The sequence below is a fragment of the Apodemus sylvaticus genome, chromosome 7 (genome assembly GCF_947179515.1).
Source record: "Apodemus sylvaticus chromosome 7, mApoSyl1.1, whole genome shotgun sequence".
Lineage (NCBI taxonomy): Eukaryota > Metazoa > Chordata > Mammalia > Rodentia > Muridae > Apodemus > Apodemus sylvaticus.
In genome coordinates this window covers 1,764,471-1,825,418 of record NC_067478.1, presented here as the reverse complement: position 1 = coordinate 1,825,418, position 60,948 = coordinate 1,764,471, and the positions used below count along the sequence as shown (strand labels likewise).

Here is a 60,948-nt window from a genome sequence, read left to right as displayed (position 1 = left end):
GCTACAGAGTAAGGACACACTAACTGTGAGTGAGTGTGCAGGACGGATTAGCAGGTGGGAGCTAATGACTGGAGAAAGGGAATTTTAAATTAAAGTAACGAAGGGAATAAAAACGTTGATATTTATGTTACCCATTTGCCTTCAAAAAAATCAAGAGAGTGGTAGGAGCATTTCTGTTCAAACCCACAGTCATACACCTGCCCTTTGTTAGATCCCTGTCATACATTTGTGGGCTTACTAGAATGATCTAGACTCAGTTAACTTGCATCAGGATCCTGAGAAGTTCCAGGCATCAGTACCACCCAGGTGTGGCTACGAGAGTCTAATACATATTCTTAGAATTTCATTTTGGGTATGGGGGAGGTAATGGGAATTAAACCTAGGAACTGATGCATAAAGGGCCCACTGAGCTACAGCCTCAGCTGTAGGCAGCTTGAAGAGACAAAGAACTAGGCTGCTTCATACCGCTTTCTCCTGAGGGACCTGCCCCTGGCCAAGGGAAACATCCCTTATGCAACACCAGGATGCTTCTATTTGTTTAATCACAGTGAGTGTCATGGTTCTGAATTCTATTTTTAAAGTGCAGCCTTGGACTTACTTGCTGCTGCGGGCTTCATTATGCTTGTACTGAGCTTCACTCTTTATCACTTTCACTCATTTGATGTCCCTTAGCCAGAAAAAAAAATTAAAACAATCCAATGTGAGGGGGTGGTGGTTTATGGTCTTAAGATATAATTTTTAAAATTATGTGTATGTGTGCCTACTTGCCTGTATATGCTCTGAGACCAGAAGAGGATGTTGCTCCCCTGGAACTGGAGTTACAAGCAGTTGTGGGGCCCACATGGATGCTGGAAAACAAACCCATTCTCCTTTATAAAGACAGTACGCACTCAGAAACCACTGAACCATCCCTCTAGCCCTCTCCCCTTTAAATTTATTTTAAAGACAGGGTCTCACTGTGTAGCTCTGGCTGGCCTGGAACTCTCTCAGGCTGATCCAACTCACAGAAATATGCTTGTCCCCCACTCCCAAGTGTTGTTTTGAAGGGCGTATACCACCATGTTCAGCAATGAGAATATTTTTATGATCACTCATGTCTCTATCATTTCAGAATGGATTCTAGGAAGTGCTCTCCCTCCCTCCCTTGTGTGGTGTGGTGTCTGTGTGTGTGTGTAATTCTAGTATCCACACATATGTTCTCAGCCTTCCCGTGTCTAGAATCTGGCAGGGTGGAGTGCAGGTTCCCAGTGGTCACCACCTGAAAGGAAGGGCTGGAGGGGCCACCACCATAGCACTTCTGCCACTCAGGCTACCTCTGGCTGGGGTCTCACTTCAGGTTGTCGATGGCTTGCCTAGCGCCCCGTCCAGGGCAGTCCACACGGGCGGAATGACGCATTAATGGTCATTATTCCGATGGATGACTACCTAGGCTCCCGCGGCGTCAGGCTAACCTTCCTAACCAGTGTCCCCGCCTCCGCGCGACAGGCGGGCAGCGCATGCGTAGCTGCGAGGCCCGGCTGCGGGGACACGGCGCGGCCGCGCCCTCGGATCGTCCCAGCGGGCGGACGACGCATGCGCGGGCAGCACGGTCTTAAGGGCGGCCGCGGCCCGGGGCCGCCCAGTCGGCCTGTCAGCCGGCTTCGAGGTGCGTTCCTGCGCTTGCGCGGCGGCGGTGATGAAAGCGATGGCGGCGGAGGAGGAGGTGGACTCGGCAGACGCCGGTGGAGGGTGAGGATCACCCGGGAAGGGGGGTGGGGGGGAACGATGTGGGTCTCGTGCGCTCTGGCGACCCCGGGCGGCCAGCCGAGGGAAGGCGCGGGCGCCCGCTCTCTAGACCCGTCGGGGCTGACAGGCCGCGCCGGGGCCGCGGGGCTGCGAGGAGGGAGAGCGGCCGCTGTTGACAGCAGTCCCGGCGATCCGGAGCAAGTCGGGGCTCGGAACTTCGCGCCGGGAACCCGGCGTCGCCAGGGTGGAAAAGGCGCCGACGCGGATCCCCGCCGGACAGCCGACCGCCGGCGGTGCGGGAGTGCGGGAGTGCGGGGCCCGGGGCACTCTGTCCCACCTCCCGCTGCCCCGTGCGCTCCCGTGACCGGGCGGTAATTCTGGCTTCACTAGAGAAGTCTGCCCGAGCAAACTTTGTGAAAGTTGAAGGGCAGACGCCTAACAGGAAGGAAGTCCTTAAGTTCTTTTGTTTTTGAAAACCGGGATCGCTCAGTGTAACCCTGGCTGGCTTGGAAATCTGTAGACCAGGCTAGCTTTCCATATCGTCAGAGACCCAGTCCTTTTGCCTCGGGTGTCCAGTGCTGGGATCACAGGTGTGAACCACCACATCCAACCTTTTCATAGACATATTAAGTTATTCTTTTCTGTCTTTGATAGGTCATGCCCTTGTGAGTAGAATAATGCTTGGTGGAAAAGTGAAATTACTATGAAAGTTATTTCACTGATTCACAAAAAGCTACTTATTTTGTATGGACAGGACTATAGTTTCCTTTATAAATTAAATGTTTTAACAGTTCTGCTTCAGCTGTTTGGAGACATTTACATAGGAAAGCTAAGCATAGAAAAATAGACTATGGTAATGTGAAAGCAAGCTTTTTGGAAAAATGTTTGGGGAGGAATATTTTGAAATAAAGAAACTACACTTAAGTTTTGTTTAAGTGACAACAAGTGGAGCCCACTGTATTTTGGTCTGTTGTTGAACTTACTAATTACATTGATATGAAATAGAGTGTAATGTGGTCAGGACCTGGTCGCTTGTGTTTCTGTTAAATTTGTCAGGACATTTTCTGGCTCTGAGAACTCTAACTTGTGGGCCTAACTTATACAGTGAGGCTCAGGAATCCTTAGCACAACGCTGAGAGTGACATGGCTTGGGTGATGCCTGGGGATTACTGAGGGCAAGACTGACCACAGTCCCCAGACAGAGGTAGACCTCTCTGGTATTTTTGGCAGGACCCTTGAGCGATGCTGGGCAGCCAAGCACGCAGAGAGAAGGCCAGGTTCCTGCTGGGTGCTCCCCCAGTGTCTTCATGATAATCCTAGAGTCTCCCCTGTGTGTGGATCTGACCACTCCCATTTTCCTTTGGAACTGCCACTACCAAGTAGCAGAGCTAATTGGCTCCCTCAGGTGTCTGCATTCAGCTTTAAGGCATTTTCTTCATCTTTCTGCTTCTTCTCAATGGGATTGGGACTCTGGGGATATTTGCCTGCCATTTTGAGTTAAGTTCTTCAAGACATTTGGGCTTAGATGATGCCATAATTTGGGTCTGGTCTGAATGTCCTAAGAGGCTTCACATGTTGACATTTAATCCTCACTGAGAGGAACTGAGTGGAACTCCAATGTGATGATAGTTCATGGAGGCAAGGCTTTGGGCTCAGTCATCAGAACGGAGTCCCGGCGATTGAACCCTTGTGGTTTTCCGAGAAGAGGAGGAGAATTCAGTGTATGTGAAGTGCTCTCAGCTCCCCATGTCTTGCCATGTGATACCCTATGCTACCCTGGGATTTTACTAGGAAAAGTCTGACACTAGAAGTAATCCTATTTTGTACCTCCATAACTATGATGAAAACACCTCATTTCTTTACAGATGAGAAGATGATATTAATAAAGTAAGCAATTATAAGCTGTCATCTTACAGCGTTTTGGAGCATATAATTCTTTTCCTTTGTGGAGACTAGTTTACTGGGAAGCTTTCAAAATCTATCCCTTTCAGTTGCAATACAGTTGAGAAAGCCAAATATAATAAGATTGGGGTAGATTTCTGTGGATTGCTTTAATGATATCCCAGAGAATTACATACTGGTAGAGTTTGGGGGGAAAGCCATCACAGAAATTCACCATTGCAGAGTAGACCAAGAAACAGGTGATTTGCAGGGCATGCTGGAGTTGATCTGTACTGGCAGGCCATTGCTACATTTTCAGGAATTTTACAGCACCAACATCCTGAATCCAGCCACAGTGGGAGTATTCACACCATGGAAAAATCATCAGATTCTATTAAATAAGACTGGATTTCTCTCTACTGCCTAAGTTGATTTGCCAGCATCCTGCTGGGTATGTGTTAAAGTCTCTGTATAGTCCTGTGCTTTGGAGATTAAAGAGTAAAGTTATTTATCTTAACTCCTAAAAAACTGCTAAGATTTATACATTCCTTCCTGCTGCTACTGCTCTGTAATCCTTGCCACAAGACTTTTTCAGAATCTTGAAAGTCTTCAGTGCTAATCCCAGTGCCAATGCCCTTACTTATTCACACATATTATTGACTTTTTCACACACTACACACACAGACACACACACACACAAACACAAAGTGACCTCAAGACCTCATAGGAGCACTGTACATTTTCAGCCCTCTTGAGTCCTCTTCAGAGTTCAATACTATAGTGAAACTCTTATTAGACAGCTAACTCATATTTACTCTCTTAACTGAGACCAATAGTTAGTTTTATTAGGATCTGTTCTTTTAACTATTTTCTAAATACAAGTGTTCCCTATGAGTTTATTATAGTCTTTTTATTATTATTTTTTAAATTTATGAACAGTTCTTGAACTATCTTTTCTTTGAAGGACTAAGATCTCATTCTTTTCTGGGTTGGAGTACAATCATACTGTTTGTTTTTGGTAGTTGTTTGTATCTACTTTTTCATAGTTAACATCTAACATGTTTCGACTGTACCTTCTTACTTGTGTCTCCCTTCCTTTAAACAGTGTAAAGTATACAGCTCACGCCTTTGCTCTTCTCATTTTTTGGAGACAGTTGTATTCTTCTGGCTGTCTACACTCCTATAACTGGCTTCTATCAAATCTGTCCCCTTTATTGTCTCTGGATAAAAAATTGATTTTCAAGTCCCCATAGAGGCCAACAACCCGCCCTTTCTTGTCCCACTGTTACCCAAGAGCCATCTAGTTCAAAATATTCATATTCATTCTTAGGTTTTTTGTAAGGTTGGTAACACACAGTGTACATAGCTCATTTTATTACTTCTTTTATCCAAGAGGAATGCTCGCCACACCCAGTGGCTTTATAGTTATGGTTTGTTCCCAGTCAGACTGCAAAGCCATTTGGAATCTGAGTGACTTCAACTTAGGTTTGGGGTTTTATTTCTTTTCTGTGCATCTTACTCTAACTCTGAAAAGCCATATTTCATGCTTCCTAAACATATTCCCTGCTTCCCTGCCACTCATCATGGTTTGCTTCCCTTTGTTTTCTGTAACCCAAAGTTGACCATTACCTTCTTTCTCTAAGGTCATGGTATTTTGTATGTTGGTTGATACATGCACATGTATGTACATGTGTGTATGGTTTGCATGTGGAAGCCAGATGAGGAAGGACATCCAATGCCTCCCTCTGTTATTCTCTGCCTTCCTCTGGAGACATTGGGTGCCTCACTAACCCTAAAGCATGTGGTTTGGCTAGGCAGGCTCCTGGGATCTGCTCCCAGTCTTTGGGTTGCAGGCATGTTTCCTCACATGGGCTCTAGGCTCTGAACTCAGGTCCTCATGTTTGCACAGCAAGTGTTTTACAGTTGAGTGATCTCCGCAGCCCCCGTGGTATTTCTTATAAAATGTTTTGAAGTGGTAGCCTTTACCTTTGATTTTTCTGCCTCTACTTCCCAAATGCCAGGATTGCAGGCATGTACCACACGATCAGCTCTAAAGTTCCTTTGTCTCACTTAGATACTATTTCATAATATACACATTCATGTATTTATCATGTCAGCTCAGAACAAGGCTTTTGTTTACTCAAATGTTTGGCAGAGTCCAAAGGGGCTTTATAAATGGTAATCCTCAATTATTTCTTATTAAACTTTTAGCTATGATAAACATGTGCTGACATGAACATGGAGCTAACAAGCCTAGTAGTTAATTACTCACACTTTAGGGGTATGGCTTGTTTTTGTACTATTAAGAAATGTTTGTATTTGAATCGGACAACAATTAGAATCACACACCTAAATTTTCCTTGGATATTAGAAACAGGATTCTATTCCTTCACCTTATATGAACCAACCCATGCCCCTCTGTTCCTGCACCCCAGAGTAGGTCTGCAATCACAGACCAGCAAATGCAGGTGTCAATCCTGTGACAAAAAACAAAGCTTATAAAATCAGGGTGGGCCATACAAATCAAAACATGTGCTTCAGGATTCAAAGATGTGAGCCATATTATTTTATACCCGTCCTGAAACTTTATGTACTTTAAAGGCAGCCTTGACTAATTGTTCTTAGTTAAACTTAGTGCCCTTGATTGAATTGCAGACAATGTGGATAAGCTCTTTCCAGAGCTGACTGACAAGATGTTACCGAGCTGTAGAGCAGTGAGGATGAGTGCTCACACGGAGCGGCTTCACCGTGGGCTTGACTCTTCTGTGTGAGGGAAGGCAGGAAATGCCATAGAGAGGATATGTGCATATGCGTGTGCTTATGGGTATGTGAACTCTTGGTTTTATAAGAGAGTGTAGTTCTATATAACCTAGACTGGTCTCAAAAATCTCAATTTTTCTGCTTCAGCCTCCTGAGTGCTGGCATTACAAGCCTGAGTCACACCACTCAGCTTTTAAAAGGTTCTAAATTAGCAGTCATGTGTACTAGAGAGCAAGTGCTATCATGGATGCGATGGCCAGTGAGAGAACCTGACTCATTTAAGCTTCATGTATCAAAACATGTATTCATCATTTACATTGTTCTTACATGTGATGTATTCTTTCCCCCTCTTTCACAACAATAGGGTTTCAAATTTCTGTTTCCAAGAAAGGAGGCTTTTAGTTGTGTTGGTGTTCCAATTTGAAACTGTTTTGATTGAAGACTTATTTTAGAGGAATATGTATATTACCTCAAATTTGTATGTTTATTTTTAAAAACCCCAAAGCTTCATGGTTTCTTTAATTAAGGTACAATTCTTTGTTTAGATTACTTAACAGAGAACAATAGTAAGCACATTTTTCTGCTTTTCATTATATCAGATGGTGGGTATTTTAAGCAAAATTGTAACATAATGAAATCCTCTTTACTTATAACCTAATTAGAAATGTTACATTAAGTGGCCAAAAGAGTGTGTGGAAATTGGCCAGGCTTCTGTATATTTTCTTCAGGATACTTTGAAATCTCTTTCACCATTTCACAATATTTATAGATTGTGCAATTCAAGTTTAGTAATACTATAGATAGTCAAATGTCTCAGCAAAACAGGAATTACCAGGAACTTAAGTGTTCATGGCATGAAGAACAAATACATTGTTGGTGATAGTTACACAAAATTAGGTAGAAAGTTCAGGGGGGAAATGCAGGATAGTTAAAATCAAACTTTTTTTTTTTTGTAAATATACTCTAATATATTAATCACAACTACCTGACTTTCCTAAGAGTTAACACTTTTAGTGTGGTTTTCTAAAACTTTCCTTATTAATTTTTTTCACTTGGGTGGTTATAGATGTAGATCAAGAATCTTATTTTCTTTTTAAAATTAGATGCTTCGGGGCTTGTATCTTTACCAAGAAGGTCAGTGCCCAGGTCACAGGGCTTTTAGAGAAAATCTTTTGGCACACACTGGCAAGCCTTCCGGGTGTTGTGTGTGTTTACTTTGGTAACGTTACAATGTTACAATCTTCACAGTGACTGGACACACTGGCAAGTCTTCCCAGTGTTGTGTGAGTTTACTTTGGGAATGTTACAGTCTTTGCAGTGAATGGCTTTTCTTTGTACTGCAGTTGATACTTCCATCTCCTCTGACATCAGGCCTTGGCAATGGGTTATAACAGTGCTTACTGATTATTGCTTAAGTAGGTCATACTTTTCTTTTTTTTCCCAAAGCTGTTTGGAGACAGCTATCTTTGTTTACCGGTCTACAGATGGACCTTGTGGGTTTTTACCTTGAATCTGTGACCTCAGAAGAATGGCTCTGAGTCTGACAGGCTTAGTTTCAGTCTCCACATGCTAAACCCAGGGAATGCCAGACAACTGGATGGCCTCAGAGACCCAGTGGAAAGACACTGTCTCCTTGGAGATGTAGTTAAGTTATCCACAGACAGAAGAGAGGATTAGCCAAGGAATAACAGAGATGGCAAGAAAGTGTGAGGACTCCTGAAGGGTAGACAGACATTGCTTTTCACTCTTTATAAGTGTTCCTTGGGAGCTGATGTATGTTTAGTACTTGTCTTAAACAGAATTAGAAGTCAGCTTCCATACTTTATCTTACCAGGAATCTGATTAAAACAAATCTGGACAGAAATTCTGTTTGGACTTAGGAGAAATGCTTTCTTCACAGTTCTATTAGGAATGATTTTTTTTTTTTTTTTTACTTTTAAAAAATAGCCCTGCATTGTTGAAAAGGTAACTATGAAAATAAGAGATTTGTCTCCCCTTCATTTTTAGTATAACCCACCAGGTACAAACACTAAATTGAACTGTTCATCAGGAGGCAAAGTCACACATAATTCTAGCCTTTAAAGATTGTCTTTGAAGGCCAGATGAGGCAGTTCTCACCTGCAGTTCCACGGCCTGGGTGGCAGAGGCAAGTGGATAGGAAATTCAAGGCCATTCTCAGCTGCTTAGCAATCCAAGCTTGGCTTTCCTGATAACCTGTCTCACAAAGAAAGAAGCTTGCTTTGTGAAGTGGTGAGTCAGTGGGGTGGAGGAAGGCCTCTGCCTGCGCTGGGTCTGCTTCATAAGTTTTAACATTCTAATCACTGTACAAAGAGAGTGTCAGTCTAAAAGGTGTTTTTAATGATTGAACCAAATACTACATTTGTGATTTCTTTGTCCTAATTTATTTATGTCGTTTACAATGGTAAATTATACTTCACTTTATTTCAGTTTTTTCGTACTGACTTCTGGCAAATAACTGTCCTATAACCTGAAGGATGTCTGTTTAAGAAAAGTGATGGAAAGTGATGAGACTCAGTTATAAAAAACTTTGTGTTCATAATTTTATCAAATAAAGATATGATGCCCATTCAAAGACAAAAGAGCTTCAGTTTAATGGTAATTTAAAAACAAACAAAACCACATTATCTTCTTTTTTGAATATTGACAAATTGTTAATTAATTTAAAAAGTTGCTTAATCCTTATTCCTTAGTTAGTTTGTAGATAGATTTGTATAATTAGGAGTGGACTAGTGCTAACATCTTCTTACCTCAACAGTTGGTCAGCGTAGTACTTTTTGAGGGGTGCCAGTGGTCTTCCTGTCTTGTCAATGCATAAGTATGAAACTGGCATTTTAGTGCAGGCCATTATATATCAAACTATTTGGCTATGAAAACCAACCAGATATATCTGCTAATATTCTTGTCTTGATTCTTTTTATTTGTGTACACACACACATACACACACACACACACACACACATAGTACAACTGAACCTACTAGGAAATTTTGTCTAAAACAGAAAGTTAACTGTAAAAATAAAGGGATTGGCTCACATTAGAGAGAGTAGCTACTAGGCCATCGTGCCTCCAGTCACTGTCTCTGGAATGCTGAGGACTCTTGTGGGTTCTCTTCTTTGTGTCAATATTCAGCTATTTTTTGTTTTAAAGGTTCAGGCCCTTACCTGGTCCACATACTTTGTCAGTACAGAACCTGAGGCACACTTGTGCTCTTTGCCTCTGGAGAGCCCACCTGCCCTTCTTCATCACACTTCTCTTAGGCCCATGACAGCCACCTCTAGTTCACACCTCCAGTCACAGCTCTCAAGCGCTCACTTGCCCACCAGCCAGTTGCTGTATTTAGTACTGGATATAAGGTCAGCTTTTGAGATGGATTTAACTGTTGGCATATTCATTATGCAGTAGGCAGATAAACATGTAGGAAAAAAAATAGCCACTGACTACAGTAACTGTATCTATAGCAGGGACCGGTCACACCTCTGTACCCTGGCATCAGGAATAGTTCTGAAAAAGTGAGGCATTAGGGCCAAAGGAAGAGCTGTGTGAGCCTTAGAGATACTCAGTTTAAAGTTTTGAGAGGGTAAGGCAGAGCAAGAGAAAGCTGGGTAGGAGCAGACTGCACAGTTTGTGAAGTCCCTGCTTCACAGGACCTAGGAGTGTGGGCCATCTGTAGACAACAGGAAACTTCTTAGGCATTTTGAGGGAGGAAATCTCCTGTAGACAATAGGGAGTTGGGGGTCTTTCAGAATTGAACTTAAAATATCTACCTTTTTCTTTCTTTCTTTCTTTCTTTCTTCCTTTTCTTTCTTTCCTTCTTTCTTTCTTTTTTCTTTTTTCTTTTTTTCACCCGAGGCAGGGTTTCTCTGTGTAGCCCTGGCTGTCCTGGAGCTCACTCTGTAGACCAGGCTGGCAAACTCAGAAATCCGCCTGCCTCTGCCTCCCAAGTGTTGGGATAAAAGGCGTGTGCCATGGCTGCCTGGCTAAGTATTTACTTTTGTTATGAGCTCCTTTATCCTGGTGTGAACCAAACTTCAGCTTTCGCATCTGTGGCCTGGGCCTAATTTGGACTAAGACCACCCTAAATTGTAAGTGACCCACCTGTTCATGAGAAGTTAGTGACTAAGCACCTGCTACATAGAAATGCGCTTTACAGGAACTTAGAAACAATGAATTCATGAAATTCTTAGGCAAATGGATGGAGCTAGAAAACATCATACTAAGTGAGGTAGCCCAGACTCAAAAGGTGACTCATGGTATGCACTCACTAATAAGTGGATATTAACCTAGAAAACTGGAATACCCCAAACATAATCCATACATCAAATGAGGTACAAGAAGAAAGGAGGAGTGGCCCCTTGTTCTAGAAAGACTCAGTGAAGAAGTATAGGGCAAAACCAGGACGGGGAAGTGGGAAGGGGTGGGTGGGAGGACAGGGGGAGAAAAGGGGGCTTATGGGACTTTCGGGGAGTGGGGGGCTAGAAAAGGGGAAATCATTTAAAATGTAAATAAAAAATATATCGAATAAAAAAAAAAAAAAGCCAGGGCCTGAGCAAGCAGCCCTTCCCAAGCAGCTTGCTTCTCCACACCCACTTTGTGGTTTTCTCTCGTTGCTTGTTCTATTCTATTTGAAGAACAGTAATCAAACCCAGGGCCTCCAGCATGCTAGACTAATGATCCCCACAGACTGTGCCCAGTTCCTATTTGAATTTAGGGTGTTCGCTGTCATGATGGGGGTACTGAGGCAAGACACCAGGAATCTTTATTACACCTTCTAACCACTGGTCAAATTTAGCCTGTTTCTGTTTTAAATATTCTTTGGCTAAATCTTCATGTCTTGGTCTCTCTTGCCAGTGCTTTGGCTCAGGCCCTTACCTTTCATATGGAATTGATCACTTTTCAGATTCATTCTTCATTCCTCAGGAATGCGCCACTACCATTACCAAATCCTTGCCAGCTGCAGATGGCTGCTGAACTCTGCATTGCATCAAATTACTGCAGTAAGGCTTTGGTCTGCTGGCCAGCCTGCAGCTGAAAGGTCACCCACCGTGTAGTTAGTTGACTTCTAGCAAGCCTCAGTCATGGCCTCTCCACATCATCTGTTGTTCTCTTGGTGCTGCTGTGTTCAGACAGGTGCTGTGTCATTCTTCTCAGGTGCTGTAGATTGGTGCCAAGGACGTTCTGTCTGCTGCTAGGCGGGTTGTGCACAGGCCAGCAGCTCTTTGCACTTTTTCCTATTGCCTTTTTTTCTTTCTTCTTCTTCTTTTTTTTAATGAGAATTTTTAATAGAAGTTTTCTTCTCACTTTAAGCCTGCTGTTCAGGTGAGGTGAACCTATTCATACATAGTCTTAACTTTTGCCCTTTTTTTTTTGTTTGTTTGGGTTTTTTTGTTGTTTTTTTGTTTTTTGGATTTGTTTTTTTCCAAGACAGGGTTTCTCTGTATATTCCTGGCTGTCCTGGAACTCACTCTGTAGACCAGGCTGGCCTCGAACTCAGAAATCCGCCTGCCTCTGCCTCCCAGAGTGCTGGGATTACAGGTGTGCGCCACCACCGCCCGGCTAACTTTTGCCGTTCTAACTGCTAAGAGATGGCTTTATTTTGGGAGTAGTGTCCCTCCCTCCTCCTCTTCCTCCCTGCCTTTCTCCATTTCCTCCTTTCTTATTTCTAGTCTCTCTGTGATTATTTGGAATCTGACTATCCTAGAGGATGGGGCAGCCTTTGTTACTCCCCTGTAGGTATCCAGTGCCTGGCCCACTGCCCTCCGCACTCTCACAGGAGGTGGGGCCCCGGGATGTAATAGCTGAGAGTTGGCAAGAGCATGACTTTACTTATTGCATTTTGTTTTTGGTGTTTTAGGTCAGGATGGCTGACAGGGTGGCTTCCTACCTGGTGTCCCACATCTACATCACACCTTAAAGAAGCTGAAGAGAAAATGTTAAAATGTAAGGTTTTCCTCTTGTAAGTTTCTTCAGCTGTTTACTAAAATAGACCTACCATAGTGCATTGTCCTGAAACTGAAGATACAATCCCGAGGTGCAACAGCTGCGGGCAAAGGGCCTTCTCGCTCCTCTGTTTCAGCATGTGGCATGGGGTGAGGGTGGGGTGCTGATTGTCAGATTTTTGGGTCTGAGATCCCTGTTAAACTCTTAACATAGTAAGGATCCCAAGGGGCATTGTTTATGGACTATAATTATTGATATCTACTAGTAGAATTATATTTGAATTGAAAATTTTTATTAATTGTTTTGAAAATAATAGTAACAAACTATTCCATGTTAAAATAATATATTTGTAAAAGCATTGCCTATTTCCCCCCAAAAATGTAATTAGAGGAGTGGCATTGTTTTCAGGAGCACAGATCTCTGTAATGAACTGGATTCGTACATTTGTTTCTGTGTACTCACTTGTCATGCAACTTGGAAACCTCCACTATAACACTCAGGAAACAGAGTAGAAGGGTAAATGCAGGGAGGGGAAGGGGAGGGAGGTCTGATGGCTCACACCATGTATTGTGAGGCTCACACCATGTGTTGTCATGGCTCAGACCATGTATTGTGATGGCTCACACCATGTGTTGTCATGGCTCAGACCATGTATTGTGATGGCTCACACCTTGTGTTGTCATGGCTCAGACTATGTATTGTGATGGCACAGACCATGTGTTGTCATGGCTCAGACTAAGTATTGTGATGGCTCAGACCAGGTATTGTGATGACTCAGACCAGGTATTGTGATGACTCAGACCAGGTATTGTGATGGCTTATACTATGTGTTGTGATGGTTCACACCATGTGTTCTTATGGCTCAGACCACATAGTACTTTTGCAGATGACCAGATTTCAGCCTCAGCACTCATGCCAGGTGAATCACAACCACTTGTGACTTCAGCTCCAGAGGATTTGATACATTTGTCCTCCATGGGCACCCGCACTCACATGTGTGTATGAGTGTGCTTGTGTTTACCCACATAATTAAAAAATAAAATATTTTTAAAAGAATGATAAATAAAGCTTTAATATTCTCAAAGAGTCTCCCAATGTGCCCAAACTATATACTTGAGAGAAGATTCTTAGTGTTCCAAAGTCCTATCTATGGAACATATTCTAGACTGGGGAGCCACGTCTGGCCCAGACTGCTGTGAAGTGTTAACAGCTCTTGGGCTAGTTAGTTACCTTGTTCAACTTGCCCTTCCTTAGCTGTGAAATGAGGGTAGGCGCTTCTTTGCATTCCTTTTACTGTGCTGTTCTTTAAATCCACATTCATGTTGGCACAGGAGCCTGTTGTTTTCTCTTATGAGCACTGAATTTGATCCAAACTTCTGGTATTTATTGTAGTTTTCTTCTGCTGATAGAATCTACAGGAGTTTGTAAAGCAAAGGCTTCCTATATGTTATTATTTGATATGTTTATGCTGATGTCTGTCTACACCTGTTTATCACCCTCTTTACTTTCTTTTTTGTACATTTGGCAATTCTGGAGTAAGTGACCATAACTGGTTCCATTATTAGGACTGGGTGGTTAGTCCTTTTGTGTGGATTTTAACTCACAAATGAATTTCTATTTCATGTACCTGGATAACGTTGCTATATAAAAAACTATTGGAATTTTAACTGTGGTTTACATAACCACAAAAAACTTGTTAAGTTTATTAAAATTGCCAGATGCCCAACGTGTGCGCTAATGTTTGACTGAGACTTGGTCTTGCTCTGATGGCATACATGAACAAAAGTGACTGAACACTGGGATGAGCCCTCTACATGTGGTACAGATAATTTTTATGATAATTTCTCAGGCCTGTTTCAAAAGGTGAAGAGACATGGCTTCTTGCATATCCTAGATCACCTGCTTTTCTTCCCAGTTAAGGGCAGGACATCTGCTAAAACTCAGATGAATGCTGCCTTTCTATGTACACAGTGTACACAGACTTACAGTGTCACTATGTGCATAGAACCTAAGGTTAGTTCTTTGACTAAAGGGAAGAAATATGTGGCTGTCCATATTCTGTCTGTTGCACATGAATATGCACAGATAATTAAGGACATTCCTAGAGTAACTATTTAGTTGATAATTAAATATAAATCAACTTTAGTTTTATCTTTGGTTAATTTGTGGGGTTTAAAGTATTTATTATATGGGATTTTGAACAAAAGGGTTTTGATCTACAGAACTGTATTATTTTTATTTTCTGGCCAATTGATTGAACCCAGGATGCTCATGATGAGGTATTCCTGGCATGCCCTGTGATCCCTCTTTCCGCTAAGCTTTAAAATGACTTAACTCTCCAGGTGTGTGTTTACTGTAGCTATGATTAGCCCTTATCCAAGTTTCTGATAGCTTTCCATGATTATTTCAAGTTTGATCTCAGTCTCAGATGCTAATCTGTCAAGTGTTCTGCAAATTCAAGATAATATTCTTTTTTTACTGTCGGCAAAGCTAGAGACCTTCAAATAATGGGTCCAGTGACCACTAAGTTCTTCTGCCATTGTAGGCATGTAATACTCTCAATATGCTAGAGTGGAAGAAGTCAGGAGGTCACATTACTTCCAAAGACTCTGACCACAGATACTTGAGGCTTGTCTAAGGTAAGTCTTCCTATGTAGTTATAAAACATGGTCGTTTAGATTTGCTTGCTTCAGTCAGGCATAGACTCCTTTGGGGGCTGATATAATAGCTAAAGTAACAGGACCAATGATTACTCACTGTTTTTTCTCTGAGAGTATTCACACAGTGGAACTGAGCAGAGTCCCTCTGTCTTCACCAGGTGTCCCCTGCACTTACAAGAAAGAGCCTGTGCGCATATCCAATGGAAACAGAATATGGACGCTGATGTTTTCTCACAACATTTCTAGTAAGACACCACTTGTCCTCCTTCATGGTTTTGGAGGAGGTCTTGGACTTTGGGCCCTGAATTTTGAAGATCTAAGCACTGATAGGCCTGTCTATGCCTTTGATCTATTGGGCTTCGGAAGAAGTAGTAGACCTAGGTTTGACAGTGACGCGGAAGAAGTAGAGAATCAGTTTGTGGAATCCATTGAAGAGTGGAGATGTGCCCTCAGGTTGGACAAAATGATCTTGCTTGGACACAACCTGGGAGGGTTCTTGGCTGCTGCTTACTCACTGAAGTACCCATCAAGGTAAGTGTCAGCAGAAGAGGGGAGGGCCACCCAAGTGTTAGTCTGTGGGTCCCATTCTTAGTGGTTACCGATGAGCATCACAAGACAGACATTCTCTTAAAACGCCAGAGAGACAAATGCCACAACAGGTAAACACTTTTGTAGCTAAAAGAATGGAATCAGATTCTTGTTACATGTACTATATGTTGATAAGCTTGACAAAGGATATTATATTTGTTATTTACAATTATACAATATTTAATATATGTTTTTCTGAGATAGAGTCTCACTGTGTAGCTCTGACTAGCTTAGAACTCCATATGTAGACCATGATGGCCTCTAGTTCACAGAGATCTGCCTGTCTCTGTGTTGCTAATGCTGGGATTAAGAGCATGTAAACCTCACTTGGCCTAATGCATAACTTTAAGCCACCAGTAAAAATACCATGGTGTTATTGCTTATTTTCACTATTACAATAAAGCCTTTGGATCTATCAGGCTTTTCTAGACTTTTCACTAAATTATAGTTAAGTTATAATGGGAAGCAGGCTAGGTCTCTATGACTGAACAAATCCATAGGCTCTGAACTTTTAGTTATCTTCATAGTGTACCTTCCATGGTTTTTGGCTATGTCATTCCCTAAACATTTCATTACAGACCTTTTAAAGAAATAATTACTTTTGAGACAGGATCTTGCTGGATATTAGGCTGACCTCTAACTCACTATGTAACCCATGCTGACCTCAAGCTTGAGCCTCCTGCCCTTTTCTCCCTGAGTTACCACTTCTAGACTTACACCATTGTACTTAGCAAGAACTATTTTTCAATCCTTGAATTAGTGGATGTTTTGCTTTAGAATCTTTTTACTATTTTTTGTACTGCTTCCTATGATATTGCTGTTTTATCAGGAGTCACACATAAGTCCAAAGAAAAAGAAAAGAAAAAGTTAGCTTTGTTTTGAGCCTTCTTTATACATAAGAGAAGGAAATCAGTCTTTTGTGATGCTGATGCATTTCTTTCCATTGAACTGTGTTTTACTCTAGAATTGCAGAGATCATGGACATTGAGGATGGTGGATGAGTATGGTATGGTCATTTTCAGAGTCTGTACCCACCATGAGGCTACCCTGTTACACAGCTGCAGGCATGTGGTCTACACAGCACTGGGCATGTGGTACATACAGTATGCTGTGTTTTATTTCTGCCACAGTTCCTCATAGTGAGAATTTGAGTTTCTCATAGAAATATTATTACGAATGTAGTTTTTCGTTTTAATCCTGTGTGGGATATGGGGCTCCTTCAGATTGTCTACAGCAGCTGACTATGATTTGATATGTGCTCTAGCAAGGGCATGATTTTGCCAGCTGAAGATAGTTTCTGTGAGTATGATGTTGAATTCTGGGGACATTTCAGAGGGTATATAATTAGTTGTTGTTTGTGGTTTGTTAAGTAGTTACATGCAAAAAGGAAACAAGAAGAAATTAGATATCCTGACTACAAAGCTAAAACTTGCCCCAAGGAACTCAATACCCCTAATCAACAGGAAGTAGTAATGTTGGCTCCATCCCAACCCCTCACTTTATCCAGAGATCTATTTCCTTTCCTCAATATCCTTTTCTCTCTCTAACCTAGTGTTAGGGGGTTAAAAGGGTAGAGGAGAGTAGAAGGAAGAAGAACTGACAAAGGCCAGCTACAGCTTCTTGTCTCCACAGATTTGGTGTGCAAACTTCACCCTTTGTACCAGAGTCTTCTGGTAGATTAAAGTTCCTTATATGTTTGACAGTGATAGTCTTGTCAACCAGACCTGTTCATAAAACAGAACAAAATCAAACCAACCAAAAAGCGAAACAATAAAACCCACTATACTTTCTTTTCTTAGTAGGCATTTTAAGGCTGGCTTGTGGTTGCATCATACTCAAAGTGACAAAACTTAGTGTCATTTGTGGGAAAGGGAAGAACAACATAGTCAAGACAGCAGAGCTGTTGCAGGACTGACTCCCTCGGGTGTTTAATCAGCTACTGTTCTGTGTTACGGTGTCTCTGGATGAGGCTGTGGGCTAGATAGTGATCAGCAAGCTCTACAGTGTAAACTCTAACCCTTTGTAGCCAGCTGCTGATGAGAAGAGCTGGTGAACGTTACACTTGTGGTAAGAAATGCTCTGAAGTGGTAGAGCTTGGCGAATGCTTAAGAACCATCTGTGGGAGAGACCGCCCCACAGAGCTGTGGGGAAGTGTTATGAGTGTTGGTGCCTACGCTGCGATAAAGCACTGTGGCCACAGTGGACTCGGGGATGTGTAGACTGCCTAGGATCATTTTTTTTTTTTTTTTATTGTTATATGTAAGTACACTGTAGCTGTCTTCAGACACTCCAGAAGAGGGCGTCAGATCTCATTACGGATGGTTGTGAGCCACCATATGGTTGCTGGGATTTGAACTCAGGATCTTCGGAAGGGCAGTCAGTGTTCTTAACCGCTGAGCCATCTCTCCACCCCCTAAATTCCTCTTACTATCAGAAGATTGTACTCCACAGTGTAGAATACTCAAGACTGTATTCTTTTGTTCTTTTTTTCTTCTCTAGCCTAATGTTATTTTATTTGGGTTTGTTTTTATTTTGAGATGGGGTCTGTATGTATACAGACATCAGCTCTGGCTGTCCTGGAACTTACTCTGTAGACCAGACTGGCCTCAAACTCACAGAGATCCACCTGCCTTGGCCTCTGAGTGTTGATATTAAAGGCCTTTTCTTTGTCTGTTTGGGTATGACAAATAGTCTTTTTTTTTTTTTTTTAAGATTTAAGTAAAAGAATATAATTTTTAAAAAAATTTAAGAAAATTTAGAAAAATTTAAGAAAATTTACACTGGGAGTAGCAGCATTTCATCCGAGGGGCCGAGTGGCCCAGGCCCACCTGTCCCTGTCTGTGTCAGGGGCGGGCTCTCTCATTCCTTACTTTTGAGGTATAGTTTGAAAAGAGAGAAAACCCCCAGTTAAATGTGTCTACTTAAGGAACATTCTCAGAGAAAACAAAATCTGTTTGGTTGGTTTTGGTCACTCTAAGTGGTACATTTCTCAGGGCCCTGTCTGTCAGTCATCTCACAGCCTTACTGCGGCAGTGCTCTGTGTCCCTCATACTCTGCCAGTTGAGCAAAGCTGTCAACTCTGCACTTGCTTCCTCACAGTGAAGCCTCATCTTCTATTGAAATACTAGTGATGTGCTAAGTGGTTGGTGGTACACACCTTTAATTCCAGCACTCCGGAAGCAGAAGCAGGAGGATCTCTGAGTTCAAGGCCATCCAGGTCTACAGAGTGAGTTCCAGGATAACCAAAACTACATAGAGAAACCATGTCTGGAAAAAACAAATAAAAAAACAATCAAAAAAGGTAATGAATGAAATGTTGCAATAGTGCATTCTAGGAGATTGGTTGTTTACTGACATTTAGTGACTGTGTTTGGTGTGTGTTTGCAGGGCACATTTTGTTTAAATGTTTCCTCTTTAATATATCTGAAGAGGCTTTGAGTCACAGCTGCATTTTCCCAAGATGGTATTAATCATATACTATCTAAAGGAATGCTTCAAAACTCATCACACCTTGGTGTTGTGTCAGATACATGCTCAGATGTGCTGTGTACAGGGACATGGCGCACGACCATGAGGGCATGAGGCCTATGGTCTGTCAGGAATGGCTCAGCAGCTGGGATGAGTGCTCTGGTGAGGAGGTAGGTAGTGCTGTGAGTACTGATCTGCTCTGGTCCAGTGATAGTCTAAAGAAACATCTCTTGAGCTGAGATCTGACAGAGGAAACTGGATGGCTGGAGATTGTTATAGGCAATGAGGCATACATTACCAAGACCTGTACTACACAGGCACCTGGACTATTTAAGGAGGAGGGGGAGAGGGAGGAAGAGGAAGAGGAGGAGGAGGGGAGGAGGGGGAGGAGAAGGAGAAGAAGCAGAGAAGTTGTGAGTTGTTTAGCAGATGACTCCAAATGAAGCCACAGCTCCCTGTTCCTTTCCACAGAGCAACCTTGGTTCTTCTCAATGTTTTACTACAGTGTGATGAGTGGAGATGCCTCCTTTAACATCATGAGTAGATTAATAGTCAGGGTCACAAATGGTAGACCTGCTTGCTGCTTGAAGAGACTTGAGCTGCTTTCCCATATGGAGAGCAAAGCAAACCAATGTTGGTAGCTAAGATACTTGTTGGCCCCTCCTCTTAGCTGGACTTTTATATTTCCTTCATTTGCAAAGAAATGTCTGTTATAGGTATTTGCTATACTAAAGTACATATGATAAAAACTTAGAAGGTAGTTCATGAGCTATGTACTATAGTATAAGCCTGCTGACCTAGAACTTGGGAGACAGAGGCAGGGAGAGCAAAAATTGGAGGTCACTTAGGAGCACATAGATCCTGTCTTAGAAAAGAAGCGAGTAGAAAGGGGCAGCAGAGAAATCCATTGTAGGTTATGACAGAGTGGTTGTGTCTCCACTAATAAGAGACTGGGGATAATAGTATCTCAAGTAAGTTCCCACCGCTCTTGCCTGACTGCTTCCTGACAATGCAGACCTGGGCTGAGCAGCTCCTGGATGCCCTTAAGAGCAGCTTTTGTACATGACCTGGAACTGAAAGTGCTTTGGTGTTTTCAGGCCCTCCCTTTCTCCCCAATAGGAGATACTAGCAGGAAATACCCAGGGCTGCCTCCAGTCTGAGAATGCTCCTTTGTGTAGACTGGAGCTCTCTTCCTGCTCATCTTCCTTGTCCCTTCCTTGCTTCAGAGAGGCCCTCTGGATTTCCTGGTGCATATTAGTTCTGGGATTGATTGTTCTGGTTATGTCATTCCTGCTGGCAGTTGACCGAGTCTTATAAAAGTCATCTGCTCATTTAGACAAAGCACCATCTCACCCCGGTCTGTCAGTGAGGATGGGGCCCATTGCTTTGCCTTTAAAGGTATAAGCTGTTCATTGCCGCAGACTCAAGCCAACTCTGGTGACTCCTGTTGAGAAGAATGCCTGTTTCAAGACTGACAGGCTGTCCTCTTATTTCTGCCCTTCTGGCTCTGTGCTGTTCCTGGAGTTTAACTGCACTCTGGTTCTTGAGAAAGATGTCTGATAGGATGGCTCAGGTGTGTCTTCTCAGACTCCTTCCTTACCTACATGTGACCTGCCAGTCCTGTCAGGGTGGGGCTAGTGTCTCCTAAAGAAAATAAGTAAGCTAAGCTTTAAGTCCTTCAGTGTGTCCTCTGCGGGACAGGACAGATCAGCTGTGACAACTGTGCTTGGTGGGTACTTGACCTTGGTCACCACCAAGGGCTTTGCATGGTCTGTTGTATTCAAAAGGCTTACAAGGAAAAACATGGGAATTATTTTGTGAGGTCTTTTACATGTAGCAAAGTGGATGCAATCTAACTGCATTTCTGATGTTGGAGACTTTAAAAATTCATTTTCAAACGTGTTTGCTATACATCTTGTTATACATCATACATCCTGTGAAGAGTGTGTGTGTGGAGGGGGGGGAGTGTTCATGCTTGGTGTGCTTTTCAGTTCCAAATAATACATTTTATTGAAAATAGATCACATTGGCTCCCGACCCTCTGTAATGACTTCTGAAGTTTTATGCTCAGGAGCGTGATTCAGGCTATGTGGGGGACCACTGCACCCCTCCCTAGACAGACGGTCCTTTCAAACATTTGCATATTTTTACTTAGGACCAACACCAGACCTGCATCTGCCGCCGCCTTTGCCACTTTGGGTTCCAAAGACAGGCGTGAACAACACTGGGTCAATTTCAAAAACAACTGCTTTTCAAAAAACTACTTTTCAAAAACAACAATAATAAAAAGAAGTTCTTTATCCTAGTTTAAAATACTTTGCACAACATATTAAGCTGACATTTTCCAGAGGGATGATATTTTGAAAATTAAGCAAGGCAAGCAAAAAACAACTTATCTCAAGCACAGTGGGGTATCTAGATAGAGTTCATTTTCTCTGTTTAGGAGGCAGTCAGTAATGTATATATATCGCTAGCTGCTTCCTTCATGACTGCTGCTTTCAGTAAGGTGGCCATCCCACCAATCCTACGCCTACCTCTGCCATGTCTTTCCCACTCCCTGAATTTTAAGGAGGCTTCCATTTTGTTTTAAGAAAAAAAAAATGTATCTGATCTTTTTCTTTTTTCTTTTTTTTTTTCCTCCAGTTTTTTGGATTTGGTTTTTTTCGAGACAGGGTTTCTCCGTATAGCCCTGGCTGTCCTGGAACTCACTCTGTAGACCAGGCTGGTCTCGAACTCAGAAATCCGCCTGCCTCTGCCTCCCAGAGTGCTGGGATTACAGGTGTGCACCACCACCGCCCAGCTTGATCTTTTTCTTATACACTAAAAATATTTTTAAAATCTTAGGTTTGAAAACACACTAAGCACATCGTCCTGTGCCATTTCACTCCCTCAGATCCATAGTTCTATCTCCCAAATGGTCTCAGGGCTACAGTTAGAGCATAGTGAGGAGTTGGCAAACTAAAATGTACTGTTCTATTGTTGGGGTGCTTTCTGGAACGAAGCCTACCCCAGGCTGGTGTCCTCCGCGAGCATGCCAGAGTGGAAAATGACATTAGCAACTTAACTCGGCATTAGCATCCATCATTCACTGCTGAACGTCTACTGTCTCGGCAACCTTCCATCTGTGATGGGAGGTTAGACTGAGTGTTTGCCATGGCCCTGAGCTCTGTTCTCTGGGACTATGTTGTAAAGCTTTCTGTTTGAAAAGAAAAATGCCAAGTAAGAATTGTTACTCCGCCTTACATGTGCTGACAAAAATAATAAAGCCTTCTTATGTAAGGAATAAAACTGTGGACGGTTTCCAGCTGCTTGCTACTGCTCTGCTTATGACTGAGGAGGCCATCATCTCACTCAGGGTTAGCCTGGCTCAGGTGACAGCATTGCTTACAGTGGAACATGCCTTTGTGTCAGGGGTGGTGTTTGTCCTTTGATTACAGTCTTTATGGTGAACGGAGGAAATCACTCCAGTCACATGGTAGCAATTCACAGTTCTGATTTTTCTTTATTAGGCTAACTTTCATAAGACAGAATCACACCCATTAATGGTGTGATGAGTCTTGTTGAAATTGGAATGAAGAAGTTGGCTAGCAAAAAGTTGTTTGGGAATGGATTAGGAAGAGAGTGTATGGCTAGTGTATCATGGGGTCATGGTTGTGTGGCTAGTGTATCATGGGGTCATGGGTGTGTGGCTAGTGTATCATGGGGTCATGGGTGTGTGGCTTGTGTATCATGGGGTCATGGGTGGCATAGGTAGACATGTTCCTTTTACTAATTCCAGGCTCCTAAACTCAAATGTATTTTCTTAGCCCAGGTTATTTTACTGTCATGGTTATGGAGAAATCCTAACTTGCCTTAAAATTTTCATAGGAAATTAACTGCTGTGATATTTGAGGCCATTTCCTGAGTTTAAAGTTGATCTCTCATCTTTCCTGTCAGCTTCGAGATATGTAGAGCCACTGCATTCTTGTGAGTGGTCAGGGGTGGGTGTCGCTTGCAGAGTACCCCTTTCTCCTCTCCACTCTCTTTTCAGGAAACACAGTTACACATTCTGCATTGGTGTCTCTCTTGCTACCAAAATTTATATATAAGCAAAGCTTTTTTTTTTTTTTTTTTTTTTTTTTTTTACCAGAAACCCCTCAAATCCTTCCAGTCTTAAGAGTTGACAAAAGCATGGTTTTGCCTGATTAACAATTAGTCTTCCCTAAGAGAAGACTCAGTCTATCTCGAGTTTGTTTACTGTTAACCCTTTGCAGATAAAGGGTGAATTTGCCGAGTGAACTTAAATCTGTTTCTTCCTTAACAGGGTTAGTCACCTCATTTTAGTAGAGCCATGGGGTTTTCCTGAGCGACCAGATCTTGCTGATCAAGAGAGACCAATTCCAGTTTGGATCCGAGCCCTAGGGGCAGCGTTGACTCCCTTTAACCCCTTGGCTGGCCTCAGGATTGCAGGGCCTTTCGGTGAGTGTTCATGTCCATGGAGAACAGTATGTGTAGACACTGGAGGAGTGAGAGCTTTCTCCACTTGGCTCAGACAGGGCTGTATCCCCCACCAAAGCTGGTGACAGCTCAAAGTACCTCGCTAACATTACAGAGCAACAGCACAGTATATTGTAGAGACCTGGTGCATGGCTGTTTAAATGGATCACTGTTACTTCCTGTTAGCATAAAAGTCTGGTTCCACATGTCAGCTCAGGAAACCATCAAGATTCAAAATACAACTTTTATTGAACACCTATTGCTTCTATATTGCATCTATAAAAGAGGGAGCTTTTATATTGTAAGACATTACAAATAATTACCAAGGCGAGACAGAGGGAAATGCTGGGGGTGAGGTAGGTCCGTCTGGGCACCCTAAAACCTAAGCAGATGCGGCGTATGACACGGGCAAGAACAAAGCATGCTGGCCTCTCTGGTGATCCTTTGAGGGTATGTGGCTATAATGAGAGGTAAGCAGAAGATCCCAGAACCTACTTGTCGGACAGCGGAGCTGACCAGTGTCTCCCACTCAGACTTCCTCTTTCCTCTTTTATGTCGGTTTGATGGAAAGTAAAGCCATCCTTTGCATGAACATTTTGGGACTCCAGATGGTTTATTTACTCTGAGCATTTACTATTTTGAGTGTTAGTGTTAGACTCTCAGCTCCCGTGCCTTACCCACAGCCACTGGCATTCCCTTCCTTTAAGGACTCGAGGATGCTGCAACATCCGGGGTGGAAGTGCTCTGCCTTATCCAGCGGCTTCCCTGGTGATGCTTCGATGTTTCTGTTTCCCTGTTTCCTGCCTCTGGTGATGATTATTCCTAGCCTGACACAGGGGCTCACTATGTAGCCCCAACCGGCCTGGAACCCAAATGTAGATCAGGCCAACCTCAAATCCACAGAGGTCCACATGTCCTTGTCTTCTGAGTGGCAGGTTTACAGGTGTATCCTGCCATCCAGGCCCATGTCTATGATCCTTTTAATAGTTGAAAGTCCTAGAACAAACCCTTGTGCCAACAAGAGGCCTCTGCTCTTCTTCCTGCTTCCCAGAGGCCTTGTTCCCATTAGTATGAGTTTCCCAAACAAAAGTTCTGAGTTTATTTTATCTTAGAAAAAAATTCTACACAAACAAGTTCTAGGAAATTCACATATTTTGAGCTTGTAAAGCACACCTGTAAGCCAGTGTAGCATGTCCTTCAGTGCTTTCATCAATTCTCAGGAAACTTAAAAGCAATATCCAGGATGTATGCTTTTCCCACCTTAAGATAGACATTTAGGACATGTCTAGATGTATGTACATAGTGTTTACTGTGTAAACAAACACTAATTTTTATTCTGTGAGTAAATTATAACTTAGAAGATAAGTTTTATTTCTGTCGATAGGCTTAAGTCTAGTGCAGCGTTTGAGGCCTGACTTCAAACGGAAGTACTCCTCTATGTTTGAAGATGACACGGTGACAGAGTACATCTACCACTGTAATGTACAAACCCCAAGGTAAGCTCCATGGTTCTCAGTCTTTTTTCTCATTTTTATTAGTTCTTTGAAAATGTTGTACCAACTATTTTGATCATATTCACTTTCCCCCAACTACCCCAGAAGCTATGGCTCCTCCCCACTTAACTTTGGGCAAGGTAAGAGTAGAAAGCAAAGTCTGAGGGCGGCCACTGGGAGGGCAAAGGCTCAATGTTCCTAGGAGGAACCTGAAGAAGGGAGTGTGATTCAGGGCTATGTTTGCTCCATAGGGAGTTTGAAGCCAGCAAGCAGTGACTCTAGGCTGCATCACTGACAAACGCTGAGACAGTCCTAGCTTAGCCAGGCCAGGGATGGTGCCTCAGTGCACTGCAACACTGCAGCTTCAGCAGAGGCCACCGGGGCAAGGCCAGAGCGCACACAGCCACAGAGCGGCTCCTATGTTCCTTGGTAGCCGCAGCTGCAGCAGCAGTCTGCCAACACAGGGCGCAGGCGGTCCTGAGAGTGCGGTTTGCGGGCGGCCGCTGGTCACTTAGATCTGTCTTCAAAGAGCGCCCATCGTTTCAGCCTCAGTTTCTTCTTTTGAATTAGAAGAAAACTTTGATTTAGTTACATTATACTATAGCCCTGTTTGCCTAACAGGAGTAATGTGTGGGTCCCCCGTACATTATCTAATAAATAGTTTAAAAGTTTAAACAGATTTTTTTTTAATCGTGACACAACCAAATGTGAGTATATTTTAACAGGTGGGACTAGGGCAAGCTCATCCCCAGGATCCCTCAGCAGGGTTCTCTCCTCTCTATAGCGGCGAGACAGCCTTTAAGAACATGACGATTCCTTACGGGTGGGCGAAGCGGCCGATGCTCCAGCGGATAGGTGACTTGCATCCTGACATTCCAGTTTCGGTGATCTTCGGCGCCCGATCCTGCATAGACGGCAACTCTGGCACCAGCATCCAGTCACTGCGACCGAAGTCATATGTGAAGACAATAGTGAGTGCGGGGCTGGCCTTGGTCTTCATCCAGGGAAGTGTGTTTAATTACTCCCTTGAGGTTTCCAGTCTGGGCTCACCCCACAGCCCCATTCAGAGACCTGATGTCACAGGGCTTTGGGTGGGGCTTTGGGCAAGGTGTGAGCCATACACACTTTGATGTCCCAGTAGTGAATCACTTTTCTGAGGGCTTCCCAGTCTCTCTGGAGACACTGAAAGGCTGGTCCAGAGTCGCATAGGCTCACACCACTTCCCAGTGCAGTACACACTATTGTGGCTTTTACTAGGTCCTGCTTTAGCCCTTCAGTTTGAAGTGTTATTTCTGTTGGCTCTTGTGTGGTGGAATTAAGATTCAGGAGATTTTCCTGTTTATCTCAAAGCCTTTTGATAGAAATCCTAAGTTGTTTTCAGATGAGTCTCGACTATTCAGAGTGGCTCTGCTTCTGAGGATTGCTGTGTTTTAGCAGTGCTTTCTCACCTGCTATGGTGGCTTTTCCTTTCCCAGGCTATCCTCGGGGCGGGGCATTATGTGTATGCAGATCAACCAGAAGAGTTCAACCAGAAAGTCAAGGAGATCTGCAACACAGTAGACTGAGCACACTGAGGTGCAGGAGTGCCTGCGACTGCCGCCATTTTTGAGCAGTGCCCACAGCCACAGGAGAGGAAGAGACAACCAAGAGCCAGGCAGTCTCCTGGGCTGGACTCTGCAGTTTTCCACATTTAAACCAACGAGTGCCTTCTAGAAGAATGGCTTTCCTTTCTCCTACACAAAATTAAAATACACAAGAGTCTCCCAACTTAATAATAGTAGCCTCAAATAAAAGTTGTCCTTCTGACGTACTGAAAAGTTGTGCTTTTTCAGCTGAGACTTTTCTCATTTTCACCTCACTGTGTGTTAGGTGCATCTCTGTTGCAGTATGTGTGCCTGTGTAACCAGTGTGTGTCACCAGTGACTCCTGGGCCTGCTGAGTTTGCTGCTGCGAAGCTGCACTTTTCTTTCTTTGCCTGTCTTTACCATCTCTAACAGCTAGCATAGTTAAGCCAAGTATTTTTATGTAAAAAGATTTCAATATAGAATACTTTATTTTTGAGATGGAGTTTAGAATATTTCATTTTGAAATGGAATGAAAGGCTAGGTTTTGATGTAAAAGATGGGAGTCGATCACTAGTGTTAACTTTCCTTGTTTTCCTGTCCTCTGATCAAGGCTACAAAGCTGTGTTCAGCCTCTTGAACGTATTCCATGGTGCCATACAGCTTACAGCAGCAGCTCCTGGGGACCTTCGGGTGTAATCTCCCGGGTTCTGTGAGAACGTATGCATAGACTCAGCAATTCAAGTACTGAGTAGCCTGGACCTGAAGCCTGTCCCTTTTCCTTTCCAGTATTCCCAGGACCCAGGATCTAGTGAATGAACAGGTCTCCTCACTCACTCACAGGGCTAGTAGGACTGTTGCCTCTCAGTAAACTAAGTCACATTGTGTTCTCACGAACGGCCAACTTATATGGTGCTTACACCAGACTACGTTTTACCACTAACATTTAAAAACATGTGGTGCTGTCACATCTCATGGCACCAGAAATGAGATAGAACTTGTGTTTATTGTTTATTGAATATTATGTTAATCTAATCACTTATATACTTGAAGTAAAATTATGAAAAAATCGATAATGTTGTTTGAGCTATTTGGCAGAAACCACCATTGAGTTTAACTTTCTGACAGTGTTAAAATGAGAGAAAATATGAAACTATGAAAGAGCTCGGTGCAGCAGCTGGCTGCTGAGAAAGCCTCTGTGCAGAGAAGGATGAGCAAAGAGTGTTGTTGTCAGCATTGTTGTCCAGGAGAAAAGCAGACTAGACAAATGAAAACTAGACCTTGCAGATCATGACTTGATGACTTGAGCTATTACATTCTTAGTGGCTAGTCAGGAAATTTTTTTGAAAACGTAGAATTGCATCAAGTTAATTAACTGGCAGAAAGATTAGCTCCATACCATAGGAGAATGTGTAAGTCATATTGAAGCGGGGCAGAGTGCCCAGTGACCCTTTATCTGACTCATCTAACACATTAGGTTAGTACAAGAAGCCACCACAAGACCAAAGTGCTTGCTTTCGCCACCTTGAGAATAAAAATACCCTTTCCCCCTTTGTGCTGTGGATGGCCAGACCACCCTCGAGTGTGGCATAACGTTTGGGCAGGACTCTTGTCTGGTGTTCACCAGCTTCAGTCAGTCTTTGCTCACAGAAGAAGAAATTTCTGCACAAGAAACCAGTCCGCTTGCTTTGCTGTATTAGAAACATGTTGTGAAGCTTCCTAAACATTAAAATTTCCTAGGTGTACATGATTTTTGTAAAGGTTGAAGAAATGAAGTTTATAATCTGCAAATTCTTGAGAAGGTGGTTGCTAAATATCTTTTCCTGTAAACGTCCTCTTAACTATCTTTGGTCTTTGCTAAGTTGTTTTACAGAATAAACTCGACAGTGCTAGCACCAGTAGGTGAGTGTGTTTTCCTGAGTCTGCGGCAAGGACATCTGTTAGAATGTTCTGACAGTCCCATGAACGCTGTGGGGCTGACGATGGCTGCTCCCTACCGTGCAAGTTTTGTGGCAGCTGCACGTGGCTTCACTCTTGGCCACAGAGGTCCTTGAAAAGCTTCCTGCTATCTTCACGGTAGGGTTCATCTCACAGTGTCAGAACTCTTTAGTCATGTGTCTTTGATTAAGCAGCCACGCCAGGTCCCAGCACACTTGCACCAAGTATAGGAAATAAGAGGCCTAGGCCTACTAGTGTTGAGGAGGGGAGACAGACTCAGTAACAGCTACAAGCAGCAAGTCCCGAGAGTCGATAAAGGAGGCATCGCACTGATGGGGAGACAGGTGAAGTGGCGCAAGCGTGGATGGTCATGAGAAGGGAAGCCAGCTGCATTGCCCTGTGTACAGGAGTAAAATCTGAATGCACCAACAACCCAGTCACAGGAGCGAAAGTGTCTAAACAGTGTGAAATTAAGTCTGGAACCAAACATGGTGGTTCAGCTATAGCACAATCATTGTATTAATTTCCCTGTTGCTGGGACAAAATACAGGGCAGAAGCATCTAGAAGAAGGAATTGCACCTTCAGCTTTGCAGTAGGCAGGCATGGTGACATCTGGGTGGCAGGGGTGGCAGGAGCTGCAGGCTCCTTGTTCATATCTCATCACTAGACAACCAGGAAGCCGAACACTCAGGCAGGAATCCGGGCAGGCTGGCATCCCTTACCCTTGGCCCTTCATCTGCCAGCCTAGGCCCTAAGTCCAAATGCTTGCAAGACCTTGCAAAGCAGCCACCAGCTGGGGATCAAGATGACATCTGTATCAATAACAGCCATACACCTGACTACTATACAGTCTTACCAATGAGATCTGTAATGTTTTGATTTTCCAAAAACATCAAATTTTGGAAACCAGAAAAATACAGAATACTCCATGTATAAGTATGCAGGTACACAGAAATACTTGAATGCATACAGAATAGTGTGTGCCTGAAGTCTTTTTAAAGCCCTGCTTAACACACATATGCTCATAGCTATGTGGAGATAGTTTTTGGAAGAAAAACTTGAGTTTGTTAACAGCGGTTAGCTTCAAAGAGGGGTACTCCTGTCTTACACATGAACACTGGGGCCTTGTACATTCATGGAAAGCCACATAAAATACGGGAAAGAAATCTTGGTTACTATAAGGTACGTAAGAAAGCAACTATAGGATTTTACTGGCTGCACTGGCTTCCATGTAGCCTTGTAGATCCACACTGGGCCAAGGGTCAGACTCAACGTGTAGAAGGCTGTATACCACTTATTATTTGTTTGTTTTGTTTTGTTTTGTTTTTCAAGACAGGGTTTCTCTGTATAGCCCTGGCTGTCCTAGAACTCACTCTGTAGACCAGGCTGGCCTCAAACTCAGAAATCTGTCTGCCTCTGCCTCCCAAGTGCTGGGATTACAGGTGGCTGGGATTACAGGTGTGCACCACCACCGCCTGGCTGTATACCACTTATTAGACTTGAGCTATAAAGTCTAACTTGGAAGCACAGAAACTTTCTGTTTTAAAACAGGATCTTGTTATATCACCCAGGTTAAACTCAAACTCAGGATCCGTCTGCCTCTATCCCACCCCCCCACCCCACCCCACCCCCCCCCCCCCCGCCCCCAGATGCTGGGATTGTAAGCATGTACTAACACGCCTGGACTTCTTTCTTGACTTAAACTTATTGAAAGCATTCCTGGGACTAGAATACACATTTATCTATTTTCTCATTTATTTCTTGAGCTGGGGCTGCTGCTCACTTTAGCTAGAATGCCTGTTTCCAGTACCGCATCAAACCAGACAAGATGGCAGATGCCAATAATCCCAGCTCCCAGGAAGTGGGGGAAGGAGGATTAGAATTTCAAGATCATTCTTAGCTGTGTAGTAAGCCTGAGATCATCCAGGGCTGCATGAGAACATGTCCCAGAAAATGAAAACCACATTTCTTTCTTCATCTCATATAAGCTAGCATATCTTTCATGCTTTTCTACCTAGAAATTCTCCTTAACAGGTTTTTTTAAATGTTATATTAGAACTGGCTGAGTTTATTTCCCCAGTTACATGCAATGGCCTGGCTTTATGGTCACTTAAATTTTAAATCTGGGAGCTAAGTTAATTTAAGAATTTTCTTATCAGTTTTTTTCTAAGTGATTTAGATAAGTTTTATCACTGAATGTTTTTAATCCTTAAAGACTTGTATATTCACCCAGGAGTTAAAATGTTCCCATGAAGTGCCTATTAATTGAGGATTTAGAATAAATCAGGCCTACCTTTTTTCTTTCAATATATTGTCTTCATTTTGTGGGAAGAGTCCCTTGGCTGGCAAGATGAGAAGGCAGAACATTCTTGTCACATTATCTGATCCTGGGTGTGAAAGGCCTGTTTCTTCCATAGAGGATGGAAATGGGATTATAGTGCCCTCCACCACTACCACTACCACGGTGAAACTGTTTGCCAGTTTTCACAGTGAGATGTTACAGCCACAGAAACAATTGGATGTTGCATCTAGGATACCAGATGCCAGTGACTAAAGTCACTTCCCTCTCAGGTACTAACCAGCTCAACACCATTCTGCTCTAACATCCCCATGGGGTATTCACAGATACCCCAGGGCTTAGCAGTGCAGGTGAGGCTAGGGCCTGTGGAGAGCGAAAGGTGGTGAAGGGAGAGAAGCCAGGCAGCATGAAAGGGCTGCATTCCATCTGACTACAGGAGATGGCTGGGGACAACTGTCTGTCCCCCGTGCCGCCCTTCTGTATCACAGTGTTTCGGTGGCAGCTGATACCAGAGCCTCTCATCTCATGCATACGCTTCTGTGGTAGAAGTTTGAGTGTGGCATGAGTGGAGACTACACCTACTCTCAGAGCAACGAAGTGCGAACTCAGGCACCTCAGAGTTCTACAGCTGCCTGCTACAGATGCAGATGCTACAGTGCTGCTCCCGAGAGGGTGTCATTCTGAAGCCGGCGGGCAAGGCCTGGGAACCTGCATTTTAGCAGGCACACAGAACATGGGAATGCTGTCATTTCTGTCAGACAGTTGTTTTGGCTAAACTGTTCATCCTTGGCCCAGTACTCCATGGAGATAGGCAAGAATTCTATCAAGACCTCAGACTTCCCTCACTATGACCCCACTTCATTTCACTATGAGCTGCCCTTACTAGGTCCTTTGTCTCCTTGAAGTCAAAAGAGTTGCTGGTTTATTTCTAGAGTTTGGGGTACCTCCCTCACTTCACAGAGTTGTGGATAAAAGGTATGTGCAAAAAAATGACCTTCTCTGTTTTAAGTGTTGGCCCTTCCCTGAAATGTCTTGCTTTGTCTCTTCTCCAGTATGTTCCTGTGTCTCTTCCTGATTCTGTTATGAGTGGGTGGTTTGACTCATGTGCTGTCTTGGAAGATGAATTCCCGAGTCTCTCTGCTAGTGTCCCATAAGTCCTGGCTGAGACAGACTGAAAGACGCGCTTGTCTCCTGTCTGCGCTTACCTCTTGCCAGCCTGCTGTGACTTATCTGGCTAGCTGTGGCCACTCCCACTATACTCTAGGCATGGAACTAAGAACTAGCCAGTGTAATGAGGAGACCCGCGGTTTTGCACTGCTTTTAGAGAATAGCATTGCTGTCAATAGGTGGTTTGCAATCCATATCCTGTCTGGACATCACCATTTCGGCTTCCTTCCAAAGTAGCATCCATTTCAGGCTTTGGCCTCGCAGGCCTCCAGAGGCTGTAGCATCTGCTGGCCTGATGTCCCTGGGGTTCCGTTCACCTTGGCATGACCTCAGAGCCAAGGTGGTCAGAGCTCTGTTTCATTGTTATCTGACAGTCCTTGCACTGTGGGTTAAACGATGCAAACAGAGGCAAGTGGTTAAAACCTTGGAAAATGCCGAATTCTTGCAGATGGAGGGACTCTGAATGTCCTGACAACTTTAGATCACAAGGCACCTCAGTGCTTCACTCAGAGCCCCAGGGGTAACTGCAGTCATGAACATGCCAGGGAGCGAGCCATGTTGACCCACGAGTGTTTTTTAAACCTCTGCATTACTGATGGGAAAAAAAAGAAAGACAGGCCAGGACAATGTAAAGTTAAAGGGAAATGGAAGAGGGACAGAGGCACCTCATCCCAGAATCTGGAATGTGGCTTACATTTCTGATCGAGTCAGAGCTTCCACACAGCCGACAAGATCACGACTGGCTACAGAGACCTCAGAGTTATGATAAACCAGCAAATCATGTTGCTTGAGGCTGGAACAGTTATATAAACCTTGCATTTATCAGAATCCACAGCCTCTCTACCCCCAATGTGAACAATGTGCCTCATAGTTTATTTACAAAAGAGAATTATCTGAGAGAAGTAGTAAGCCAGCTCATATATTTTTATTTAGCATTTAAACTTTGCACAGTCTTTGAACCTGATTGTAAATTATGCATCCTCTGAGCACTTTAAGCCACAAATCCTAGAGATACCACAGGATACTACAGAACAGACTCTCACAGGGGCCTCTCCCCCATGCTCTAAAGGGCGATCTGTCTCATTGCTATTTCATGAGTCCAGGCCTGCTCTACTCAGTCCTCTGAAATTCTTTTCTGTAGTAAAACCAAGCTCCCACTTTGACATGAGTGATGGTCTCTGAGGAGGGAGAGTCCTCGGGGTACAAGTAGCTGCCATTTTACCAGCCCCAGTCCCCGAATCCCTCCCGTCACTCATAAACCCAAGAGATGACACTCCTGAAAGGATTTCTCCACACCTGAACCAAAATGGGACCAGTGCCAGGTTTCCTTAATGCTTAGATGTGGGTTAAGTGGGATCTGTAATCTGAAAGTCTACACCCTGTGACCCACTAACTGCCACCTCATCATACCTTTCTGACCTACGGCGACAAGAAGCCAGTCATTAAGTCATCCACACACCACATGCAGACCTGGCCAGCAGCTTTGGCCCGCAGACTTATCTGGGAACTGAGGAAGAAGAAAGGAGCCTCAGGGCCCAGGGTAGGCTCAGCAGCCAGCTGGTAAGAGCCTGTGTGTATCCACAGCCAGCCAGGACCCTACCCCCCCCCCAAAGTCTGTGATGACCTGTATTCTCCATGCACCTCTGAGATGCTTTTGAATTGGTGTAGTGGGTTAGAATCCCGTTGCTAAGGATGTGGGGCTCCCTTACTACTGGGAAACAGTGGAGAACAAGCTGGTTGCTTTTCAGATGTGCGCGCTGTTGAAGTTTACACTACAACTGCCCCAATTGGGGGGCTGGGGGATGGTACACATAATAGCAGTGTCTTTGGGATGACCTCAGAATGAGAGAAGCCCAGAATACATGGCTGAAATGTGAAGAGTGGTCAGGTCATCTGAGATGATGGGGGACCATCCTCACAATGACTGCCACCTCTCTTCCGCCTCTCTTCTTACCATCCATCTTGAGACTTCATAAATTTTGGATTTCATCCTAGGCGTAACATGCATTTGTGGATAAAGCAAGACAGGAGACCTCTTCCTCCAGATACCACCTCCATATCTCAGATGGAGATGAAACCCACAGCACATAGCCAGGGTCTGGGAACCAAAAATCTTCTCACTCCCTTTATAATTCCTTTCTGTGTAGTATCGCCAGATATTACAGATAACAGGGTCAGGTTGGTGTGCCATGGGTTACAGCGGGCAGAAAATTATAGACATGACAAAGGTTCACTGTTGGACCAAGTTTTGATCAAGATCTTACAGAACTGGCAGTGCCTTGGCAAGATGGAATGGCTGTGTTGAGCATGCGTACAGATGCTCTGCATTCAAAACTATAGTGACAGCACAGCCAGTACTATAGTCTGCCACAGACTTTACTCAGGACCATGAGTAAGATGTGGGTACTTTCCTGCAGGATCACAACCTATTTGCAAGCAAACAGCTTCCCCTAATTCCCTTGTGAGCTTTCTGTCAAATACAAGATGGACAAGATTGCATCTGACCTGGTGATTAGCAAAACTGAGGCAAGAGGTGGCGTCAAGGCAGAGGGAGCTGGTGGTTAGAGTCACTGTGAGTAAGAAGCAAAATCATGGGAGCGTCACCTCCCAGCCTCCCAAGTTGTTTCCTTTAACCCTTGGAGCAGCCTGGAGGGAAAGGTAAGCTTGTTTCAGTAGAGGTCCCAGGGGCACGGCACTTGCTGGGAGCAGATGTTGGTGGAGGCGGGTGGGGTCAGATGGTCTTTCCCGGGCTAGCTGGCCGGCTGCAGCTGCTACTTGACTTCCACACAACTTCCTCCCAAGGTCTGCTCTTGCAGTGTTCTGAAAGGGGTCTTGCCTGTAGATGTGATCTGGAAGACAACATCAAGGAAACCTCCTTCCTGATAGAGGCAGAAGGCAGGGTTCAAGAGGGCAGCATCGGACCTGAGGAAGATAAACTCAGGAAAAGGAGTTTTCAAGTTGGGGGCTTGGGAAGCAAATAGGTAAGGTCACAGAGGCAGATGTAAGCACAAGTTAGTCCTAACGAGGTGGCCTCAGAGTAGTCTTAACAACCTTTTGAAACAAAGGTAAAGTGGCAAGATGGTCATACTGTTTTGAAACAAAGACATGGTTTCCTGGAACAGGCAGTACAGAGCCACGTGGAGATGAGCTTACAGTTGAGACATAGCCCAGTCCTTGAGACAGAGGTTTGATCAGGAAAGAGCCTAGATTGTCTTTACTATAAGATGGCTTTTAAGCCTAAGATGGAGGCAGACCGGTCCATCAACAAGAGACGTAAATACTGGAGGCCCTGGTTTACACTCTGCATGGTAGACATTCTGAACGGAGAGGCTGAGCACTTTTTTATTTAACCGGGGATAGAAACCTATCCATTTTTAAAACAAACTATTTGAGGTGCTCTCGAGTGTCGCGCAGTAATGGTGAAGGCAATCACCCAGTGAGACCGCCACCTAGTAAGGGTGCCAGGGTCTTTGATTAGAGCTGATGGAACTCTTAGAGATTTCCAGAAAGGGGAAGCCGTAAGCAAGCGTTCAGCGGTCAGAATGGGAAGCCTGGCAGCTCGTTTTTAAGACGGGGATTATCTAAAAGTTTGAAGTTCTTTTCAAGAAGGACATTCTGAATTTGGAATTTCACATGGAGTTTTCTACACGTGATAGCTTGAAACTGAACTGTCCACCACAGGTTCAAGTCTTGGGTGTTAGTCTCCAGTGGGTGGTGTGAACCGGAGGGAGGGGGGTGCTGTGGAACAGCTGTGAGGGCTGCCTAGCTGGCAGACGTGGGCTGCGGTCCTAGCCACGCTTCTCTGCTTCCTGGTCACTGTGTGAGCAGTTCAGTCTCTCACTCACACTGCCATAGAGAAGGAAGGTCCACCCAGCCTTCCTCTCGGTGACAGATTGAGGAATCCAGAATAAGCCTTTCCTCCCATAAACTGTCTATGTAGAGTGTGTGATTACAGAAAAAGCCAAATAACTAATACATGAGAGGAGAACTAAAGAGAAAGGCGTTCTTGGACATACGAGAGCTCAGTGTGCGATGAGGTGGTGGAGCCCAGGACAAAATGAAGATGTGACCCCCGTTCAGGAAGTGTAGCGTGCTAAGACAGCCACTGCAGGGCATGGGGTGAGTGTGGGGCCCTCCTGAAAGTGGCTCAGTGGTCTAGGCATGCACAGGTCATTTGTCGGGGAAACCGACCACGAAAGACGGTATTACAGATCATCTCCGGCTGTGTACACGGCACCCCTGCCTCCTCACTGTACAGAGTACAGCCTGTGTCTCGTCTTCAGACTACCATGACCCCCCCCAAAAGGACTTTATAAATCTAGAATGTTCTATCTGGGAATGGGGTTAGCCTGGGATCCAGAGAAGATCCTGATTATGAAGAAGCCTCAGAAAGGGAGTGGGAGGGACACTCGCTCCCTGGACAGCCAGGCTTCTGTGGTCAGAAGATGAGAGGGTCTTGTGATGTCCTGTTTTCCAGAAGGGGAGGGAGGTGGACCTATTACCTGGTGATCTGCCTCTCTGGACTTTACCCACCTTATCTCGTGGTACTTAGCCAAGTCGGTATTACATCACAGGCCCTCCTAGGGCAAAGAAAGAATGGTCCATTTAAGAATGGACCTGGTGAATAGGCCTCGTCTGCTTAAAACTCCATTCCTGTGTTCCCTGAGCTGCTGGGATCGCAGTTCCATGATAAGGTCAGTTAACCTTTGACCACTGTCTCACCTGGGCTGCTTCAACAGATCAAGGACTGAACAAAAGGTAGGTGAGAGTTGATGTGTACACCAATTATCAACATTAGATAAGACAGGAACTGCGGTCCCCAGATGTGCCCAAACTGTTGGCAGAGACCATCCGGAGGGTCGACCCCACAGAATCCACGGAGGGACCTTGTAGAGGGAAGGTTCGTGAGCATGAGCCAGCCGGGAGGTGAAAGGAGGCAAAGCCGGGTAAATGGATCTGGAGTCCTGAAGGGAGAGGCAAGGGAGCCCCAAGTGCCAATGGGAGACAGAAAGGCGCTTCCCGGGCTGGGGCTGGGGAGATGGCTCAGTGAGTAAAGTGCTTGCCATACACTTCTGAGAGTCCAAGTGTAACCCCCTAACCCCACATAAAAGCCATCTTCTGGGAAGGGGGGGGGAGAAGGTCAGGGACATTCACAGATGCCTAGAGCACATTGGTCAGCTAACCTAGTTTGTTTTGTGGGCTTTGCATTCCGTGAGAGAGAGTTTCAAAAAGATAAGGTGAAGAGCTGGAGAGATGGCTCAGAGGTTGAGAAACTCATTGCTCTTACAGAAGACTCAGATTTAGTTTCTAGCACCCCACATGATGGCTCACTCACAGGAAGAAGAGGAGGAGGAGGGGGAGGAGGAAGAAGAGGAGAAGGAGGAGGAAACAGCAGCAGCAGCAACTGCCGCCGCCGCCTTCTTCCCGTGCCTCTGAGAGTTGCTGAGTGAGAGCTTTGCCCTAGGAAGTCTACTGTCCTAGAGCAAAGCTGCTGTGCCTGCCCCGAGCTGCATCCAGGCCTCTGCCTGGCTCTGTTCTGGTTGAGAGGGAGATGAGGAGTTCAGGTGTAAAAGGATGGTTCTGACCCCACACCCTTGATGCAAAGTTAATGTCTTCTTCAGCCTTAGGGAGTCTCGGTGGGAGTAAGCATGACTGAGTGTGTGTGTGTGTGTGTGTGTGTGTGTGTGTGTGTGAGAGAGAGAGAGAGAGAGAGAGAGAGAGAGAGAGATGGCTCAGTCAACTGATGACAAGCCCCACAACCCGAGGTTAATCCCTGGGACCAGCATGGTGGAAGGAGAGAGAGCTGACCCCACGAGCAGTCCTCTGACTTCTGCATGTGCCCCATGGTGCACCCCCCTCCCCCCAAACACCACCAACCACCAAAAAAAAAGTATAATAAAAAGTCTCTTTTCTTTTGTATTAGGTAAAATCAGATTTGTCACTTCTGTCTGTTCATGGCCTCACTGTGTATCACAAGCTGGCCTTGAACTCTCAATCCTCTTGCCTCACTCTGACTTCCTGTGCTGAGATTGCAAAGTACTCCTCCCATGCTAGCCTGCTCTACTCTCGTGACTTCAGTGGTTGTTGTTGGAGAGAGAGGATGAAGGGCAGGGAGGATAACATTCAAGTAGAACTATAGGAAAATGAATTGAAGGGCTGGAGAGATGACTCAGTGGTTAAGAGCACTGACTGATCTTCCAGAGGTCCTGAGTTCAATTCCCAGCAACTACATGGTGGCTTACAACCATCTATAATGGGATCCGATGCACTCTTCTGATGTATCTGAAGACAGCAACAGTGTACTCATATAAATAAGTAAATAAATAAACCTTTAAACAAAAAAAAGAAAAAATGAGTTGAAATACGAAGTGAATACTATAACTGTTTGAGGAGCACACTTGCCTAGAATGTTCTAAAGTTCAAGACTGAGCACAAAAAATATATAGATGCACAAGGTAGCTACAATGACTAAGGAAAGAGGATGATGCTTCGACTTTATCCAGATGAACATTTAACAAATATCAAAGCTTTTCATAAAATCCTTTGGTGCCCCATCCGGGCCCGGAGGCTTTCTCTTTTGAGATACTTTAATAACAAATCCAACCTCCTTGATGTTGGTAATCCTGTAACCATTAAGTAAAATGAATGCAGATTTTTTTAAGCTTCCTGAAAAATAATTTTTTAAAAACTTTATGTGGTGGTTTGACTATGCTTGGCCCATGGTAAGTGGCACTATTAGGCGGGGCCTTGTTGGAGGAAGTGTAGCCTTTTTGGGGGGCAGTGTGTCACTGTGGGGGGTGGGCTTTGGAGGTCTCTTCCTCTACTCAAATTCTGCCCAGTGTGAAAGAGAGAGTTTCTTCCTGGCTTCCTTTAGATCAAGACAGAACTCTCAGCTCTTTCTCCAGCCCCGTGTCTGCCTGGATGCTGCCCTACTTTCTGCCATGATGATAGCGGACTAAACCTCTGAAACTGTAAGCCAGCCCCGATTAAATGTTGTCTTTTATAAGCATAGTCTTGGTCATGGTGTCTCTTCACAGCAGTGGGAACACTACGACATTTTAGATATGACATCTAAAGCTGGAAAGCACCTCTCTTACTCTCAGAGAAAAAGCAAAAAGAATCGAAAAACAGTAGCTTTTTTTGACCTTTATTGAGAACTAAGGTCACAGGGCAAGCAGCAGCCCTAAAATCTGGAGAGAAAAGCAACCCCCAGTGTTAGGCTGGAGCCCCTGATCATCCCTGACAAAGGTAGGAAACCCACTCGCACTGAGAAAACACCAGGCTAACATGTCATCACTCCTTGTCTCCCTGTTTCCAGCGACCCCCCCACGAGTGCCCCCCAGGGGGCTCAGTTTTGACCATGTATGGACACAGTTCTAGCTCCTAGCTGATGCGTCATCACTCCTTGGCTAAGCTCTATAAAACCTCCCTTGCTTTAACCCAGATGTGTGACTTCTCTCACCTCCACCTGTGAGTCGGTGAATTGTCACCCAAAACCTGCTTTCAAATAAAGCTGCCTTTATCTACTTTTAATCTGGCCTAATCTGCCCTATACCTGCATCACCAGGAGGGGGAAAGCCTATCACAAAGAGTCACCCTTTAACCTGGCTGGCATTAGGCCCTGCATTTGATCCCTAGCACTACCAAATAGATACATAAAATGCAGGCTGGGTAGACAGCCTCTAAGCCATAGGAGCTGTGGTGAAGTAGGTGATTTGTTCAGCTTCGGAATGGTGGGTTTTGAGATCTGTCTTCACACAGGCCCTTGGGAGGCAACTGATCTAAAACTGAGGTTGAAAGGGTGGTCTGGGTATGAAGCCTTGAGAAGTGGTCTGCAAATATAGGTCATTGACAGAAAGCTTGCCTAGTATGTTGTAAGGCTTTGGGTTCGACCCCCAACACAACCAAAATAAAAACAGTCTGTTAGGAAGAGGGAGACAGTTACAAATCAGGTAGTAGGGTTGTTAGTAAGGGAAGCGGATGGAGGGATCCAGACCCAGGCTAGAGCCCTGGGAAGCACATCCAACAGCCAGCTTTGCAAAATGCTGAGAGCAACACAGACAGGACTGGGCCGTTCCTCCTTGAGAATCAGGGAAGAAGGACTCTTAGGCATAGGATTTTGAGAGTGGAAAGAATACAATGAGCTTTCACAAACACACTAAAAAAGAAAAATAGGCTTGGGACAAATTTGTGATCAAGAAAACCATTCTAGATCCAATCCAAGGATGAGGCCGCAGGTATGCACTATGAGAAAGCAAGGCCATGGGCAACTGTTGCTGTGAACTTATAATGAGCTTACAGAATGAAACACTGCTCTGAACTTAGCATCAGCCTTCTTCTGTAACTCCCCTTTTGTGTAACATTTCATCTGTGAGGTAATTTTCTAAAGAACTTTTGTCTAAGAAGATATAAGAAATGCCAGGGTGTGGCCTCTGGGACTCTGTCCTGTCTGCCAAATGTGTGTGTGTATGTCTTTCTATACATACATGTGTATGTATATATGTATGTATATAAATATGCGCAAACACTTGTACAGCTTATAAGACAGGTGGTTGGGCCAGACTAGAATGTATGTGTGTGTGAATGTGTGTGTGTCTATGTATCTTGTCTGTGGAAATGATTTTCTTCTTCTTTTCTTTTCTCCCTGGTTCATGAAGAGTTAACAAGCTTCACACCACCTCTCCCTGGCCAGCAAGAGGTCCCTGAGCCAGTGAAAAGGGAGCCCTAACAAGTACCAAGTACGCTCTTTTTTTTTTTTAATCTCCTTGCAAACAAAGAGTTTATTACAAAAAGCCATCAGCTTTTGGCCGTAGAATAGCAAAGAGTTATAGTCAGAAGAATTGCCAAAGTTAAATAAAATTTGGCCTCCACCACTGACTGGTGCCCCTCACTGCCTTCCCCAAAGAACTGGTTGCCTGGCTGGACTCTGGGACACACTGACGTAAAGATGGAGACCACTACTGCTGGGATGTTTTTTTAAAGCTATTTAAGAGGAAAAGCCCCAGTAAGAGCTACACATGCTACTGGACATCCAAATGCCTTTCAGAGAAATCAGAATAAAATGCTCACCTGCACCTTCCTGTGCACTGTGTGTTTTAACTGTAGCTTTGGGTCACGTTCTTTATATCTGTCTTTGTTGCTTGGCTCATTTAAAAGGAAAAGATTGACAAACTACTGTCCATTCACCAAAAACTTCATAAGCCAAAAGTAAGAGGCCTAGAGTCAATGGCAGAGACATGTTCATCAAAGATGTAACAGACACCTGTGGAAATGGCTCTGCGGCTAAGAGCACTTGCTGCTCTCGAAGAGGATGCAGGTTCAGTTCCCCACACCCACATGTGCATGTACGTGGAGCACACACATACACTCTCACACACATCAACACTAAAAATAAATAAATAAAAAATTTAAAGTTGTAACAGATGAAAGGGTACCTAGTAACTGCTGAACAGCTTACACCAGGCAAGTAGGACTATGCCAAAGCTCACGAGTATGGAGACAGATCATTGACACACTTAAAACAGCTGGGGAAGGATGTTCAGATTACCAGAGGACGCAAAGAAGTGAGGCTCTCATCCAGCAGATCCATGTGCGGCCATCATGGTGGCTACTGTACTCTTCCCCACTTTTTGGGAGTCAACTTAGCAACTGGTATCAAGAAACTCCAAACTGTGAGCCTGTGCCCTTTTACCCAGGAACCTCCATTCTAAGAAGCTGCCAGAGAAAATAGACGTATCGGGGTCAAAGGTTCACACAGACATGTTCGTCTCTGTGCCCAAATGATAAGGAACAGAATATGCTAAATGTTGGTGAGCTAGGCTTTGCTGAAACAACTCACAAAATATGAAAATGAATGCTAAGGAGCCACTGAAATTACACTCAGGATTTTTAATGGTATTGTAAAATATTCATGATGTCAGGGGAGAAAAAGGATACAAATTTGCATAAATCACAAAAAGAAATACACGAAATATTAAGAGATCGACATGTGGGTAGTGGCTGGCGTACTGATTGGAAAATGCAGATGTCTTTTTTTTTTTTTACAGCTCAGACTTCAATAACAAACACACTCATTTTGTATTATTGACTTTAAAAAACAGTTTTCTTGAGCTTAAAAACCCTTTGTGACTACGAAATTAAATCAACTCTGAAAAGTTAATTAACTTGAACAATGTGTTGAAATAATTAAATTGATAAGAAAAGTCATTGAATTTTTAAAAAGCAATAAGACTACTATGAGTGTTCTGTATGCAGAGAAAATTGTTAGTTTTAAGGAGAGGAAAAGCAATGCGGGCAGAGAATTAGCCCATGTAGAACCAGTGTGTGTGAGAGTGTGAGCATGTGTGAGAGTGTGAGTGTGTGTATGAGAGTGTGTGTGTGTGTGAGAGAGAGTGTGTGAGTGTGAGTGTGTGAATGTGTGTGTTAGCATGTGAGTGTGTTTCTATGTGTGAATGTATGTGTGTATACACAGAGAGACAGACAGACAGGGACAAAGAAAGACAGAGATGGATTTTTTTCTTTTTAAAGTCTTTATTTTCATTTTATGAGTCTTTGCATATTTTCACGTACACCATGTGTGTGGCGTGGTACCTGCAGAGGTCACAAGAAGGTGTCAGATCTGCCCAAACTGGAGGCACAGGTGGTTGTGCGCCACCATGTGGGTTCTGGGAACCAAACTTGGCTTCCTCTGTAAGAGCAGCCAGTGCTCTTTTTAACAAGCCATCTTTCCAGCCCCAGCCAAGGTCAGGGATCTTCAGGAAGTGTGCTCACTCCTGCTGGCAGCGGCGTTGCTGATTGCGTGAATAGGCGAGTCTTCATTCCAAACCCACCCCTGTCTATGTTCAGGGTGCTGCAGAGGAGGCAGCTGTGCTAGGGACTTCGAGTGAAGCTTAGTTCTCACATTGGGGTGCTTCCTAGGGCTCATGACTCCTTGCAAATGCCCTAAATCTTTTCTCAAAACACACGTTGAGGACCAGCTTTCGGCCTGTCTAAATCACATAGCCTTGGTTCCACCCTTGTGACTCTGAGATGGTCAGTACCTTGCCAGCTTCTGGGAGTTGTTCCTCCTCATTCTCATGACCACCTCTACGCCAAGGTGGGGTGGAGCAGCCACCTAGAGAGCCACGCCCTGCTATCTTCAGAACTTCTGCTGTGACAGGAGCAATGGTGTGAAGACCCCGGCTCGGGGGTAGCCAGGACTGAACAGGAGCCCCGAGGGAGCTCACACTATATTAGGGAGGACTGCCTTTGCCTTGGTTCCCTCAACTGTTGGGAGGAAAGGATGACCCCGACATCACTGCCTCCTCTTAGGGGCACCAAGAGAGGAAACTGGAGAATCCTGTAGATATGCCTTGAACACGCCACCCAGGGCAGACTCTGAGTCCAATCAACACGAATCGGGGGAATCCTGTTACTTCTAATATGCCCAAGGTTTACGGTTTCCCCACAGCAGAATTCTCTCATATTCCAAGTGTCAAAGGTCAAAGTGCTATTGGTTCTGCTAAAATCTGCAAACACGTGAGAAAGAATAATTCAGGTGGTGCAGGCAGGCACTTGTGTAAGTGTGCATGTGTGTGCCCCCTGGACAGACAACCCTGTGGGAGATGGTGGGAGGTGACCCCATCCAGACGCGTCAGCTCAGGCCGGGTGGAGGATTGCTGACTTCTGTCACTTACCGTCCGTGGTCTGGGGGTCAGAACAGGCTAGATGCTGGGAAGACCATGAGTAACAAACTGAGAAGTGAGGATAGAGGGGCTCCCTTGCTCGCCCTTCTGCTGCAGGATATTTCCTGTTCAATCACATTGAGACAGCAGAGGGCCTCTGATTGGACAGGAAGGAGGAGGCGGAGCTAGAAGTTGGGAGGTCAGAGGGCAGGCGCACCGGTTCCGCTCCGCATGGTTCTCTCTTGGAGATGGCCTCTCTTGGCAGAGCCCTGTTGTCTCTGGGAAGTTCCATCTTCCGGGTTAGCTAATCAGCCCAGCGCTGGATCAGCCGAGGAACTTCCCTAAACAAAATAAGGATTGTTCCAGAGCCTTCCCCTTGTTAGCCGGGTTCGTTGTAGTCTCTGCCCCACTCTTCCCCACCCCTGGATCCCTGCTCCTCATCCACGAACTCAGGACAGCAGTCAAATCCTCCGCACTGACCCTCTCCAGCTGCGTGTAGAGTTGTCGTGAGGCTGTGACGTTGGGCTGAGGGGGTTGCAGGCTGGAGAAGAGTGGGGTTCAGCTGTGCCGGGGAACACCGAGCACTGTTCTACTTCCTGTCTCCAAAAGGCCGCATATTAATTAGATTGCTATTTTGCTTTACCTATTCTGGGATGAGTTCCCCAAAATAGTAGAAGAGGAAGAGAGCTCTCCTCCCGCTCTGCAGGCAGGCCGGGCGGTTCTCACTGAAACTGCTGTGGCAGTGGGAGGGAGGAGCCAAAGAAGGTGTTAATTCACACACATCAAAGATGCACACTTTCATCTGACTGCAGAAAAGAGAACAAGGGAACTCACACAGCTTTAGTATGATCAATAACTCAACTTCCTTCTCAGAGGGGTTTGAAAAGAAGAAGAAAAAGAAGAAAAAAAATCACCAGGCTTAAGCAAACCTTCCCAGTACCTTCTACAATTCAAAGGACCTTCTCTGCCATATTGCCTGGCTGGGCTTCCTGGGGCCACAGCTGTGTCTGTTGGGCTTTAGAAAGGTTCCTGAAACTCCTGGTGGTCGGTCAGCAGATGCCAGAGCCAAACTGGGCTTGGGGCAGAGCTCCTGAGTCCCTAGCACTCCTGGGAGGGAGTGGTGGGTTGGGGGGGGGGGCAGAAGGGGGACAGTTCAGGCCAGGTCTCCTGTCTATTCTTGAGCTGTTACTGCTGGAATGGAGGGGCTGTGTAGCTCTGTAGGACATTGATTCTGCAAATAATTGACGTTGAATTTGAACCCAGGCTCTGCTGCTGACAACCAAGTCCTGGAGATCACTATTATTTGCATAGAAGTATTTCAGCAGGGCCGGAAAGATGGCTAAGTGAGGGTTATGCCAATCAACACAGATTCTGGGTCTGCTTGACTCTGCACTCCCTCAGACTTGGAATTCAGGTGGTGACTGTGAGTCACCTGCCCTGTGCCGAGGAATGCTACTTTGTGCTGAAGGATCCTGACCCTCCCTACCCTGTTAGAGCTGAAATCTCTGCCGCTGTGTTCAGCCATCCTGGGCTGGGTGGGTGTGGACATTGCTTTCTGACTTTAAAGAGACAGAAACCCCTCCAAGGCAAGGCAGATCCTCTCTGAGAGCGCCTGTGACTCCCCTGCCCACAAGTGCGTCTCTTTTTTGGGTGCTCTATGCTGAGAAGCCAGTTGCTTATTTTGAAGATGTGGACATTGATCAAAAGATTTTTGAGGGTCTGTAGAGATGGTCCAGTGGTTAAGAGCACTGACTGCTCTTCCAGAAGTCCTGAGTTCGATTCCCACCAACCACAGGGTGGTTCACAACCATCTGCAGCGGGATTCAATGCTCTCTTCTGGTTTGTCTGAAGACAGCGTACTCATATACATAAAGTAAATAAATCTTTTAAAAAAATAAAGTATTTTTTGAGCTGAGCAAGGTGGTATACATCTTTAATTCCAGCATCCAAGAGGCAGAGGCTGGTTGGATAACTGTGAGTTCGAGGGCAGCCAGAGATTCACAGTGACACCCTGGGTTAAGAAGCACAGGGTGCTATTTTGAAAGCTTTCTCCTTGTTTTCCTTCAGTGCCCACTTAGCTCATGAATACCCACAGCATACCCACTGCTTATTGAGCATGTCCTACATGCCGTGCCACACATCCTGCTAAGGGCTTGACAGCCATTAATTACTTAACGTTTGTAGGTGTGTGGGTCAGGTACTATTACCACTATATAAGAACCTGATTCAAAAATTAAACTATTTTTAGCATGTGCCACTATCTTAGCAAGCATCCTGACAAGGTTGAGGATAACAGTTACACAGGTCTTGCCCACCTGTGAGCTATCTTTGCTCCCAAGCCCCGGATCCCTAGTGATATTCACGGGCCCCTCTGGGCCTGCCCCACTGCAGGGTATTTGCAAAGACTCTCCTTTTGGAGACAGCACCACCATTGTGTGAGATTGCTATAGTCTCTCTGGATTATGTTGCTCATGTCTAGCTTTATCTGCTCTGCCTCTCCCAAGCGGAAACTGGTTTGGATTTGTCCTCTCCATGTGCTTTTCACTGTTGTAAGGTGTTGCCGAGGACCCCGAGGCCTCAGTGGGAGATAAGAAGTAACAGCTTGCTTGTCTGAAGCTGAGGAGACCTCACAGGGGACTGTAGATTCAAAGAAACGGCTGCAGAGAAGGATGTGCTGTAGCCTGGGCGCTTCCCACTGGTGTGCTGAGCTGGGGAACATTTGCATGTCAGCCATATTGGCCCCTTTAGAGCTTGAAAGATGGGAGTGGTTTTAAAAGCTTTCAGATGAAAAGGACACATGGTGCCTGGCAGCAAAAGCGGAGGAACAGAATCTACAGGTTTGCTGACTTGTCGCAGCTGCTTCTAATGCAGCCACCTTACCCACTGAACAAGAACATGCCAGTCAGTCAAGACTGAGCCAAGGATGCAGGGTGCATGGCCAGTATGAGGAGACTGCAGAGTCAGGCCGGCCTGCAGAACAGATGGCTAGGGAGAGGAGCCAGGTGGCTTCCTGGGCAACTCTTGCCCCCACAGGCCAGGAGGACTGCCTCAATTGTGCTGCTATCTGCCATGACCAGCCCTTCTGCCTAGATCCCCTCGAAGACCCTCATGAGGAGACACCATGGGCAGCTGGCCTTGTATCTCCACAAACCACTGAAGCTCCTGAGCTTTGTGCCGGGACACCCCACACACCACATCTTCCTTGCTGGCAGCTCCAGGTCACAAGCCAAGTCACACATGAGCCAAGTCACCACACTAGGACTTGAGTCACTCCACTGGTGACTCAGCTGCTGCTACCTGAGCAGAGTCCAGGGCAGTCCTGTCCGACGTCCCGAGCAATCGTGTGCGTGTGTGTGTGTGTGTGTGTGTGTGTGTGTGTGTGTGTGTGCATGTGTGCGCATGTGTGTGTGCATGTGTGATGACACCTGCTATCTCTTAAGGCCCGTAGAGCCCCCTGTTGTCCACAAATACAAATGCAGAGTTCATGATTACTGAACAAATCATAACATGCCCCCCCTCATGTGTGAGATCTGGGCCAGAGATGGTTAGAAACAGATCCGCGGTACGAAGTGTGGATGCAGAGTCGCAAGCTTGCCTGAGTCCGGAGAGAAAGGCAGCATAGGGCCTGCCCCCATCACAGAGCAGCGCTGGTATCCACCCTCAAGTGGTTCACGTCCGTGGTAAAGTGGAGGAGAGCTCTGGCAGAGACAATTTCGGCCTTCTATGCAATTTCTCAGGGTTCTGGGCGGCTTTCATATTAAGAAAAAAGGAGCCAGGCATTGTGACATAAACCTACCATCTCAGGACCTGAGAGACAGAGGCAGGAGGACCAGAAGTGCTAGGTCATCTGCAGCTACATAGTGAGTTCGAGGCTAGCTTGGGCTATGTGAGCTGCTCCCTTATACACCAAGGGAACGCACACACATTCACACACATATACACACTCGCGAATGCACACACACTCCAGCATGCACACACACACTCCTGAGAGGAGGGTAGGTAATGAGCTGGGCTGAGACGTTGCCACAGGAGGCCCCGAATGGGAGCCAGGCTTCCAATTCCACTGTGTGACCCGGACAGCCTTTCAACCACTCCAAGGTTCAGTTTCTTTATCTGCAAAATAAGACTCCCAGCCCCTAACCAGAGGTACTTCCGTGGATTAAGAGGTCAGGTATCTACCACACAGGAGCTGCTGTTGATTAACAGCTCCAAAACATTTACACATACGTTTGCTGCATGTTACGGGCTGTTAAATACTGCTGTGGAGCACTGGGAGACACACCTGGAGGAAACTGAGGTCAACGTGGCTTTGGCTTCCCTCAGAGTTCAGCCGTTTAGCAAAAACGACATGGGAGGAAAAGAGACAGCCTGTGAGTGTCATGACACTAGAGTGTGACTCACAGTGACCAATGAGAGAGCCCAGCAGATCCATCACGTGACTCACAGTGACCAATGAGCACCCCCGCGCATGACTCAGTGACCAATGAGAGGGCCTTGCAGATCCAGCACGTGACTCACAGTGACCAATGAGTGGACCCTGAAGACCCACCACGTGACTCACAGTAACCAATGAGAGGATCCTGCAGAGCCACCGCCAGGCAATGTTTGTATCATCACGTCACAGTTAGTCTGGCCACATGATACGTCCTCGGCAGTGGCTGACTTTTCCTTGCCCTCCGTGAATAGCCACTGGTTTTTAGAAAGGATTCGTTTTCACTAATGGAGCCTCTCAAGGGTTTCCCCAGTCTCTGGCTTATCTTTTCTTCTTTTCCTTTTCACCTTTTTTTTTTTTTTTTAATTTTTACAAATGTTTTATGTTCCAACATCAGATTACTATCAGATTAGTGAGTCTTTACCTTTAAGATTTGTGCTTTAAGTAGTACTGTTTTAATCATTATAAAGATATTATTGGGGCTAGAGAGATGGCTCGCGGTTAAGAGCACTGACTGCTCTTCCAGAAGTCTTGAGTTCAATTCCCAGCAACTACATGGGAACCACCATCTCACAACCTTCTGTAATATAATCTGATGCTCTCTCTGGTGTGTCTGAAGACAGCTACAGTGTACTCATATACATAAAATAAACAAATCTTTTTAAAAAGACATTTTTAAAAAAGATTATTATATAGTTATTTTATAGTATATATGTATGTACTTATATACTTATAAGTATATACTTATACTTATATATGATTTGGGTTTCCTTGATATGATGTGATTCCGGTCCCTCAACATGCTAGGGTTTGAACCCAAGGCTTTGCACGTGCCAGACACTCACTCTATCCATGAGCCACACCCCTGCTTGGCTTCGCACAATTTAGTTAAGAAATCTTTCCTACCCAATCACGTTTTCCAAGCTGCTCTAAGCGCCCTTGTAACAGGCCTGGCAGAAAAAGATATTCTAATGACACTATCAGACTTTGAAACAAGGGAAACTGCCTCCCCCAAATGAGAATTTCCCAGGAATCTCGTGCTGGGAGGAATGTGCTGAGTTTGTCTCCTGGAGACATTTCACACAGTTCTAACAGATGAGCCTAGAGTGACAGGCGGGTCCGTGTGGGCGGGACCGCACCATGACCAGGACTGCTTAGATGAGCCCATCCTTGGCCCTCAGTGTAAACTCCGATCTCACTTCAGGACCCTGAAGACGGACTTGGAGGTTTGCTGAATCTCTTTGTCCCTCTTCTCAGTGTGGCCATATTGAATAAATCTTCCTTTTCTGCTATTAAACCTTAGGCTTCTTGAGGACAGGTGACCGGACCTGACTTGGGGCACAGGTTGTAATTCCCGTAAGCTCCATAAAACCACAAAGTGAAGCCCTAGTGCTTTGTGGGTATTTGTGTGGGCAGTCAGGGCCAATGGCTTCTGCATACAGCTTAATGCCACCATGAACTTTCCCAGAGGCTTGGCTCCAGCTTACACCCTATAGCCTGGGTTCCACTCCCCTCATACCTCTCCCGTTGTTCTCTGGAGGGTAGGTGTTTGAAAGTGGAGTCCTCAGGAAGACCAACAGAGTCAACTAACCTGAACCCTTCAAGGCTCTCTGAGACTGAACCACCAGGATGCTCCCTGTCCTGCAGTGACTGATGTCTGTGCATGTGAGTGATATGGGGATACAGGGCTCCCCCTCTCAGAGGAGAAGGGAGATGGGAATGGGGAAAGGACCTGGGGGTAGGACTGGGAGAGGGGGGGTTGGTTTTGGATATAAAATTAATAAATTAATTAAAAAGAAAGAAAGACATGGACCCCAGCATCTGCTTTTGACCATCACTTGACAGCTTGGCCTCTTCCTCGGCACACTGCCTCATGATGAACACCTTCTGCTTATTTCCTGTTGGAAGTGGTTAATTTGATAGATCTGCCTACTTGAGAGCAAAGTCCCTGGGTTTTTGATACTGCAGATGTCTTCTCCCAGGGAGTTAAGCCGGTGCACACACAATGGAAATGTTAGCTGAAAACATGCATTTCCTGCCGCTAGTTGGCCTGTTCTGCCTCTGTCAGTGCCTGCGTGAAGGAGAACTTCCTTTGCCTTGACATTCGTGGGAAGTGCTGGGTATTTAACACCCTCCCCAACCTTGCATCTCAGCGACTGTGTCTCTGAGGACAAGCTCCACAGTGGCTCCCAGAATTCCCTGCAAGTTACAGATTAGGGTTCAGGTAGCTAGCAAGGTACCTTGTTTGATTGATAACATGACGTTCATTAGCTTGGCCCCCTTCTGCAGGTCCCTTCCCCAGGACCCTAACGTATTGCTTTCACTAACCAAATAAACTGTGCATGCCAGTATCCTAGTGTCAGGGTCAGCTTCAGGGGGAGACAGACTCAGACAACTAGAGGCTGGGAATGCATGGGTGCTTTATTGCTTGTATGCATGTTATCCTAAATCCAGAAGTCAAACAAAACAAAACAAAACAAAAACAAACAAACAAACAAAAAAACCCTTACAAGAAGGTAATGTGATGTCATCTTAATAGTCAACTTGATCGGACTTGAAATCGCCTAGGAGACACACCTCTGGGCGTGCACGTGGACATTTCCAGCAAAGTTTAACGGAGAAGGGAGTACCCTCCCTGGAGGTGGATGGCACCATCACACGAGCAGGGGACTCCCTACCCCTGACTGAATAGAGAGAGAGAAAGAAGAAAGGACACTTCTCTCTGCTTTCTGGTTCTGCTCCGATCGGACGGGTCCCAGTCACACCCTTTGGCTGCCATGAGTCCTGGGTAGCCTCTCACCAGCCTGACGTAGGCTAGAGTTATCTGAGAAGAACTGCAGCTTTGAAAATGTCCCCATTGAGTTGCCCATAGACAAGCCTGTGAGGCAGATTCTTGATTAATGATTCATGTGGGAGGGCCCAGCTCACCATGGGTGTTGCCACTGGTGGGCTGGTGGTCCTGGGTGCTTAAACAAGCAGGTCAAGCAAGCCATGGAGAGCAAACCAGTGAGCAGCACCCCTCCATGGCCTCTGCTTCAGCTCTTGCCTGGGTTTCTGACTGTGACCCTGGATATGTAAGACAAGCAAACCCTTTCCTTTCTTCCTAAGTTGCTTTTGGTCATGGTGACTGTTACATCAATGGAAACCTAACTAGGACACAGGTCTCCTCATAATGGTGAACTGTAACCATTAAAACCATGGGCTAGCCGGGCGGTGGTGGCGCACGCCTGTAATCACAGCACTTGGGAGGCAGAGGCAGGCGGATTTCTGAGTTCGAGGCCAGCCTGGTCTACAGAGTGAGTTCCAGGACAGCCAGGGCTGTAAAGAAAAACCCTGTCTTGAAAAAAAAACAAAAAACAAAAAACAAAAAAAAAAAACAAAAAACAAAAACAAAATAAAACCATGGGCTAAAATGAATTCTCCTTGCCTTCAAGTTTCTTCTGTACAGTATTTAGTCACAGTGATGAGAAACATAATGAACCCATACGGCTACATCCATTTCAAAGGGCCATTTCATGTTAGCAGTAAAGCAGGAATTCAGAAATAAAAAAATGTACAGCTGAGCTGTCTGGGACATGGGGGACTGTAACAGCCCATCACATGTCCGAATGAGACCCTGAAACTTGTGTTTCTTTTTAATTAAACATATTTAAAAAATATTTTATTTTGCCAGGCAGTGGTAGTGCATGCCTTTAATCCCAGCACTGGGAGGCAGAGGCAGAGGCAGAGGCAGGTGGATTTCTGAGTTTGTGGCCAGCCTGGTCTACAGAGTGAGTTCCAGGACAGACAGGGCTACACAGAGAAACCCTGTCTCAAAAAACCAAAAAAAAAAAAAATATTTTTATTTTATGTATTTGTGCATGTGCCTGTGCCTGTGTGTGCTGGTACCCTCAGAAGCTAGAAGAAGGTGCCAGATTCCCTGGAGTTGGAGTTTATGGGCAGCCGTGAGCCACCTGATGTGGGTGCTGAGACCTAAACTCAGATCATCCAAAAGATCAGAAACACCCTTGACCAATGAGCCGTCTCTCCAAACCAGTTATCTGCTTTTTTTTTTAACATGGGTTTGATAGAGGCACAGCTTGGACACCCCAAATCTGAAAATCCAAAAGTCCCCAAAGATTATAAGCACTGACCTGGTATCACAAGTGGAAAATTCCATCCCCGATGTCATGAAACAAGTCAAGATGCAAGCACACACAGAATATCAGCTAAAGCTGCTTAGATAGACGCGCAGCTGATAGACTTGAGGTTCATCCCCAAATATCTTGTTACACAAATATTTCAGTGCTGGGGCTGGAGAAACCAACCACTCAGCAGCTAAAAGCACTGGCTGCTTCTCCGGAGGACCAAGGTTTGATTCCCAGAACCCGCATGGCAGCTCACAGCTGTTTTTAACTCTAGTTGCAGGGGATCTGATGTTTTCTTCTGGCCTCTGCGGGCACTGCATGCACACGGCTCTCTCTCTCTCTCTCTCTCTCTCTCTCTCTCTCTCTCTCTCTCTCACACACACACACACACACACACACACACACACACACACACGGAAGCAAAACACTCATACATATTAAAAAAAAACAACCAAAAAAAAAAACAAAAAAAAAAAAAACAAAAAACAAACAACCCTCCAGGGCCCTGACTGGGGGTTCAATTCCCAGCACCTACATGGCAGCTCACAACCATCTGTAACTCCAAACACCCTCTTCTGACCTCCAACAGTCACAAGGCACTCATGTGATACACAGACATACATTCAGACAAAACACAGATACACAAAAATTTAAAATATCTATACTTAGTAGCTTGAAACAGAAATTAATATTTCACATAGCAAGGGAGGGTCAGGAATCACATGGTTGCCCAATCCATTTTCAGGTTCCTGTGTAAGTTCTTCCCTTGTTGTTAGTGATGAAACTGTTGAGTGGTTGACTGTGGTGAGGCTGTGTGACCCTGTACAGATGACAGAAAGAATAGAATTACACACACACACACAGACATACTCATACACACGCATACAAACACACACACACACACACACACACACATTGTGAAAGGAAAACCTGAGGAACTCCTGTGGTCCATGTCAACATGGACTTCGTGTAATATTTTACTATAGTTTTGTAAGATGTTCTGTTTAAAGGGACTGTGTGTGTGCACAGCAGATCCACGCCTTTCCTCACAATCACAGAAACAATTATCTCAAAATTAAAAGTTTTTAAAAGGGTTGGAACATGACTGTTCACAATAGCCCTATTCATAATTACCTTATTAAAACCACCTCTGGGCCCATAAAGCAGACGCATTGTGGGGCATCTCGGTATGCTCGCACAGTGATCGATTCCCACTGAGAGCAGGGAGAGAGCCCAGCTACACGCACTGTGAAGGAATCTCACATGTGTGATGTTGGGTGAAAGCCAGGCACGAGAGTGTGCCTGTGAACACCACGCCGTAGGCTCAGCAGCTGGAAGGCAGACAGTAGTTGTCACCGGTGCCCAGGCAGTTTGCAGGCCTGGTTAGGTCCCCCTTACCCTTGCTCAAAGAGGTGTGTCCTGGTCAGGAAGTATATCACGTGCACTGTGATAGTGTGAGCTCTTTTGTACACAGGTGCTCAATAAAAGCTTTGCATGTGTGTGCATGTATGTTGGTGTATGCACCAGCATGAATACATATGTATGCGTGTTCAGTATTGAGGGTCTCCATCTTATCTACTTTCATTTTCGTGTTTGTGTGTGCCTGCGAGTTATGTGTGTGTGGGTGCCCTTAAGGTCAGACAAGCATGTCAGATTCCCAAACTGGACTTTCAGGATGTTGTGAGTGCCAAACTGAGGACCTCTGAGAGCAGCGCAAGCTCTCACCACTGAGCCATTTCTCTGGTGCTCCACCTTATTTTTTGAGACAGGGTCTCTCACAGAATCAAAACTCATCCACTTGGCTAGTCTGGCTGACCAGCAAACCCCAGGGACCCTCTTGTTTCTGCATGCCCAGGAGTGGAGCTTCAGGCATGGGCCACCACCCCTACATTTTGGTGTGAGTTTGTTTTTTATGTGGATCTGGGATATTAGACTCCACCCACCTTGATGACTGAGCCTTCATCCTGGCTCTGTAAGGCTTTCTCAGGGTGTCTAGCACACGTCTGAGTGCTATGGACTGGGGTCCCCAAGTCACTTCACATGCGGTGTATCCTTTGGAGTTTTTCTTGGTTTTTCATTTGTTTTTGAGATTTCTCATAGTGTGTGATAAAGCTGAAGGTGTGAGGAATTTTATAGGGTTATCCAGCTGCCCTGATTAAAATCTGGAAATTATGGACCAATGGTTTTCATTACCTTGAGGTTGGGTCTAAGCAGCACCCACAAAATGGACTTGTCCATTCAGCAGCAGGCAGAGCACGGGGTGCTGCACAACAGACCTTCAAATCGATTCTGTGTTGTCACAGAGGGGAGGAGCACCCCTGAGGAGCACCCCTGCCTGCACGGATCAAGACTATTGCCTTGGCCTAACTGCTCTGCTGACACAAAATATGATTATCTTGTTCACACCAAGAGAGGCTCTCTGCCCAAGACCCCTGCAGGGAACGCTCAGGAATTCAAGCCCTTTGTCTTTTATTGAAAGCCAGAGATGGGCGGTGATAGCCAATGAACTGTTAATTGCTAAACACTGTAATTAAGTGGGGAGGCCTCCCTTTAAACCACCAGGATTGTGGAAGTGTGAAAAGGACCATGATTAATGAACTTGTTAACAGTCTGTCCTGTTAATGGCGACCTTTTATGTCTTGGGTGGGAGCTTGTGCGATGATGGCAAAGTGGGGGAATGGCGCTATGGGACCTTTCCTTTCCAGACCTCATTTCTGTCCTGGAGTCACACTCTGCTTGACAGCAGAGAGCTCAGTCCCAGTTAGCTCTAGGTTTTACTCTTTGCCCATGTCTGTGGGGAAGAGGATGTTTAGGGTCCAGGTCTCAGTGATGCTTAGGAGGGCACGGGTTCCTGTTGCCTCTGACGGGTTTGTTGGCATCTTGCCAGTCTGTCTTTGCATTTTACAGTATGTTCCTTCCTTGCCTTAGTAGAGGGGGCAAAGGGCACAGGATGCATCCCACCCCCACCTCACCCCCCCCCAATCCCTTTCTCTGGGCCTCTATGTGTAGCTTGCCCTGTCAAAGGGAGGTGCCAACTCTCTGTGGGAGGAAGAAGGTAAGTCAATCTTCTTCCCTAGGGTTGCCCACGGCTAACAACAGATCTGGGGAGTATATAAAGACCACCCCCTGCTTTACAGTGAGCGACTGTGTGGCCCTACATACAGCAGCAGCTTTGAAAGGCCTGGATGCTCCAGTGGGGACCACGCTGTCCCTTGACTCTTTTTTCTTGTTGCCTTCTGTCTTCATCTTTTAAGACTTTTTTACCCTTTTATTTTTATAGGTGGCAGGGAGGTGCTTACGGAGCACACATGGAAATACTCCTCCACAGAACCCCTCCATCTCAGACCCAGATTACAGGGACCTGTGTCAAGTCAGTGCTCTATCCCGTGAGGCAGAGCATGCTGGGATGTCTCTGAGACTGTGAGTCCACACTGCAGGGATGTGCAGAGCCCTCAGCTGTTTCCTCCCTGCCTTATTCTCCCCAGGCTGGCAGGCATATGTGTGAATACGCATATGTCTGGGGTAGGAGGGCAAAGCTCTTCTCCTACATGCCTGTCACCTTCCATCTGGGTGCAGATGCCTTCATCTGTTGCTGTGGTTTGAGTGTGGAATGCTCCTCACAGGTTCGTCTGTTTGGACATTTAATCATCAGCTGATGGTATTGTCTTGGAAGGTTGTGGAACAGTTAGACTAAGGATCTAGTGGGTGGGAGATGGAGGAGTATCTCTGCAGAGGCACCATGTTGAGGGTTATAGCCTGTTTCATTTCCACCTCTGTCTTCTTGTCCACAGAGAAATGGACAAGGGGCTACTCTGTCCTCTCTTGCACCACCTCTGCCCCAAATCTGCTTGTTTGCCCCCTTGCCTTCCCACCACCTTCACTTATCCACAAAAATAAGCTCACATGAGTCAACTGGGAGCCCAAAGGTTGGTGGCTTCAGGGCCGACTTAGATGACAACCAGGCTCTGCTTCCCTAGCAGCCTCTCCACTTTATGGTCTCCCAGGTATCAGCGCCATCTTTTGTCAAAGCAGATAAGGCTTAGGCATTGTCCCATTCCCCAGCTGCAGTGCTGGCTCAAGGGAAGAAAGATGGAATGATTCTATATGAGCTTCTAATCTTCAGGCAGAGAGGAGCGGAGCTCAAAAATCTGCTGGCTCTGACTTCCCTGACCAGTTGCCTGGGGTGAGGAGCACACAGCCGACTTCTGGGGGACTTGAGTTCATTGTCAGCAATGTCAAGTTGCCCTTGTCCCACACCACTAGGATATAGCTGCCAATCAAAATTTGTTTTACATAGATTTATTTTATGTGTACAAGTGTTTTGCCTATGTATGTGCACAAGCACCATATATGCATGCCTGGTACTCACAGAGGTCAGAAGATGGAGTCAGACCACCTGAAACTGGAGTTAGAGATGGTTGTGAGCCACCATGTGGGTGTTGGGAACTGAATCCTGGTCCTCTAGGAGAGTAACAAGTGTTCTTAAGAGCTGAGCCCTCTCCTCAGCCCTTAACTTCCAATTTTTATGGAGTATCACCTACTTGTTACTCTCTAGTATCTAGCTGGGGGAATGATACAATGTTTTTTCCATAAAAGGCTACATAGTAAATATTGTAGGCTTTGTGGGTCTATATTACAGCCCTGTGGCTTTGCCGAGGCAACACAGACATGAATTAATGCAATTGTGATCCAATAAAATTTTATTTATAAAGACAAGCAACCAGCTGGATTTATCTCTGGGTCTCGCCATCTGCCCTTATTCTACACCATAATCTCTTGCTTGATGCAGTATAAAGGAGTCTCTCTGAGCTCACACAATGGCTCTATTTGTCAACAGCATTATTTTGGCCAAAATCTTTCATTTCCATGTAGCACAATTCATCCGACTTTTATCTGAAATTATGATTTGTGGCGTTCAGATCATGTGATACTTCTCTTCTCCCTTCTTTTTTCTGATTAGTGCTTGATTTCTTTTGGCCTTCATGCTGTGGTCTTGGATCTTTCCACTTGTCTGTGATATGAGGTGCAGCTTGCTTCTTTTCTCTGTAGTGGGCTATTTTTCTTACCCCAGCAACCAACCAAACCTTTCCTCCTAGGTCTGTAGCTAACAGAACCTTTCATTCTGGAAATATAATCTGTTGGAAGGTTTGCTTCAGCAATCCATGCTGCTAGGGGCTTCCTGTCCACCTGTCTGAGCGTGCCTGAGGCCCTCTCACCTCTGTTGCCTCATACTTCAAACCTTACCTCAACAGCCACTCCTCACAAATGACTTGTCTGAACCTTCTTCCCTATCACTTCACACAACTGGAGATTTCTGTTACTTAGTTTCCCTGTTTTTGATTTGCCAACTCCCTTTCCCCCTACCGGATGTGAGTTCCACACTAAACTGGGAAATTCTCATGCAGACTCCATTACTAGACAGCTGTCCCTTCCCTGGTGCCTCGCACACATTTCCAGGAGGGCTGGGCTGTAGCTCAGTTGCTAGAGTTCATGAAGCCCCAGGTTCCACCTGCAGCACTGCATAAACCTGGGTGCTAGGGTGCACACCTGCAATCCCAGTGTTAGGAAGAGAGGTGGATGCAGGATTGGAAATGCAAGGTCATCCTTGACTATAAGGGTTCAAGACCAGCCTGGCATGCACGAGGCATAGCTTTTTTTAAAATCCTAGAAAAATAGATCCAGGTGAGTTTGTAGCACCTGTGTTTGTTCGTAGCTCAATCTGAGAGTCCTCGTTAGCTCCCTTAAAATATCTGATTGACTTTCATGTGAAAGCAAGTGCCACAGATTAAATATATGTTGTGCTAAGAAGTTTCCCGATTTACCACAGCCTGTGCACTGCCAGCAAAGCATTCTGCATGTTAATTACGATGGCTGGGGGGTTCTTAAGTCTCCTTGTTCTCCTGTTAACTTTCTAATGCATGCAGGGACGGGAACAAGGGAGCATGCAGGAAAGCTGTGAAGATCAGTGTCACTTTGGGTGGCTTGTGGAGGCCCTGTGAGCTCTGCTGACAGGCCAGGGCGGTGTTGGCAGCAAGCTGTCTGTGAAGGCTGTGAAGGAACGCACTGAGGCTGCACGGGAGGAGGCTCTGACTCCTGGCTTCACTAGGAGCTGTGCCCTTTTGGCCAAGACTAAAATTTCATCCAGGGAACAGTTAAGCAAGAGGCAGGGGTGAGGAGAGATCAAATCCCAGAATACAAATGCACAAGATGAGCCGGAATACTGAGAATGTGGAAAAATCTGACCTTGCTCCCCATTTGAACGTTAGGAGCCAAGGCAGTGTAGCAAGACTGTGGGGCACCACCAGAGCCTACTATGGCTTCAGGTGAGATACCAGGACCCCGCCCCTCACACACAATGGGTGCAGACTCAGAGACAGCTAGGTGATGTGAATAAAGCGTGACCTTTAGACTGGTTAAAATCCCGACTCAGGACTTGCTTTGACAGATCACTCCCTGAGACTCCATTTCCTCATCTGTCAAATGAGCTCAGGGTCCTTGATTGGTGTAGAGGCTATAGGTGCCACCCTACTGGGAGTGTCACTTGCTGCTGTGACTTAAAGAGTCTGCCCCTCCCTCCCCCCTAACCCCTGCTCTCGTCTTGGCTCACAGCTGGTGCCTTGGAGGCAGGGAAGATATTGGTGACTCTACTTCTGAACGTTTGCACAATTCATAAACTTTGCTTAGGAAATCCCTCCCTTCCTCCCCCCACCCCCTGCCCTGCCCCGCCCCCAGTTCCAGAATAACACTGCTGTTTGTCTGGAACTTCCTGACCTATAGCTTATAAATTACACAGGATCACACAGAATCGTGCAATCAAAGCAGCAAGCAGATGTCTGCCTATATCCAAGGCAATCCCTCTCCCTCCCTTGATGCCCTACCAGGAATGATTATTGGTATGCCTTTCCCGGCTGTGACCAGCAGGGGGAGCCCTCCTCTTGTGTCCATTTCCACAGTGCTGACAAGGCTCCCTGGCTCCTCACCCTGTCAGACCTTCCAAACATTGAGCTAAGATCCATGTTTCTTTCTCCTTCCATTGGTCAAGGTTTTAGGTACATGCAAGAAGCCATCATGGACAAAAACAGGCCATGGTCTCCTTCTCGGCTGGGGAACAAGGGTCCTAGTGTCCTTGACTGTGTGATGGCTAAGGTCACAGTTACATAGATGTGGCTCAGTGATAGGTAACATGCTCCACATACACTCCACAACTATGTTATACTCCGCTGCCTATAACCACTGCAACCACTAACCTGTAGGTGGGAGCTACAGAGGTGCACTCCCAGAGGCATTATGCTCACAGAAGTGGCATCTGAACCGAGGCTCAGCTCTACCCAGCCTTCAGGTATCACACTTTCCTGCAGCGCCCACCTCAAGCCACTGAATTAGTTGCAAGACTTGCTGAAAGCAGCCTTGTTCCTTGTGCTCTGCCATCTCTGGGGGCCTCAGAAAAAGGCCTCATAAGTCCCTGTCCTTCTGCCATGGTGGTCTATTGCTTTTTCAAGTTCAGTAGGTAGAAATACAATTTAGTGTGTGTGTGTGTGTGTGTGTGTGTGTGAGAGAGAGAGAGAGAGAGACAGAGAGACAGAGAGAGACAGAGAGAGAAAAAGACAGAAAGAGACAGAGAGAAAGAAAGGGAGAGAGAAAGAGAGAGACAGAGAGAGACAGAAAGAGAGAAAAAGAGAGAGACAGAGAGACAGAGAGAGACAGAGAGACAGAGAGAGAGACAGAGAGAAACAGAAAGACAGAGAGACAGAGACAGAAAGAGAGAGACAGAGATAGAGAGATAGATAGATAGAGACAGAGAGAGAGGCGTCATTTATGATTTATCTGGGGCTTCTCTAGTGTCTCCTATTTCTTTCTTTTTTCTTTCTTTCTTTTATTCGATATGTTCTTTATTTACATTTCAAATGATTTCCCCTTTTCTGGCTTCCCACTCCCAGAAAGTCCCATAAGCCCTCTTCCCTCCCCCTGTTCCCCCACCTACTCCTTCCCACTTCCCTGTTCTGGTATTCCCCGACACTGCTGCACTGAGTCTTTCCAGAACCAGGGGCCACTCCTCCGTTCTTCTTGGACATCATTTAATATGTGGATTATGTCTTGGGTATTCAAAGTAAATATCCACTTATCAGTGAGTGCATACCATGATTGATCTTTTGAGACTTGGTTACCTCACTTAGTATGGTGTTCTCCAGCTCCATCCATTTGTCTAAGAATTTCATGAATTCATTGTTTCTAATGACTGAATAGTACTCCATTGGGTAAATATACCACATTTTTTTTTGTATCCATTCCTCTGTTGAGGGACACCTGGGTTCTTTCCAGCTTCTGGCTACTACAAATAGGGCTGCTATGAACATAGTGGAGCATGTGTCTTTATTGCATGCCGGGAAATCCTCTGGGTATATGCCCAGGAGTGGTATAGCAGGGTCCTCCAGAAGTGTCATGCCCAGATTTCTGAGGAACTGCCAGACTGATTTCCAAAGTGGTTGTACCATCTTGCAATCCCACCAGCAGTGGAGGAGTGTTCCTCTTTCTCCACATCCTCGCCAACACCTGCTGCTGTACTATTTCTTTCTTAATGGCTCAAGTTGTGCATCAGACTGCGACAGAGGGGTGGAGTGAGTCATCACCAGGGATTGGAGGGTGGCAGGAAAACTGTGGGCTCTGCCTCCCACGCCTTCCCACTGGGACATCACCAGCCTGGCACAGATCCTGTTTCTGAATCCAGGTAGAGGAGAAGGAACTGGCTGGGG

The 60,948-nt window shown here is 45.3% G+C and overlaps 1 protein-coding gene across 3 annotated transcripts; it reads left to right on the top strand.

Annotated features, from left to right (window-relative positions):
• The first annotated feature begins 1,561 nt into the window (after window positions 1–1,561).
• On the top strand, window positions 1,562–26,819 carry Abhd5 (abhydrolase domain containing 5, lysophosphatidic acid acyltransferase). 3 transcript variants are annotated; one of them, XM_052186918.1, is made up of 7 exons: window positions 1,562–1,728; window positions 12,239–12,324; window positions 15,143–15,515; window positions 23,344–23,498; window positions 24,901–25,012; window positions 25,794–25,980; window positions 26,485–26,819. In XM_052186918.1, the coding sequence occupies exons 1-7, from the start codon at window positions 1,676–1,678 to the stop codon at window positions 26,572–26,574; spliced, it is 1,056 nt and encodes a 351-aa protein (XP_052042878.1). In that variant the 5' UTR covers window positions 1,562–1,675; the 3' UTR covers window positions 26,575–26,819. The 3 variants fall into 3 exon arrangements, with proteins under 3 accessions (XP_052042878.1, XP_052042876.1, XP_052042877.1); XM_052186916.1 differs by lacking the exon at window positions 12,239–12,324 and having other exon boundaries at window positions 1,635–1,728; XM_052186917.1 differs by lacking the exons at window positions 1,562–1,728; window positions 12,239–12,324 and adding an exon at window positions 14,899–14,963.
• The last annotated feature ends 34,129 nt before the right edge of the window (window positions 26,820–60,948 follow it).

Excerpts from the sequence above, each read along its gene's own strand:
- Abhd5 (XM_052186918.1), top strand. The coding sequence starts at position 1,676 with ATGAAAGCGATGGCGGCGGAGGAGGAGGTGGACTCGGCAGACGCCGGT. Across the intron at positions 15,516-23,343 it reads TCACTGAAGTACCCATCAAG|GGTTAGTCACCTCATTTTAG; the intron begins GTAAGTGTCAGC and ends CTTCCTTAACAG. Across the intron at positions 25,013-25,793 it reads TGTAATGTACAAACCCCAAG|CGGCGAGACAGCCTTTAAGA; the intron begins GTAAGCTCCATG and ends TCCTCTCTATAG.